Source organism: Pterocles gutturalis, unplaced genomic scaffold, assembly GCF_000699245.1.
Source record: "Pterocles gutturalis isolate BGI_N339 unplaced genomic scaffold, ASM69924v1 scaffold1904, whole genome shotgun sequence".
NCBI classification, from domain to species: Eukaryota; Metazoa; Chordata; class Aves; order Pterocliformes; family Pteroclidae; genus Pterocles; species Pterocles gutturalis.
The window spans coordinates 1-72,089 of NW_010135335.1; the positions used below are offsets into that span (position 1 = coordinate 1).

The window sequence follows — 72,089 nt, forward strand, 5'->3', positions numbered from 1 at the left end:
GGGACGCGCTGCCGGCCCAGCCCAGGGGCCGCTCGCCGGTGCCCGCAGCAGGAGGCTTTACACGCGTGTTGCTCAGGCGCGCCTGAGCTCCATCCCGGGCCGCAGCGGCTCTCCGGGCTGCCCCTTCTCCGTGCACACCCCCGCGGAGGGTGGGGATCGTTAATTAAAACAAGCTATAAGCATTTATTAAACTACAAATGCAGTTTGAATGCGTGAATCTCTGACTGTAGGTGTGTTACCCCACAGACATTAAAACCCCCTGCTTTCTAAGTTGTGTTGGTGTGGAATGGTTAAACTTACCAGTGGAAGTTTTCAAATAATAAAGAAAAAAAGAGTTAACGGCCTAAATGTCTTATACTTTCAAATTGGGTAGACTTTAAGTGATTCTCTGGTTCCTTAATGAGTAAGGAGCTCGAGACTGATTTATATGTTCCCTTACAGTGGCTGTCAGACAGGAAGAAAAGAGCTTTACAGAAGAAAGATGTGGGTGAGTTTTCCTGTCACAGGGTCCTGGGTAATGCTGAGCTGCACATACACAACCAGCAAGTCCAGAAAGAGACACTTTACTAACTGATAGAAGGAAGTTATGTGTATCTCATATTTTAAAAACTACAAAATTAAAGCTATCAATAGTTACAGTTAGAAGGCCATACTTCAGCTTTCTGTATAGCTTTATATAAACAGAATATTACCAATCTTGCTTTAGATTTCAGGCATATTGGGGTTGTAGATTGTGGAAAAATGTGACAGATCAATTCCACATATAGCTTATGATAAAGTCCACCTATAAACTCTTTTATGTGTATTATTCCCCTCTTAGAGTGGACGAACATCTTCATTTGAGCCTAAACTTGTTATCCAAAATAAAATGTGGCTATTTACATACCATAAGAAGCATTGTATAAAAACCTCAACAAACTAACAATGCATAGAGTTAACAGGAGGATGGAATACATTCTAAAACATCTTAAAGATCTTAAAAGACATTCCTTATATTCAATTAGCTCAACACGCCTCCATAAGAAACCAGTAGTTTTTGTGGCTGATATAATACTGCTTCCTTTAATTTTTTTTTCTTTACAGATATCCGTAGAAGAATTGAACTTATTCAAGACTTTGAAATGCCCACAGTTAGTACAAAAATTAAGGTATCAAGAGATGGACAGTATATTATGGCAGTTGGTGAGTTAACGGACTATCTCTCTAGCAGAGGCCAGAAGTGCTAGAAAATCTTTATTACAGAATGGCTTAGTATTTCAGGTAGAATTGATAAGAGTTCATTTTTAAACGTAGCATTGAACAGAGTTTTGGAAGCTTATTCCTAAGATGTGATAGAGTGGCTGTCTTAAAACCAATACTGTGAAACAGTTCTTTTTAGAATACAGATGTTCTTAGAATCATAGAATGGTTTGGGTTGGCAAGAACTTTTGAGATCATCTAGTCCAACCCCCCTGCTGTGGGGCATTTATAATACAGTTAAAACCTTAAGTTCTTACTTATTGGGTGTCAATAAGTACCTCTGAACATCATTGTGTTTTTTAAAGTGGGGTGGAGAATGCTACATTTTTTAACTGTCAAAGTAGGATCCAGACATGAATACTTTAGTAGCACAAAGGAGGCTTGGTCTTTCAGACTTACTGGAAGGTATTATTAAATTCTGTATGATGTACCCAGTAATCAGAAGAACCTACATACAGGTAGGGTACTTAGGCACCAAAGACAAACAACAGGCCATAAGGTTATGTTACTAAGAGGCATGTTTTTTCAGTCACAGAGGCTTTGGTAAGATAGTTGAAATGCAGTAAAGCCTGTATATGTAAGACATTATATTAAAAAACAAAAAGCTTTAATGATATCTTCTTGTTTAATTTTTTTTTTTTTACTAAAGATCAAATTGTTCTTTCAGGAACTTATAAGCCAAGGATCCGCTGTTTTGATACCTATCAGTTATCCCAGAAATTTGAAAGATGCTTAGATTCTGAAGGTTAGTATAAGCTATGACTGTTAGTACAAGATACCTTTCATGTATAATTCAGGTTGGACTCAAGTAGAAATTCCCCTCCCTGTGCTGAGGTGACAGAGTGTACTTTGAGGTAATACAAGAATCTAGAGTGAAACATCACCTAGTCTTTATCTCTGTATTTTTCACATCTTATTGAAAGTTCTTTCCTCTCTTGGAGTGGCATGAAGAGTGTAAGATTTACCTTGAGCCAGTAAGCGCAGAGCTCAGAGAGTGAATGTGGCTGAAGGCTGTGATCTCTTTGGGGAATGCTGTGTGTGTACGATGGCTGGATAGTAGCCAGATCTCCATTCTTTCCTCTTCTGCAAAGCAGTAAGCGAGGAAAATGTACTGTGGTTGCACTATCGTTACTGAAATGAGTTCTCACTGTTTTGTCATGGGAGCCCAAGCTCAGTCTGTTAGTTACAAGGTAAAGAGAATTCCCTGAGAGTGGGTTTGTTTGTTTTGGGTTTTTTTTTTTTTTTCATTTTCTTGGAAACAAGGTACTTAAGGGTAGATGGTAGCATGGCCAAGGCCCTAATTACACTTTGTTTGCTACTAATTTGGAGGGAGAACAACTATGGTGAGGAAAGCAAGGAGCCATTTAGACAGTGGGAAAGGGAGAATCCGCAGGCAGTTAGACTAGGGGAGGAGGTTAGAGCTGTTGTGGCTCTGAGTTTTAGGGTGCATAGATTTGGGGAATGAAGTTTGGGTTTGGTGGGGGTTTTTTTTGTTGTTGTTTTGGTTTTTTGTTAGAAGACTGGGATGTTAGAAGATTGATGCCTGAAAACTGTGATACAGGAGTGACCAAAGCAATGAGGGGGTGAGCATAGAGTGGCAGAAGTCCTAAATCGTGGAATAATGAAACTAGTTTAACTGTGATGTGTGTGAAAGTGATGTGAAAAATAAAAATTGAGAGCTACTGGATTATGTCAGGAAAAGGGGAGTAGAGCATGGTGGTGTTTCTTTACCCTGTGCCTCAGGACTACAGGGAGTCACACAGGGTGAAGGGACAGTGCTGCTGTAAGAAGGGAGGTGGTAGGGGTTCAGAGAGGCTGGGGAGAGGGAAGGTGCGGCAAGAGTGAGACCTGCTTTAAAAGAGTAGAAGTCACTGTGATAGTAAATGCTTGCTGGTAATTAGAGCTTAAAGTAATTTTTTTTTTTTTTGAACTGGCATCTTACTAGACTGCAGAAGTATGTTTAATTTGAAATGTAGCATAGAGTCACTTCAGGTAAGTTTAAATGAGCTACCTCATTTAAATTGAACCAATTTAGCTGGAGCAGCTACTCCCTAATGTTCCCAACCCAGCTCATTTAAAACTAGGCAAAGTTCAATACGTTGCAATGTTCAGCATGGATAGTAGCCTTCAGATTTGTGATTTTTTTGAGCCTTAAAACTTTTTCCGTGGAAGTGCTGACACCTTAGAACGGTTGCATGTACAGGTTTGTGCGTAATATGTCTGAACTCATGTAATTTTTTGTCATCTTTGATGGATTACCAAAGGTCCATGGACCACACAGTCACTGAAAACCATTTGATTAGAACTTCCCCGAGCCAATAAATACATGGTTGAGCCTTGTGTTGAAGAACATGTCAAGTATACAAGAACGATAAAAAGATTACAAGATGCTTCATATGTTTCTAAAGTTTTAGAAAACTACTTACTATTTTGCAAATAAAGTTATATAATTAAAGATGTTATCACAATGCCTGCGTTATGCATTGACACCTGTGGGGAATACTTATATGACTAAAGGTTAGCCTGAGTGTAAATGTTTTCAGGATTTATGCCAATGTTTGCAAATAAGTGTGCTTACTTAGTTGACCTAAAATTCTCTTGCTCTCTCCTCTAGTGGTTACATTTGAGATTTTATCAGATGATTACTCAAAGGTATGTTTAATGTTTTCAATGTGTAAATGGAAAAAATTGTTTAGTATATGTATTAAAATGCATTTTCATATATAGTAAAGACAGTCAATCAACACAACTTTTGGAACAGAAAAGTTTTTTTTTTAGAAAAGCAAACAGGATAAACATTTTTGTACCTTCAAAATGTTTGTTTTCTTTGTCTCTTTGTATTATAATTTGCCTTACCGCTTTCAAAGTCTTTTGTCTGTAGTAGAGAAAAACTTCAAATAGTGATCTATCCTACAAAAAAAGATGTGAAAAATGGAATTAGTTATTCTTTCTAGGATAACATTTAGTCATGATCCCTTGTGACAAGTGATATACAGATACACCATTTTTGAGAGGTGGGGTGGCTACAGGTAAGTTAATAGCCTGGTTTGTCAGGGTTGCTGTAGCCACGACGATTATAAGCATATGAATGAAGTAAAAATTGTGGAGACAAGTAATGTCTTTTTTTTTTTTTTTTTAGTTAAGTGCTGTACCTGGATGAAACAGTTGAGTTCTTAGGACCATCAGCCCTGTTACAGGCCCAATACAGTTACTGCTTATAATTCTGTTTAACACCTGGCTGTTTTCTTCAGCTGCAGCAGCTGGTGTAATAAAAGATGCTACCTATTTCTGTAAACTTTGCTTTACTGATTCATCAAGGTAGTATGTTGCAAATTAAATATGAAATTTAAGCATATAACTTTGCTGATTTCATTATGACAAGTGTTTGGTTTTATTTTTTAAGTGTTCATTTTAATACTTTTTTCTGAGAAAAGACTTTAGCATTTCCAGTACAGGTTAGTTTTAATAAGTATTTCTATTTGATCAGAGATGCTATCATCTAACCTTCTAGCTTTATATTTTCCAATAGTAGTATTAGTAGTATTTTTTTTTTCCCCTGTGAGATTTCTAAGAATATGCCTGAAATCAGTAGCAGAGGAAAGCGACTGATCGGTACAATAGCCTCCCACTTGGCTGTCTGTGGGAAAATGTTTCTGGTTGTACAGACCAAACAGTTATTTCAGAGACTGAGGAACACATTACATTTGCAAATATGTTTCTGACTGGTTATGAACAGTAAGGCTTGTGCATGTTTTCAACTGAAATTGGTACTATATATTTCAGACTGTAACCCTACTTTCACAACATAATACAACCTAATTTTCAATTCTGTTTTCATAAAACTTAACAAATCATTAGAAAGAAAACTAATTTCAGGTAGCTGTCATAATGTTTTGAACGTGTTAGAAAGAGGGAATAACATTTGAGAAATTACACTTGAAATGCTTAGAATCATAAAAATACTGATTGGAAAGGGATCTTCAGATGTCATTTAATGCTTGAACAGGACTGTCAAAAACTGCAAGCATGGAGGTTCTGCAAATTCACTAATAAATTCACTAATTCACAAATAAGTTGTTGCAGTGCTGTGCTACCTCATCATAACGAATTTTTCCTTCCTGTCCAACCTGCCCAGGAAAATCTGAAATTTTCACTGTTGCTATTGCAAAGAGTTTGACTCTTGTCATTTTTGTAACTGCACTTCAGTTGCTGGCTGCTATGAAGTTGTCCTCTAGGGTGCTCTTTGCCTGACTAAACAAGCTAAGATTCTTCCAACCTTTCTTGGTATGCTTTGTGTTCTTCCCGTTGTCTGTCTTCGTAGACGCTCTCAACATCCCTTTTACATTGGAAGGCCCAACACTAGACACATTGCCTCATGCTTTAGTAGAGGAGGGAAAAAAACTTCTCCCCAGTCTGCTCCCGCTATCCTCATAGGTCACCTTTTGAGGCTTATTTTCATTTTCACTGTGAGAGCACGCTGTTGGCTTTCATTCATACTGGTATCTGTAAAGCCAGTTACAGTTCTTGGCTCTCTTAAGTTTTAGACTTAGAAGTTTTAGTCTTGAACTAAGTTTCAGACTTAGGAGAGAATCATATCTTTTTTTCCACGGCTTTTTGGCAAAAGGCACGTATTTCCGCTTGGCATTTTTGCCACACAGTGGTGGCTATGCTTTTGCTACCCTGAGGTTGTAGTGACCGAAATTGATTTAGTATGAAGGAAAGGCAAACATGATTTACAGTGAGTTGTATCCATTGCTAATGAAAGAGGACACAAATATCTTCAAGCCCAATATTGTAGAAATTTATCTTAAAATAGAAAATTATTAGAGGTAAGGCAATCATTAGCAGAATCTTTAGTTGCTTTTGGCAGCTATCAGAAACTTTATAACATCTTTTGGAGGTAGAGTGGGTGAAAGGAAAATTCACTTTTCTCATTGAAAGCAAACTGCGTATTCTCTCTTCCTGGTAACAGGTTTTTGATTTTTTTACTGGTAGTATGTTAAAATTAAATACGGTTTAATTTTTTGTTCTTACAGTTTATTTCGCTTCTATATTGCATGTAGATGCAGACATTTCTTCTTTTGCAATTATGATAGAGAAAAGATGTGATCTGGGCATTGCTTCCAGCAAGCTTTGCTTGTTGTAAACCTCCGGTTAAACATATAAAGGCATTAGGCATACAAAAGATTGATTGGGATGTATATGAAAAACATCATTGTATTACAGATCCAGCTGCAAAGCTGATGTTGTCTTGTATGAAATCGTAGTTACACTTCTGAAAGATTATACTCTACTTGGTCTTGGACCAAGGTGAGTGAGTCCATGAATAGAAGCTGAAACGCGGGCTTTTTCTGGTATCAGAAATCCTAAAATAAGGGGGGACTCTGATAAATAGGCATGAAGTACTAGCATAGGTCAATACTTTCTCCATGTCTTGTAAGGGAGGAATATACAGGTACATAAATAAAGATGACTGATTTAAAATAACTTTTGGACCTCACATTTTCTGAGCATCTTGTCCTTCCTTGCACTGCTGACAATGTAGTCCAACAGTAGGAGATTTAAAATGTTGTCTACTACTTTTAGAAGATGCATGGACTATAAATATTCTAACATAAACTAGCACTTTTCTAGTCTATGCTAAATAGGGATGAGGCTCAGAGTCAAGAGTCAGCCTGTGAATAGCTGTACCATTTAATTGTTTGCATGCACTGTGGTGTGAGTTTGGGCCAGGTCAACTGTTCCTCCATCACACAGTGCCTGAGCATGGTTTGAGGCACAGCATGAGTGTAACAGATGGTGTGGATGTTACTGTCTCTGGATTGGGAAGAATTCCTTCATATGTATCCGAGCTGTGCTATGTTAACTTGCCATCAGGACTACGGGGGCAGGTTCTGGCCTATTTTATTTACTAGCATAGATCTAGCCTTCTAGTAATGCCTCCCTGGACTCTTCCAGGACTGAGATGTTTGTCTACGTTTCAGAAACAATGTGATTATTCAGTTGGCAAACAACAAAAAAAATGTATAAAGGTTGTTGGTGTTATTTATTGGAACACTGCCATTGGCCAGGATGTATATAGTACCTGTTCTTAGTACCTGTAAACACACTGGTGTCCCCATGGCATTGTTCCTGGAAGAAATTGCTAACTCTGGGTGTCTGAAAGAAGTACAGATGTTAATCTTTGTGCACCACAACATCAAGATGACTATACTGCTTCTGGTTGCAGAGTCACTTTCAGGTTGTCACATATACTCTTGTGAATATTTATTTAATGGTTATTACTAAAGATCTCTGCTGTGGCTAGTGAGAATGATGAAGCACTAGTCGAGTCTATCCTTTTAGTAGAAATGCTTTAAATGACTTGTGATAAAACTGTGTGGGCTTGAAAAAAAAACTGAAAGACAAGTTGAGGACATTGTAATCTGCTTTTGTGTATTTCAGTGCTTTCTATTTTATTTTCAGATTGTCTTCTTGCAGTGTGGCAGATTTGTGGAGTTTCATTCACAACACGGCCATTACTACAGGACAAGAATACCAAAATTTGGTAGAGATTTCTCGTATCACTATCCATCGTGTGACCTGTATTTTGTAGGAGCAAGGTATTGATTAAATGGATTGTTTTGTTTCACTTCTGTTAGCAATATTTTCCGAGACTAAGATGAACATTAAAGTACCAGAAAAGTTAAAAATTGGAAGAAGTGGCAATTCCTTCCAAATTAATAATAGAGACTGTGAAGAGTGGAAAATGTGGGAAGACTAAAATTAATTCAGTTTCCTGTACTAAGATTTTTTTTTTCTTTGGTTCTTAAACCAGGTACATCATGTATTTGCAAAGTTGTCGTAACAATTGCAATTCAGTGTACTGTTTTAAAAACTGTTTAGCATCTAAGTAATGAAAGGTAAATAACTTTTTCTATCCTAGTTGGGGTTAAAGTATAAGTCAAATCACATAAAATTGAGTTTGTGAGAAGACATAGTGAAAATAAAATGAGGTATTCAGGGTTTCAAACAAAATAAGTAGGAAATCAAGATGTAATGTAAATCACAAGAAATTAAAAGATCTTAAATGAATTAATGCATCTTTTCCCTGCAAAAAGAGTAATTGGTAGGATACTGCAGTGTAATAAATATCTTTGGTGAACATACACATTTTTCTCTGTATTTTTAACACTGAAGGACAGATGTGTCCTATATTTTAGAATGTGAAGTCTGAAAAGTGTATGTTTGGTAAAATTAGGCTGTCAGCAAGAATCTGTAACTCCTAACTTATGAGAGTATTTTGCCGTATTCGTAAGAGAAAGGAGTAATTTGGGATTTTTTTCTTTGTAGTTCTGAAGTATACCGGCTAAATCTGGAACAGGGAAGGTTTCTCAACTCACTGCAAACTGACGCTTCGTAAGTTATCTGTAATGCATGACATCTATCTGTCTTCTTTCCACCAGGTGGAAGCAAACTACTAGCATGCTCGCCATCAGTACTGTATCTGAATACTGCCCAAATGCGTTGTAGAGTTGAAAGGGAACATATGCTGAGTCTGAGCCTCATTTTATTTTATGTTCTGTAATTCTTTGTTCTAGTTTTTATGTTTTAATTGAGTTTTCTTTTGTGGATATTTTAAAATTACTTAATACAGACATAGAGTAGGTATTATATAACTTGATCTTAAGAGCATTTCATTAAAACTTTGCCATTATTGCTCAATTTAGCCATCATATAGAGATCTACCCACAGGGTGTGTACTTTCCCAGGCATGTCTTTGTCCTTCTGCTCTTGGAGTAGCCCAAAGAGAATTTTTATATCTCCAGCATGTGTCTGATTCTTTTGAAAACCCTACCAGAGCAGGAGCTGGGCTTCTTTTATGTGGGGAGCAGATGAGAAGAACAGACTTGACTAGATAAAGCGGCTAGTTGGTGGGCAACAGCTGGTGCTCAGTGGGTAGGATAGTGTAATGGAGGAAGGAGTATTTGGGCAGACATAATTACAGAAGCTGAGCATAGGGGAAAAAAAAGACAAAAAAAACCAATGGGAAAATCCTGGAGCAGGAGAGCTAAGGGTGTAGTGTAAAATCTGAATTATGGAGATGAGACTTGAATTTGTGAGAAGGTTTTGAGGTAGGGGAATTGGTGAGTTATAGAATTAGAGGTGGAGGGCTTTCAGTGGGAGAAGTTGAAAGGTGCCAGCATGAGCAGTGTAAAGAGAAGTATTAGTACTTTGGAAGAATTGTTGGAGAAATACAAGGTTTCTGGGTGCCCTGTTGAGAAATAAGATACTTGAAGGACAGAAAGGAAGACGGGCCGTTCGTCAGAATATGTTTGAGATGTAAGCTTTGGAAGATAAGTAATCAGGAGCATCTTTTGACATAGTTGAGTTGTTTAAGAATGTAGTGGAGCAGAGTGATATGGCAAGGCTTGGTGGTAGCTGGTGGGTATGGGCAGAGAAACACAATCATTCAGGTTGGAAAGAACCTCAGAGCCCAGACTCCTGCTGCAGGCATGGTCACACTGAATTCAGATGAATTTTCCCAGGTGGTCTTGAAGTCTCCAAGGATGGAAATTCCACAGCCTCTATGTGCAGCCCATTCCAGTGCTTGCTTATCTGTACAGCGTAAAAATATTATCCTTATATCCAGTCAGAACCTTAAGTGTTTCAAGTCATCAGCACTGCCTCTGATGGCTCAAAATTCTTGGTTCCTCTTAAGTATGGGAAGCTGCTATTAGGTGGCCATCTTTCCCTGCCCCCAGCTTTTGCTTTTCCAGGCGAAGCAGTAGTGTACATGATTGCAGAAATCCTTTTACTTGTTCTGTTAAATTGTTCTGAGGTCATTAAACTTGCTCCTTTTTCTATTTTAGAGAGAGTAATGCCTGTGACATAAATCCTGTACACTTCTTGTTTGCCATGGGGACAGCTGAGGTAAATGTTTGCATTCCTTTTATAAAAAGGACAGTGATGTTTGTTTCTTTTTTATATTTGTATGAGGATAAGAAGAAAACATGACAGAAACCTAATTAATTAATTTGATCTTATTTGGTATGTTAAGTATAGATCTATTAAACAAGATTACTTTTTTAGAACATAGTGCAGATATAATTCCTGATTTGCCTTCGTTGGTGAGATGCTTGAGATTTTGCAGATGAGAGAGAAAATAGCATTATCTTGCTTTACAGTATGGCCACCTGTAGAAATTAGCTAGCATGTGTACCCTAGTAATCCTTGGGAATTTTTTGTTAATAAGTCTCATTCAGATCACATTGCTTGCCTGCCACTATTAGAACAACCTATGTCAACCTAGTAAATTTGATTAATTATTTGTAGATTAAATAATTCATAATTTTATTTAAACATTTTCACAATACCAGCCATCTGTTGCATAAGTTGAAACGTATTTTCTAAACTGTTCAGGGTAGAGTGGAATGCTGGGATCCTAGAACTAGAAATCGAGTCGGGGTGTTGGACTGTGCTTTAAGCAGCGTGACAGCAGACACAGAGTGAGTAAAGGCTACCTTTTCAAAATGTGTTCTTCTGTTTTTTCAGAAGTTTTGCATTTAGAAACAATCCCACCGTGCATTAAAATTACTTGCCCATGGTCTTCTTATTGCTAGTTTGAATAAAGGGTTTTCTTAGTCATAATGCAGTCTTTTAGTTACTGATCTCAGTAGTAGTGGCTAATTTTCTATACAACCACAAGTTGTGAATGTAAACAATACAGCTTTTTGAAGTAGTATTTCTGAGTGATATCTCTAAATTAATTTACATTAATTATCCTAGCAATTTTTAACATTGAAAAAATTATATGTAGCCTGTATTGAAAGAATGTATAACTATAAGCGTTGTGCTTTGCAGGATAGAGGGTTTGCCATCCATTTCGGCACTGAAATTTGATGGAGCTTTGAATATGGCTGTAGGAACATCTACTGGGCAGGTAGACTTAACTTCATCTACAACATTTCGTAGGAGATCCTGTTCTTGCAATTGCCAGTCCAGATCTATCATACATTAAGTGCACTTATTGTAATGTAAATATATATTAATAAAAGTATTTGTCAGAGCATAAATTACATGTCTAGAGTAGTAATAGTCAAACTGCGAATTAATTTTGTCAAATGGTGTAGCTCTTCAGAATATTGTAGGGACCACTTAAAATGGTACAACCTGCCTACTATATAACTTGAAATTCTGCAATTTTCTTGTAATGTAAGAGTCAAGTATGCAGGGAAGTTGCTGCTTTTTGAGACTCCACTGATACCATCTCAATGCAATGTATATGCTCTCCCTTGTCTTGATGGTGGCTAAAGAAGCAGAAGTGATTGTCTTTCAACTGTTTTTTTTAATGTCTTACCTTTCTATGAGGGATCATTTTGATTGATTTATTCATTGTTACCATCTTATTTGTAAAGCAAGGTATGGGGATTTTTTTCTGCCTTCATCAGTCTTTTGATGGGTTTAGAAAACTGTAGCTTGTTCAACAGCAGATACGTATGCAAGAGTGGTATTTGTGATAATGTTAGCACACATGCCAAGCAAGTTTTATTGGAGAGTATATTTTTTGTTAAACATACTAGTAATATTTTTTCACAAAAATTATTACTAGTCACACTTTATGTGTGAAAGATCTGAGGTCTTTCTCAAGTTCCACAGGAAACTTTGTAGACAAAAATGCAGATTTCTGGAAGACAGGGCCTGTATTCCCTTCTTTACTTAAAATAAAAAATTTATTTTTGTGGTGTTTCACTGAGTGAAAGCGATACTCACTGAATGTGGAAGGGAGTCAGAAAATCTAAATCTTGTAAGAACATGACAAAAATCTGAATGTGAAATGTTAGTAATTAAGAAATAATAAGAGCCTTGAAAATGGTTCATTTTTTCAATAGAAATGCTTTAGGAAGCAAGGCTTTAGGGAGGAAAAGGCTTTAGGAAGTTGGTGAGCTCTTAAATTTGCTCTTAATTTTTCTGGACTGAAGCACTCTGACGTTAAAATATTGACAGAATAAATCGGGTTCACTTAATAAGCTGTTCTCAGAATTTAAAATTATGTATTTTACATAAATCTTTTCCATGTATTTAAGTAAAAAATCTCAAGTTTAGTTAAATCTTTAGTGAAGATCTGGTGTGTGTGTGACTTCCTCTTGATCTGACAATATTGCAAGTTTAATCTGTCTCTTATTCTTCAAGGTTTTATTATATGATCTCCGGTCTAGTAATCCATTAATAGTCAAAGATCACCACTATGGCCTGCCTATTAAGTCAATTCAGTTTCACCATCAGTTGGATTTAATTATCTCTGCAGATTCTCGAATCATAAAAATGTGGAACAAAGATACGGTGAGTGTTTTTATGTTGCTGCATTTAGATTTTTTTTTTTTTTATTTTTATTTTGTGTGTCGTCCCCCCCCCATGCAGTTGAATAATAAAGCTGAAATTTGATGTAGGAAGTTGGAGTTTTAATGTGTCCTAATTTATATGGCATTTTGTCCTGTCTGACTAAAAAACATCTTGGAAGTTATTCAACAGCCTGTCAGGTATAAAGGTGTAGTCTTAGTTATTTTTTTTGCTATTTGTTCTTCTCTGCTGCTTCTTTCAGTAGAAGGATTTAAACATAAAAAGTAGTATTTTAGCCATTGCCCTGGTCCCTGGTTTGTGTATTCCTCACAGTGTGCTTGAACACAGTTAAATCAGTTAGTTCATGACCTGTTAAAATCAGGGGCTGCTTATTTTCACAAAAACCTGTTTCGATATTGAAGCAAATACTATGCCTGGATCCGAATAACAATGTGTATTAGAGGTTTATGTTGCAGTAGGCAACGTCTTAATCCCAGCCTTTTGTACCTCTATGTGAAGTTGAAATCTTTACTTTTCATAACACTTTCTTTCATTATATTGTGTTCTTTTCTTCTCTTTCCATCAATGCAGCTCACACAAAATATGTTACCCATAGGTTCATAGTAATACTACTGTAGCTTGGTTCATTATGAGGGGCTGTCTTTATTCATTGTATTTCTTCTCCATTCTCCATCTATGCTTTTCTAGCTTTATAATGAAATGTATTGAGCAGTTACATTAGAGGCACTTTTTTCTGACTATTTCAGGCAGTCATTTCTCTATTGTTGTGCTTCTTCATGAACTTTCAACAGCCCCTTTTATTTTTTTCTGTGATCACAAGCGGTTTTTTGTAAGCTCCTCTGCAGTTACTTTTTATTGTTTAAAAGAGCAAATAAATTATTGGTTATTATTTAAAACATCTGCAGTGGCCTCTTTCCATTTTTCCTAGGTATATATATTTCCCTCTTTGAGGATGAAACACTGAAAGGTTTGTCAGGTGGCCTCTGCAGTGGGAAAAGGGAGAGTTTCTTACTGCTGGAAGGCAAAGATAGCTTTGGACTCTATCCTAGAGTATGTTCCAGCTGGCTCCACCTCTCCCAGATGTTGGTTCCCGACTATCTCTGGCTGGGAACCAACTGCAGAGGCAGACTGCCGGGTGGAGAGCATATGGCTTTGATACCAGAATAGCCCCATGCTGAGACGTGCCTTGGGGTGGGGAGCATGAGGCTTTTGTCTGCTAAGACCGGGGTGGGGGAGGACTCCTATTAATCATCCGGGAGAGACCAGAGGTGGGTGGAGTAACAGCATGTAACCGGGAGGGAAAGGAAGGACCTGGAGAGGTAGGTGGGATTGCTGCAGGGAAAGAAAAAAGAGGAATAGGATGAAAATTTGCTCTGTTCCTGTCCCTCATTTAGAACTGTGTAGGCATGTACTCTCATGCTTCAGATTCTGTGGCCCAGTTCTTAGAGACTCTTCCTTTACTGGCTGTCTTGTGTGTTGGCTTATAAGAGCACCTGTATTTTGTCTGGGTTTTTCAGACTCTGTTCCAGTTTTTTGTTTGGTTTTTTTTTTTTTTTTTTGAGAATGTTGTTTCCTGCTTTTACCTCTTTCTTAAATAACCTTTATAACTTCAATTCTGATTGAAGCTACATACCACTGGATGCTTTTATTACTTTTATTTTGTGTTTAGACCTCTTTAATACTGAGTTTATAAATTACAGATAAAGTACTGAGCTATATTTCATTTTATGTAGAAATGAGCAGGGTGGAGGAACCAAGCTCCAGGGTCAAATTTCACTCCCAATCTATCACTTCAGCTAATGACACTTAGCAGAATAAAATTATTTAAAACTGCCACAGTCATAGTGGAACAAAATGAGGGTTACACTGACAGTGTGCCAGGAACTTAGAGACTTTGTCCATCCCCACCCCCCCTTGAAAAAAATAAAATACATCTGACACATAAATTTTCAACACAGAAGTATGAGCTGAGAAATTAGAGGTATGACTGTACATTGCTCAGTCTTCAATAACCAGTAGGCTACACTCCCATTTAAGAGATCGGATCAGAGACAAAAGACAATATTTAGTTCCTTGTGTTGTGTTCAGATACTTTAAATAAAGTTTTATTGTGTTGCAAAATTTGTTCCATCTTTATTCCATCATATTTCTTAACTTCTGTAATGGCTGTCCTAAATGTTTAGATTTACTGAATTTAATTATATTGGTTTGTGTTCTTTAGAGTATATTTTCTTCCTACAATTTCAGGGAAAGATATTTACCTCAATGGAACCAGAATATGCTATCAATGATGTCTGCCTGTATCCAAATTCAGGTATGTTCTATGTTAATGTCTTATTAAGTTCAAAACAGAAAGTGGAAAGCTTTTGTAACCCAAGCTGTGGTCTTTTTTTTTGTTTTGTTTGTTTGGGTTTTTTTGGTTTTTTTTGTTTAGATGATGCAGATTAGGTCTACTTTCCTCCTTATGACAGGGCTAGGAAAAAATGGTTACTTGTCAGTCAGTGTCATTGTTTCCTCTGCATCTGTGTCAAATCGGAGCCTCTGCAGTTAGGAGCTGCTGCGCTGCCTGTTGGGTGGTTGACCTCTTTTACCCTTTCAAATATCTGAAGTGCTTAATTTCATAAGAATAGGAATTTTGGCCTTTTGTCTTGGCTAAGTCCCAGCTGAGTTAGAGCTTGCTTTCTAGAGCTAGGAGGAATCTCTTTACAGCAAGTTTGCAAATTTTTACAAGTGTTTACAACTATTTGATCTTTCCTCAGTTTAGATATAGCACTTACTGTGCCCTCCCTTAGATTGAATACTTTGGTTTTAAGTGTAGATTCCTCAGTGCACAGATTTGCATGCTTTTTGTGACTGTTTTCAAATTTGCTGCATACCATAATGTTATGTTTAGAGGTCGAAAGTGAGGGTCACTTTTAACCAAAGTTTCCAGATCCTACCCTGTGAGTAAAAATATTTTACAAAATGGTGGTTGTATGTGCACATGTGCTTTGGTTATACCTAAGACTGCAACTGCCCGTAGTTTTCCCTGCTTGATTTGGGTTGCTTAGTTCTTAACTAGTATGTGACACCTACTTCATTTTTAGAAAGCAGTACTGAAAAAGATAAAATAAAAATTAGAACCACTAGGATGGCACAGGACAAAATTCGTATTCCAGAGAATGCCTATGTTGCAAACTCTGCTACTATCTTTATTTTAGAGAGAGGTAGCAGTGAAGAGAGAGCGACTTGGACTTTGATTCATATTAGGAGCTCAAATTCAAGATTGTAGATAAGTTAATCTGAGATTTCTAACGAGTTAAAACTTGTCTTTTCTGCCAACCTTACTTAAGAATGTCTTTTTTTTTTTTTTTTTGGTAAGATAAGCACTTCAGTACTGATCCCTGCTGAGATGGTGGGCATTTTTGACCTTATGCAGCAGCAAAAGTATAATGGTCTGGAGGAGCTTGCTGATGAAAATATTAACTTGCTTCCATGCTGCTCAGGTTTAACCCTCTCTGAAACAGACTGGTGTTTCACTACTTAGGAATTGGGCTAGGTTTTTCTGAGCCCTCAAAAAGGCATCAAACCATTTTTATTTGTGTTCCATATATTTGTTTTTCCCAGACCAAAGTGCCAGAAATAATGCAAGTGAAGAATTGCAGCTTGCCAAAAGAGGGACTGTGGCATGGCATGTGCCCTGGTTGTATGTATGAGTTCATGTTGGGGTATTGGAGAATAACTGTGTGTAACAGTGCGCACTGTGAAACATGGAGGGAGACAAACCTGGTCTTGTCTCATCCATAGTGGCTACAGAGACAGGTCATTGGAGTAGATTATCTTTAGCATTTCATCCAGGTTTCAGCTTTGATGAGCTTGTTGATTTAATCCAAAAGAGAACTCAGGAGCGAATTAACATCCATGCAGCATTGATAATGAAGGGCTCATGACAGGGAGTGAAACAGAAGTAAGTTATTTGACAATGTAGAATCTTAGTGTAATTCATATTGGAAGGGAGCTCTGGGGGTCGTATATTTCCTGCTCAAAGCAGGGCCAGACTTGAAGTTACGTCCAACTTCAAAGTCTGATCATGTTGCTCAGGTCATATCCAGTCAAGTTTAAATATCTATGAGAATGGACATAACTCAGCTATGGACCCTCTGTAGCCTTGGCGGTATGTAAACATGCCTCAAGTGCTTTTGCAGAAATGATTTTCATGAGACTGCAGAAAGAATCTTGTAGCACAAAGAATCAAATGCACGTGGCTCCCTAATGGTGCTTATTGGACATTCCTGTTTCATGTGTCTGTGATCTAGATCTAGATCAGTAATCTAGATTGTGCATTCCAGTCCTGTGCCCCATGTCTCCTCCTTAAATCAGTTCGGCTTTTCTTACTGTCCTTTCTTCGACTGTGTCTGTAGGGTAGCGGGTTAATGTCTTTTGGTAAGAACTGTTGCAAGGTGAAAACTAGGTTGTATTTTGTAGTCATATGGAGATAGAGGGGGAAAAACTAGAATGTGAGAGACTTAAGGTAAGAGGTGGTGCATTGCATGTTTGTCATAAATACTGTTGCTCCAGAATTTAAGATGCTTAGGACCACCTCATGCTCATTCAGAATGTAAAGAATAATAACAACTGAGCATCTGAATATAAGAAAATACTTTCATTAATATGAGCTTGCAGTTGTGGAAAGCTGGAAATACAGTATCATTGAAGTACCAGTATGGCTATGGCTCAGTGGTCTCATTGGTGCCCCAGCATTCTCAGAGCACTGCTGGATGTTTGTGAAGCCAGCATGGCACAGGAAACCCAAGAGATCTTTGCCTAGCTTGTGTTTTAACATTTCATGTGAAACTGCTGCTCAGAAAGCCTGTACCCTAATCTCACCCTTATGGTCTTATGCTTAAAGCAGCTTTACAGTTCGTCATTGCAAGGAACAAAATACTTTCATATTTTATTGACTGATGTGGGTCAAAATTCAGAATTTGTTTCATAAGAAATACTTACATATTTTGTTTCAAATTGAAGAGAACAGTTTCAGAATGTCATGAACCAGAAGTCATTGAATCTACATTTAGAATGCTTTTGTTTTGGGAAAATTGATGTCTGGTATGTCTAGACATTTTACTTTTCCATTTTGTATTCATAATTTTATTACGACGGTTGTAATAATCAAGTCCTGTTTTAAAACTACAGAAGGTAGCTGCTACTTTATCTTAGTTGGAGTCCTTTTTTACATCAAAATGTCTGCTTCATATGCATTAATGAAGTAGTTTTGACACTGCATTGTCCCAATTATAAAAAAAAAAAGAATTGGAAGAGTGAAACATTTATGGTAAACTGTGGATCAGTATAATGTGAAATATTCTTTTTCAGTACTTTTGTGGGAGTTTTGTTGTAGTTGGCGTTTTTTTAATTAAATTATTTTACCCACCAGCTCCAGTATTACTACCTTTCACGGGAAGCAAACCCTGGTGTATCTTTGACCAAGCTACAAAATGACAAACTTAGATCTTTTATACTAGTTATGAATCTCTTGTCTCTGATCACACATGTACAGATTGGGGCTAGGGGAAAAAAAAGTTTACCACTGACTGAGTAGCCTTGACTCAGCTTCAATTAAATTGTAGAATATAAATGAAACTTAACAGCATCTCTAGTGTATAGAAGTCTGTGCCACATTTGTTTCAATTAAGTTAAAAATTTTCATTTTCTTAAAACTGCTTCTCCCATTTACTGCTGCTTCATACTCATGTTTTCATTCCTTTAAATTGATGATACTGTATTGCAGACCACTTTCCAAAGATAGTCTTATTAAAACCTCTTATCTGAAAAAAAGAGTTCTCATTTATTTCCCTTTTAAAGCGATCAAGCTGAAACAGTGAAAACGTGTGGAGTAGACTTCTCCTTTCACAAAGTTGTTCTTCTTTTTTTATTCTCTTATTTCCCCTGTAGTACATGCCCATGTACTGTTCTGAGGACTGTTTTTCCCTCCTTTCATTATTGGTGAAGACTCTCAAAGAGGAGGTTTTGCCTTTACTGTCATCTTTGAAGCACCTGCAGAGTTAATTTCTTTCCTTTTATCTCTAGTGATTCATATTCAGTCAGTGGAGAAATGCTTTGTCTCCTGAAATAGCAGTGACCATGCTGATATGTTAAGGGAGCCTGTAATCTGTATACTATACTATACTGTGTACATACAGTACGTTGTGTTTGTATATGTACGTACATACTATAATTTCTTGCTTTTTCTTAAATTTTCTAAAAACCTTTCCAGGTATTGTTTTTAGCCTCAGTTTGCTGACTGAGTTTTCACAAATTTCTTGCTTTGCTGGGAAAGTGAGCCCCCTTTTTTTCTGATGTTCTAAGTCCAGCTGCATTGTGCATTTTTAATGAAAGGATTAGGTAGGAAGGATTACTCCACCCATGTTAATTGCGTTCCTCTAGTTGGGTGTAAATTATATTTCTCTGCCCTCTGGGTGTGTAGTAATTGACCCAGTTATTCATAGCCTCGGTGGCGTATGTTACAGTACTTTTAGATCAGAATGTTATCTAACTTGATTGCTCTTTTCTTCTTCATATTCCATCTCTTGTATTACCTGGTGGTCAGCTAATTTGGAAAGACAAAACTGAGATAAACATAAAAGTATGTGCCAAGTGTCCTTATTACTTTCTCACGTAGAAGGAAAAGGAGAATATTTCTCATTTTGAACTTAAATGAAGTCTTGTGGCAGTTGGAGGTTTTCCATGGATTTTAATATTTCTACAGTAGTTTTTTATATTCAGAGTACTTGCAGCCCTTATTCACGGTGTTTCTTAGGTATAGTCATAGGTATTTCAAATTTTACATTTGTCCCGGTGGGCTAATATCACTAATATTACTGCATTGGAAGCCACAATGTTCTGTCTCTCATTTTGTGTTGACAAGCTACTGTTGTGCTGATTTCCCAAGATGAAATATGAAAAAAGGAACAAACCATGTTATGATTTATGGCTTTGTTTAGATTGTAGGTGTGTGTATAAAACAAAGCAAAACAAAAAACCAGAACACTATTGTATTAATAATAGAAGTTTATGCCCAAGGTTGGTTTTAAGTGGAATACCAACTGGATTTGTTCTAAACAGTATTATGGGACAAACTATTTAAATTTGTTATGAAAATTGGCAGCCTGCGGTTGTCAGGAGTTCATGTTGATTGAAGTGGTGTTGAACAGTTGTTAAGAAAGAGGACAAAAAGGAATGGTATGTAGGAAACAAAGCTTCATTAATTGTGCTGCTGCTAGACCTTTCTTTCCTTAGTATTTTATGCAACAATTATTGATGGGTCTAGCTGTTCCATTGCAGGCCAAGAATGTGTGCTATATGAACTACAGGTAGTGTGCTTTCACCCCTCCTCCCCTAACCCATGAAGGGTTCTTTTCCTACAAATGCTCAAGATTGCCATTCTACATTTTTGTGTGTGTGTGCCAGCAAATTTTCCTTTATTCCCATTTCTTTTCCTGGAAAGATATTTTAAGTCCTATGTACAAATCTACTTCATGTGAATTGAATGCCTCAAGCATGTATATTTTTTTTTAAAAAAAGGAGTGTTATCCTCTTGTGACCAATATTTTTAAATGTGGAAATCTCTTTTTAGGAATGCTAATGACTGCCAATGAAGCCCCTAAAATGAATATCTATTATATACCAGTAAGTAATACAAATTTTTGCTGATATTGCTCTTTTAAAACTCAGTTGTTTGGTGTCATTCAAGTATTCATGTTGGAAAACTACTTCTGTAAATTCACATCTACATTCTCTGACTTTTCATGATAAAATCAATTTAAGCTAACCATAATTTATTAATGTAACATACTGAATTACTAAAAAAACAACCTGTAATTTGTCTTTTGCTGCCAGTTCCAAAACTGGCTAGTAGCAGTAGGAAATTCAAGTGGAGCTTTGCTGGATAAAGTATTTTTTGATAGCTGATCAGAAAATAATTCCTAAATAGGGACTATATAGATTACTTTCAAGATAGTAATTTTGCTTTGGTGTGAAATATTTCATTACTGATGTGGTATATAGTGACATAGTCATGGCAGTAACTATTCTCTGTTCTGACAAAGAAATGTTGTTTGTCTCCAAGTATGGCTCTTGGCATTAGGTTCTGCTCCATGCCCTACTTGAATTGTAGCTTTTCTCTTGAGAAGCTCTTCAATTGAAAGACTTAACTGTAGTTAAACTGTATGTTATATCTCTGCAGGTTGGTTTTAAAGAGACTTAACAGCAAGCCTTCTGGTGTTAGGGAATGGTACAGAAAGCTACACCTGCATTTCACTCTTCTTCTGGTTTTGATTCTACAGTGCATTCACAAGAGGCTTTTTTGGCCTGGTAGGAGATAAATAGTAGGATATATATGTAAATATTACATGCAGTGTAGCTGACCAGACTCTAAAAATACATACACTTCATCTTAAGTATTTTTATTCACAATCCGGACAAACCATGAAATTTGTTCATTTTTAAATATATTTTTATCTGTTTTTTTTAAATCAGCCAAGAAGTCTTCATTCAGATAATCGATGTAAAATTAATTTTAATTTAATTTTCTTTAGTTTATTTCTGGATTGTCTAGCCCCATCCCTGTATGGTCTTGATTACATTTAAGGTAGAGATTCATAAGTTTACATTTTTCTTTGTGGGATAGACACTATATATCTGCTGTATATACCTTCCTAAACACAAGAGTATACCACTCTAAACAATTCTATAGTCTAGTTATATTTACTTTTATTATTAGATTTTTGCATTTAAATAAAGGTAAAATTTTATACATGAATTCTTTGTGTGTCATTTATGTCAGGTTGTAAATTAAATGTCAGATGTACATTAGTCTATTTCTCTAATTCAGCTCTAACCAACTTTTATGTTGTTAACTGGAGCTGTTCCATGCTTTGGATAACACAGGGTGAGGGAACAACAAATATTTTTATATTTAAGACAAAGTATTAGCTGTAGTTAGAAGCTAAACACTTTGCTTTTATTTACCTTGTCCTTTGTAAGGTTTAGGGAGTAGCTCTCCAAGCATTTTTTTACCTACTGACTTCTTAATTAACTGAGTGGGGAAGACAAACTCTCATATTTTCAAAGTCTTATGAATTTTTAACACTTGAATGGACTAGTTATTCAATTTAAGTAATTCAAATGGAAAAAGCATTGCTTCTGTCAGTAAGGGTAAGGTTCAGCTTCTCTCTGAAAGTTGTGCACTGAGATTTTTCTGTGCAGGTGTGCGTGATATATGAACTTTACAGCTATAGTACATTAGAGGTGCATATCAAACGTTGCCACTTAGCCAAAAAATTATTTCATTGTCTTGATTGTCACCAGCAATGAAAGTTTGTTAGAACTTCTTCTACTCAGTGTTATTTTGAGTATTCTTACATACATTGTAAATCAAAATGAAAAATACTTATTTTTTACTCTCTCAAAATCTCACTCGTAGATTCCTCTGTGAATATTGAATTCATTTCTGAAGTCAGATAATTTTTAGCTAAGAAATATAAGCACTCTATATTAGAACTCGGATAATACTTAACAGGCATTGTCGCAAACATGAATATTGACTAATACTATAGTATTTTTGCAGCATGCAAGCTATTCCAGTGAAAATTAACACAAATCTTTCCTTAAACCATCTTCCTTTGTCACTGTTCTCTAAGTGTTGCTGTCAGAATCTGCCTGAACTTGTTTGGATCATACCTTTTTATGGGTTTTACATTCACAGTGACACATGAGTATACAAATGAACCCAAATGATTAATGTTTGAGTTTGAAGGCTGCTGAAGATATCTTAAATACTGGCATGACTTTTTTTTTTTAGTCAACAATTTGTAGTTAATTTCAAAACATGGAATGCTTGTTCTAGACAATAGAGAAGTTAAAGGTAGTGAGAAGTTGTTACTTTGAAATAGAGATGGAAGTCTCACACTCGAGTAACTGGCTTTTTTACCTTGTCTGCCTTTTCACGGGCAAGACTGAAGGAGCTGGCACAGAGAGTGTTGTATAATTGAAGGGTTTCTTACTGCATTTCCTAAAAATCGAGCATGTAGCTCATTAAATGTGTTTTGATTGGCTGTTATTTTTTTTAATCTCCTTTTTAAATGAAGAATATATAAAATGGAGAAGTGGTGTCAGACTTCAGCTGCTCCAGGGCACTTGTTATTAAGGAAAACTCAATGTTATTAATGTGTTCATGTTACAGTTTTATTCCTTGATCTTTTGGGGTAGTTATTTGAGCTCAGAGATGCACACCTGTCCTTTGGTTTCTATGTCAGTAGATCATTAAGACACGGGTTTTTTCCATTGTTGGAACACTGAGTGATCTCCTTGCACAGGCAAAGATGAGTTTAGTTGCATGTGTCTTTGGAGCAAAACTTTAAAGAACTAGTGATTTACTGTATTATTTGATCTCTTTTCATAGTCTCATTTCCTGGCTTTTTTCAAGAACTGCGATACACTGTTTTCCCAATGAATAGCTTGATTTTATATTTATTTGTTTACTTTGTGATAGACATGAATGCTACTTAAAATGTGTCCTCTGTTTTTGAGATGTTGACAAGAACTGAATTAAAATTTTTGAATTCTACAACAGAATAAATGCCTGGGGTAAATGCTACTACTATAGAGGACAGTTCTGTTTCAGAGCTCTTTGAAGTACTTTTGTGTAAATAGAAGCCATTCGATTACCCTAGTCCCTCATTGCCCTGTACTGCTAGTCATTATTCTCTTTTTTTAAGTCTTCATTGGAACAGCTACAAGGAATTACCATGGCTGTGGTCAAGGAGGATACTTAAAATCTCAAATGTATGGTGCTGTGCTTTAGCCTTCTAGTTTACAACGTAAGAAAAAAAGTCTTCGGAAGAAGAGATGCACAGAAGTCAGAGTCTTACAGACCAGGAGTGCCTGTGTACGCAGATGGGTGCAGACAGCCCCAGCATCCTCTGTCCTTGATTGAAGTTGGCCAGACAGTGTAGGACTGTGCCCAGCCTAATATACCCAGCCTCTCAGCAGGTTTTATTAGTGTGGGCACAGTGCTGTGCTAACACAGCTACATGAGTTGTGAACTAGAGCTGGCTCGTGTCCGGCCAGCTTGGAGTACGGTCTGACTGAGCTCATGTCTGACTGAATTATCTGTGTACATGTGCCCATTCTCTCCATTGTTAATGCCAAAGCTAAATTTTCATTGCAAAACCAAAAAATGACTGTCTCTTGAACTTCAAGATTATAAAACAGTTGACAGTGGGTATCACAATATTGTCAGTAAATGAAATAGCATGCTTCAGCTTAAACAAGATAGGTGTGATATTTGAGAATAGGAATGCCTGAGAGAACTATGCTTTGCTTTAAAAAAAAGAAAAAATACCCCACAGTTGTTTCTTTTGTGAACAGAGCTGTTAGTAGAGGGAAAAGAAGGTGATTTTTGGTTTACTAGAAAGGACAGGCAGGTTTGGTTTTAAATGGCAAGAAGATGCCTTACGCAGGTACACAGTGAAGGGAGTAAGTAAAAGCCAAATTGAATCTGACCGTTAAACTGGAATGTTTGTTTTACATAGGTAACATCTTGAGTGGCTTAGCTTAGAGACTGTTTTTGTTTTATTTTGTTGGGCTTTAATGAGGGCAAGTGCTTCTGACTGGAATTGGGCTGTTTGCCAATAGTTTAATAGTTAACTTGCACTTTATGCAAACATTTGGAACCTACTTCTTGCCAGCTGGCTTCCTCTTATATCGCTTTGATGTATGCCTCGGGAAGGTTGAAATGAAAGTTGTGTGTGCCTTGGGATACTTTTCAGACTACTGACTCAGAAATGTAAGTTGAGTCAATAGTGCAACCATGTCCTGGCCAAAGAAGTGAAGAGAGGAAGAAGCTCCACTGACACATGGTGGTTGACTGACCTGTGGTCTGAGATGAGACAGATTCTCTTAATTGAGGCTGTCAGCTTCCATGACATATAATGTTCTCTTTTTCAGGTTGCACCTACATGTTAGCTCCTGGACGCTCTAGGTGGAAGGCAAGGGACATAGATGATGTTTATTTTGAGTGTTTACTACTGGTTACGTGAACATGTCTGATCTTAGCACAGACATTTCAAATCAGTCCTGTCTCCTTTATTGGATTTGAAACTTTCGGCTACATATGCATACTGAAACTGAAACTTACTCTATTCATTAGGCTCTTAAAAGAAGAGAGCAATTAAGCATGTAATTAATTGAGTGTAATATACTGTGTTCTGGATTTATTTTTTTTTACTTTCCTGCAGTCTTGGCAGAAAACTCCCTGTTGAGGCTAGAAGCAATGTACTTTTGGTATAGAGAAGATATTAAGCTCTTTAAGAAGAAATAAATACTGGAGCATCTCTGGCTTCTTTTCAGGTGGTTTTGGAAAATCATTTGATATCCTAGCACTCTCCTAGTTCAGGGTTGTTGGAGTTATAAACTGGAGATGTTTCAAGGGCAAGTATTTCTTGCCCACTCAATGATTCAGTTTCTCCAAGAGTATCTCTACAATGGGTCTGGTTTCTAATACAATACCAGCTTTGAATATGTGGATCTCTTTATTGCTAGAAATACTTATGTATTTTGTCCTCTTCAAATTGTGTGGCTTTTCGACTAAACCAACCATTTCTGGTACTTCTTTCCTTTCATACATGCTATTTGAAACTATTTAATTTCTGCCTTTTTTAGGTCCTCTATTTTTTCAATTACTCTTTATCACCATCTTTTTGTTTTGAATATGCCTCAATAATGCTCATTCTTAAAAAAAAAATCTTTTTTCCTTAGATTTAGAAAAAAAATTTAGAAAAAAGTTTTATAAAAAAAGGTTTTAGAAAAAACTATAGAAAAAGCTGCTTTTTCTTTAGTAGTTAACCTTGAAATTACATAATCGCAGTTTAAGGCACCAAATTCTACTAGTTTATGTGTTTTCATGTAATGCACTGGGTATTTGATGAAAAAAATCTGTAGAGGGAACTTGTACGAAGGAAATACAAGTGAAAGCAGTTTTTTAATACCTTAGTTCACCCCCTTTATTTCTTTCTTGATGCTGGTTCGGAACAGTTCTGGATTGTAAGTTAAGGATGAACGTGCTTTTGTTCGATTGTAGACTTCCAGGTTAGCTGCTCCTAAACCTACATGGGACTGAGTTGACTGAAGAGTTGTGTTCAGTTCACTCACAGACAGAAAAAGCATTTATCTGAAGGAGGTTAGTGTTTTCTGTCAGTCTGGTGACAGAGTGCTCTCCCTAGTTTTGTACAAGGAGTTAGGATCATCAGGTATCTATCATTACAGTCTGTCATTTTTCACCTTAAAAGATGGCGGGAGGCTTCTTGTGTGTGGCACACTCCACACTTACCTCTATGGTCATAGCCTTTCAGAACAATTTTATCACTCTAAGACTTCCTTTCATTATTCTGGGATCTACTAAGTGTCTTTTTTTCTCTCTTGAGCCTTTATATGGTGGGGCTACAATTAGAGAAAAACACCTCTCCGCACCTTGTACTTCATGCCCTTAAGACCAATGTTCTGTATAGTCAGCTGTCACTCAAATGGTTTCTGGGCACTGTTAAGAGTTACAGCAAGATCTTCTGAACTGACTTTTGGCTTCGGCATGATACAAGCTATGGTGCAAATGATGCAGGTTTTTTTATATTTGTGGCTGGCATTTTGACACTAATTGAACAGATTAGGACCAGCACGTGAGATTTTTATTTCTTTTAGGATGTTTTCAGGTATTCTGATTGCCAGTATTAGGTCATTCTGGAGTAATGCTGCCTCAACTGTCTTCTTGAAGATCGTATGACGAGGCTGTACTTTTTGGAAGGCATTTGTTTCATCTTCAATACAACCCTCACCTGAGAAGTTTTGTGGAAAGCAGCCATAAAACTGGATTGTGCTAAGAGGTTTTTTTTTCTATCCTGAAACAATATTTAGTGTAGAAAAATGTTTCATTACCTGGGAAAAAATGTTGTAAAATAAAAAGACAGTAGTTATGATGTAGAAAGGGAAATGTTGGTCTTAACCTTACTTTACTCATTTTGAGAACTGTGAAATGACTGGAAAACAGGGTTGTTATGAAGTAACATATTACAGTTGTGCTTTGGGTCTGCCAAGTGTTAATAGACACTTGAATGCATCTTTGGCCTTTAAGCTAATTCTGAATTTTGGTATATCAATCTTTTAGAACTGTGTTTTCCATCCAGAACGATCTAATCCTTTACACAGAAAATTGTGCAAGCAATATAAAAAGAATGTCTGGTGAATGATACATTACCTATCTCACAGTATTTACAAGCATAGGAAAAAAGTTGTTTATCTTCACAAACAGAAATGTGAGCTTCCTACTTTTAACCTAAACACTTCCAAACTGAAAAATAACCTGCTGGGCTTATTCCCAACAGAGGATATCCTCCATTTCCCATGCACTGGCTGAGAGACAGTGTACCGCTTATCACACATACATAGAAGGAAACATCAACGTGTGATAATCAGGAAACAATTTCTGATCTTCCTGTAAAACTAGTTTTAGGGGGTTTTTTTGTGCTGATAGATACTCTAGTGCAACATTATGTATAGATTGTGAAGGTATATGATCCTTGCCTACTGCTTTTGTGGATGTTAGGCAGCACTTCATTATTTTTTAAAAGATAGCAGCATGCTGACTGTTAAGTCCATACTTCCTTGGAGTTTGCATCATACTCTTCATAGAGCGAAGGAGAAAACTCTTAAAAGTAGAAATTTTGCTGAATTATATCAGATGATTGCTCTGCCAGTTGTTAGACTCACGTGTTTTTTGGTGTCATGACCGTTTCTTAAGAAGTTGGTAGTATGGGACCCTCTGTCTCGAGTTCCTATTTTAAGAAAACAGGGTTTGAGGGGGGGAGTGTGCTCCCCTTTTTAAGTCATAGAAAATTTAAGCCTTGAGGATCTGAAAGATACTTTTTATTTCTTCAGTTGCACTTGTGCCTTCTTTTCGGCCATCTCTTCTTCACCTTGTTTCTGAAAATTTAGAGATGTAGTTGCTCAGCTTCAGTCAGTGAAGAGAGAAGCAGTCACAGACAATGAAAAGACGTAGTTGCTGAAAGGAAGTTTTGTACTGTACTATGGTCTGTCAGCATGTAATAAGAATTAGTGTCTTTTTTAGCTTTTGGATCAGAAAAGGCAAAGCACATGAGAATTTTCTCTGTGGTAATGTCAACTAAGTATTTCATTATATTTGAAAGCAGAGGCAAGTGACTCTTGTGGCTTATCTATATTGTCATCTTCTGTGCTGTACTCAGTAGCAAACCAAATATATTGTGAGTTATGACTGTTTTATACAAAAATAGTAACAAAGGTGTGAGGATTTAAGATTTCTATCACACAAACCTGAGAGATAAAACTATCAAATATCTGAAAGCTTTCAAATATATGTGATATGCTGGATTCAGCTGTTATTCGCTGTTACCTTTGTATCTGTAGCATCCCTCAAATTTCCCTAAAATGCAGGTCGTGCTCTGAACTCAAGTACAGTAAGTTTTGTTTTCATGACTGTAAAGATATGTATGCTGTAACATTCCTTGGCATCTGGCTTGTACTGTAAGAGCCCTGTTGTTCCTGGCCACTTAAAAGCACAAGAAGCAAGTCCCCACCCAGTGTGACAGTCGGGAATTTTCCTGTCCCATCAGAGAGATGGAGAAGGGGACTTTTGCATTTCTGGCTTGTTCTTGGTTCTTACTTGTTGATTTAGATTGCGTCGGAGGTTATTACATACGTACTGAAATCAATGCACATGTTAATGTCGTCTCAGGTAGTAGTGGAAGTTTGTCCATTGATGACCCATGCCCTTAGTATTGCAATGAGTGCTATTATGTTTTGAGAAACAGATTTCTGACCATGTTGGAACAGGTAGAAGCTGTGCAGAAGTTCTCTCCTTGTGTAAGAAAAAAGGCCAAGGCAGTTATGATGTCTCCCATTTGCCGTTGCCTTGCCTGTCCCCTCTGTGGTCACAATTGTAAATGCAGGGAGAGAGCTTTATGAGGCATTTATTCTTCAAATAGTATCGTAATAGGATGGATGGTTTTTTGTTGGAGTTCATATAAAATGTGGAGGTGTTGTGTTTGTGAGGAGGGATGTGCTGGTTCAGTGACGTTGAGTGACTGAACAGTAAATTGGCTTCATGAAGCGTCTCACAAATACCAGAACCTATGCACGGGAATTGGTAAGAGCACGTAGTCAGATGTGGTAGGAAACGGGAGGTGTAGATGGCCAAAGTAAAACGTTGTTTCTGCCTTTTATCATCAGCAAAGCATTAAAGCAGCTGATCCTACCTGATCTACACCTTTTTTTTTTTTCATGGATAAAGAAACAGAACATCAGATGTTCACAGGTAAAAAAAATCCTATGAAGTGAGTCTCAGCTGAATTTATTGCACAGTATTTAAGTAACTGACCTGAGTGCCTCTATTATTACAGCAGATACACTATAGAAGCTGCTATATTAGAACAAGAACCGACTTTTGTGAACTTTTAATTTGTTTCCAGCTGATACCTATGGGAAAGTGCTTGAATCAGGTCATGCTTGTAATGCATGCTTTGAGAAGCCTGTCTCTTCTATCTGTTGAGCTTCATTTGATTAGATTATAAAGTAATGTGTTCTTGTACTTCAAGTTTCTATCTATTTTTCTGGCCTCAGATCATCTCTGCTCCAATTGTCTAAAGACCTAAAAAGTGTAGGGAGTCTGGTAGATAAAAAGATCCATAGCAATAGTGACCAGTTTTATCTTTTATGTATGTCAGCTTGTCAGAACACGATAGGGATAGTGGTGAAAGCATCAGACTCCTTACTCTTAATGCCATGGCTGGTAAGTGACAGATAATTTCTGAGAAGTGTCCCTTTTTCTTCCTTTCTTGTGAGGAAGAGAACTATTCTGCTAATCTTATTTACAGTTTTAAGGAGTAACTTTCTTTGCGGAAAAATTTGCTGTTCCTACCTCAGAGGATATTTTTTTCCCAAAATTAGGAGCAACAGGATTGTTGCTTCCTTCAAATGAAGATGGCTTCACCAAGAAGACACTTGCAGTGAGAGCAGACCTGCGACTGCTTAGCTGACTGTAATACCTTGTCAGGCCAGAGAAGATGAGCTTTAAAAAAACAAAAAAATAAAACAACCCACCACTATAAAGCCAAAGTGTTTAGGATTACAAAAAGAAGTACTTACTATCTGATAACTACCAGGGCAGAAAGATTTAGTATCTCATTCCTAGAAGATGTGGGCAAGTTCCTGCAGCAGTTTTTATTTAACACTGGAAAGATCTTAAAAGCAACATTTCCTTTAACATGCTCTCTAAGGAGTAAAACCTCCAAATTGTTGATTTGGCAGCTTCCATAGCATAGTGAAAGGTAGGAAAACCAACTTCTCTCATATTAATGAATCTGCCAAAAATGTCTGGATGTGCTGGAGTTAGGATGAAAGAAAGAGCCAATTCTTTGTATAGTTCAGTGAAGTTTATGAGTGTGTGGGCTTAAAACCAAATGCAATGCTGTTTTCAGTGGTATGCTGAAAAGGAAAAATGTGCTATTCAGTCTCTTGGTCATAGCTGTACTCCAGTGAGCTACTTGATGCCTGTGGAAGTTCATTTACCATAAAAGCATCAAATCTACACCATATAATGTAGGGTGAATGAAAGCGTGAAATTCTGAAAAAATAAAATATATAGGAGATTTGTTTGGAGTTTATACACAAACCCCATTTAATTTAGAGAATTAAAGCATTTTATTCAGTACATTAAATGGGTTAACTCATGAGGGCACAACTGGACTGTAAAGGGTTCATAGAGAGAAAGTAGATTAGAAAGGAATGGCAAAATAAAATTCAGCATCACAAATTGTTTGGAGCATGCTGGTTGCTAAGGGACATGCAGTGTATATGGAAACATAGTAGATAGAAACATAACAAGGTAACCTGTTCCCAAGGCTCCTTTCTAACACAAGCTAATCTGCTGGGCTCTCTGAAGTTCTTGGGCTGGGTATGACTGAAGCTGAAAAACATAGAAACAAGAAGGGAGAGCTGCAGCTTTTCATGTCTACAAGCTAGAAACCTAATCCATCTGTTTTTTGAGAGTTGGCATTTGCAGTTGATGTAACCTTGACTGTTAATGAGGTACAACAAGGTGTTTTTTTCTTCTCTTGCCCTTTCAATGCATATAGATGGAAACTTTTCAAAGTTATTACATATTGAGATCTGTCTAATTCTTAAAATTAGAGAACAAAACATTGAAAACAGTACTCTTAAAATGAATAGTAATTAATTACTCATGTAATTGCATTAATTAAACCTGGCTATGCAATTAGGGAGCTAATTATGTTTAAAACGCAATTGCACATTTCAATCACTGCCCACACCCTGGGGATCACCCAATTTTTTTCTCCTCCCTCATTAGACCTTCTGTAATCTTCTTCTGTTGAACGGCATGATTGAAGCTGAGAATATGTATGTAGAGATGTGCATCTTCTTTCTCCAGCAAATGTGTCCTGTTAAAAGTTTAAAATGCATTTTATTGTGCCATATTACAAAAAAAACACCAAAATTAAGATTTTTTTAAAAATTATTATTATTGTTGTCTCCTCCAAATAATTATTTTTGTCTCCTACAGGTAAATATGTATGTGAAGTCGTTGAGTTGTATGTATAAAATATATTTAAAGAAATTATAATCTAGAAAATAATCTCTCTTAAAGTACTTTAAGTTTGGATTGTTTTGTTTTGTTTTTTAAATGGGAACAGGGGAATGGAGGAGCTTCCTTGGATCATGGAGTCCAGTCCCATTTTATCACAGGCAATCAGATTGTTTAATCTTTTCTGGGAATATGTCAGATTTCATCTGAAAACTAGATGTTTGTTTCTTCCTCATTATCTCCATTAAAGGCTTTTCAGGAGTCATAGTCCTCTGATGCTTCGCTAACTTTTCTAATTTCCAGTGTCACTATGATAACTTTGCATGTATTTATGCTTGTACAAGCATTGCTGTTTCAGAAATCACCCTAGCAGCCTTTCACTGTACCTGCTACAGTTTGCATTCATGTATGCTGAACATTATTGCCTGGAGTTGTACAAGATGTACACAGAGTCATTATTCCTATCTTATACTAATACAATGGCCTTTTTGTTGTCTTGTGATCAGATAGTATAACTTTTTCGTATTCTGTTCTTTACAGCTGCTGGTGACTGGCTGTACATTTAATCCAATTTCCATCATCTTAGTTTTCAAGGTAGATTTTTTTCCCTGAGAGATTTTGACCCTTCTTTTGTGACAGTTGGTCATCAGCAGATTTTACTGACATTTTCCTACTATATGTGGCAGTCATTTCTGAAAATATTTAATAGAATAGTCCTTGGAGCTTCACTTTTAACCTCCGTTCTGTGCCCCTTTTAGCATAAACTGTTTCTCGTTAGTCAATTCCTAATCTTGCCTTACAGTTATTAAAATTCTTATCTCAGTAATTTTACACAATACACTGTACCCAAACTTTAATTCTGAAATACATTATGAAAGAGCAGTGATATGATGTATTTTCATACTTATTTATATTTAACTGTATTACTGTGATATGGCATGATACAGCATTGCAGTGTTAATTTCTCAGAACTCTGGAGTTTCTGTAAACTGCATGTTGCTGTCCTGTACGGCTGCAGCAGCTAATACTTCTGCTTTCCAAAGTCTATGGAAGTGTTTTGTTGAATGATGTCCACATACATTATTAGTCTTCCAGAGGGAATTCAGGCAGTGTAAACTTCACAAATTCTGGTTCATTGTTTTCAAATCTGATTTGTGCTGTGAACATTTTGCATGTTTTTCATTGCTAAAATAAATCAATGAAGGTTGTGAGGAGTTTCTGCTCCTTGAGTCTTAATATATTTTGACATCTGATTTACAGCTGAAGAGTTTATCACTGCCTTGTATGAAATCTTCCAGGCACTTGCTATTTAACATCCTGAAAAATAGATTTTGGAACCTGTTTTCACTCCCTGATTAGAAAAGAGCAACTGTTCAGTTCACTTGTGTAGAATTGGTCCTTGAAACCTTCAAAGGGATACTTAACAATACTCATCTGTGTGTGCGTTCAAAGTCGTTTAATTTAAATCTTGTGACATCTGACTCGGGAAGCTGCTGTGCATCCTGGGCTTCTTTTAAGTTGTTGAGCATATTTAATACTAGTTAGGATTAGACCCAGTTTTTCTGTGGCTTTAAGGGGTCTGTAGAGCCAGCTGTCAGATTGTTGAGTGGCATTTAAAAGTGTACAAGTGCTGTCTGGTGTTCCAGATTAAAGATAAGGAACATCTGCTGTGGGTTGGGAATAATACCTACTCTGTCCTAGGGTTCATTAATTTCAGGGGAATTACAGACCAATGACAGGATGATATTTTCTACAGAAATGCTCAGGAATTAGGCATGGCTATAAGTACAGGCTATTGCAGAGCTGTACCACTATAAGACTATTAAGTTAAACATCTTGTAAAACAGAATACAAAGAACTGTGCTTTGTGAAGTTATTTAACGATATTTTAAAAATATTCTTCTGTCAATATTTTTATCTTCCTTTTCTTGAACAGTTTGGCCGTACACTTAGATAAGGTAGAATCGCGTGCTCCCAATCTAAACTGACAGGTATATTGATTAGCCTACCCAAACTCCACAGCTTTGTGGCTGTTTCATTGCTTTTGGCGGGGACTGCTGCCCAGGCTGAGGCGGTGCCAGTGCTGGGTGGCAGGAGCTCCGAGCGGTCCCGCCTGTGCTGCTGCGCAGCCATGGGTGCAGAAACCCCTGAACTGGGGAGGGCAGACAGCTGTCACCTACCTGCCTCTGCCTCGGCAGCCCACTGCAGACCAGTCCTCTGAACGGTGGCACTTGTACCTGGGCACAGGGATGGCAGAGCCCGCCGTTTCAGAGTGCTGTCAGCACCATCCGGGCATGTCTGTTGGTTGACAGTGGATGGCGGAGGAGCATTAAACTGCAGTTAAAATGCAGTGGCAATTAAATTCTGTGAAGAATTAGTACTGCAAGAGAAAGACATTTCTTGTTTATGTTTTTGTCTTTGTGGCTGGTATTGTTTGCCTCTTCTATTTTTAAATTTCTTCCTAGGCTTTAAAAAAAAAAAAGATTCCATTTTAATATACAAAGCAAAGCTCCTAAGGTGTCCTAGAATACGTAGGCAAGTGGTTTTTGTAGGGTGGGAGAGAGGGAAATAAGGCAATAAAACATACACAAACATCTCTGTGGGATTTTCCTTCTTATCAGTTAACATGTGAAATTTGAATAATGGTTGGACTTTCTATTTTTTCCTGGTATTCTGCCACTGCTTTTTTTTTCCGTTAATTATCTTGTTCCCCCTGCCTCTGCCCCTTGTTTTCTCTATGGATCTGATCATCCAACTAACTCCGCAGGTTGTCAGGAATAATTGTGTCTTTTGGCTTTGTGTTTCATGGCACAAATAATGTGCCCTGAAAGGTTTTACTCTCAATATTGGGTTTTGAGTACAGGGATACTTGGAACAGTGAGTGGAGCTACAGCTGAAGAGCAGATAACTACTTTCCCTTACTTGTGAGCCTTCTGCTTTAGTTACTTGTTGAAAGGTTTACACCAGTCAGGATCCCTCTGGGGGATTACCCCAACTGGTTGGAGTGGCCTGAGCTCTAATGAGTAACATGCACGTTGTAAGGCTTAAGCAGATAGTGTCATAGACATGGAAATGATGAAAAAGGTTTATTGAAGTGACAGAGATCTTTACATGATGAGTCAGCAAGATGGAATGAAAGGGAAGATTTTATTTAATGGGAATGGATGTGAGTCAAGGATTCTCTAATCTCATTTCTAGTAATCTTCAACAGAGAAACTTCTACTTAAATTTTATTAGAAGAGAAGTTTTGTTTAGTTAGTAACCAATTTGTTTTTTATAAGAAGGACAAATGGCTTCATCCCAAACAAAGCTATAGGTAAATTTTAGAGAAGATTCCTTCACCCCAGTCATGCTTTGATGATCTGGTAATGAAGCACAGATAGCTGATTTCTTGAATGGCATGAAAACCAGTGGTACATCTAACATATCTAGGCTGCTTTCTTGTTAGTATAAAAGTGTGGCATTTAGATATGAAAAAGTGGGTTTGGGGAAAATAACTGAAAAATTTAAAATCTGGATGGAGACAAGAGGGAGACAAAAGCTTTTGCAATGTTGGCAAGAAATTAATCCAAATGTTACATAGTGTTTAAGCTGAGTATTACTGGAGCAGACACAAGGATTTGGTTAATTCATTAAGTAGGTAATGTCTTTCCTGTTAGTGACATCTTAGGTCTTTCCTTGGAAGCTCTTACTAATTGGAATAAAATACGCAGAACTGTAAAAAAAAGTACAACTTTTTATTTGGCGTCTTAGAGTTCTCAGCCCTGAAATCTTGTGAAGATAAATCATATTTCATCAAGAGACAACAGTGGTCTAGAATACAATATTATTGTGTGGAATGCTACAGTCTAGAATATTAGTAGAGTAGTATGGTCTGGAATACACTTTTACAATTTTTTGTGTATAATTGTCTTCAAAAGAAGACTTTTGAATGAGTAGTAACACACTTCTTTTTAAAGGAACAGCATTATCTCATACTGTTACTACACTATCATGTTAAAACAAACTATATGTATTTTATATATATAAAATAATTTCTACTTGTTTCCATAATCAAACAGGATCTTAAATGTTGTTGAATCACAACCATTCTTATAGTCTTGTTGGCTGTGGAGTTTTTAATGTCAATTTTTAGCAAACAAATCAGAAGCCTCATTGAAGTCCCACTCTAGGAGTTAACTGTCCACCTTATTGTTCTCAAATGTCAGCTGATTTGCTCTAGAGAGAAAAATGTAGTGTTAGATTTTTCCATTCAGCTAACTCACCTACTAAAATAATAGTACTGGAACAGTTGAGTATGGCTACATGCATCAGGATAGAGAGGAATTTCAATCAGAACAGCAGGAGGGAAAAGTGAAGGGATCTAATTGTTAACTTGGGAAATTGGAGGAAGCTTATATGGAAAAGGACATTGATAGTGCAACATAATATTATTCAAATAAATCCTTTGCATCATGGTGGAAATATGCAAGTTTTTTAATATTTTCCATTTTCTGTTCATACAGTCTGGGTTTATCCTTGAATAAAAATACATGAAATATACCTGTGGTGTTTTAATTAAAATAAATAGGGCACAATAGGTTTTACCGTGATTGTGTAGTGAACCTAACGAGTTCAAGATCCAACAGTGCTTTACAAATTAGTTACTATCTAGTGCCACCAGTTCATAATTTTATCTATAACGTTTGGCTCTGAGCTTTTAATAAATTAATCAATCAGACTGGGACCACTTGAAACAGTTAAATTTGAAACAGCTAGATAGTTGGTCTCAAATAAATGGACTAAATTAATATAACACATAATCTATAGTACTTCGTAGTGGTAATGCAAGTGGTGGGTTTAATTGTGTTCTCTAACTGCTGTTACTTTTAAGGTCTCTGATTTCAGAGGAATTAATTTGTTATTCCATTACAGCACAGTAGTCAAGAGCCTAACGGTAGCTTTTTTCTGTAAGAGTATATGATGTTGTAGCTTTCTGTAATATCCACAGGTTTTAGGACCTGCCCCAAAATGGTGTTCCTTCTTGGACAACTTGACTGAAGAACTGGAAGAGAATCCAGAGAGCACAGTTTATGATGATTACAAATTCGTTACCAGAAAAGACCTTGAAAATTTAGGTAAAACAGTTGAATATCCTCTTGAGCTGACTTCTTTGTTCAGTTTTTGATCATTTACACATGTAAGTTTTGTCATTCGGAAACACTGGCGGTAGTTTCCTCCAGTCTTCTTGGTTATTAATATACCAGACTGATGGCTTTATGTTCTTTGGTTCCCAACCAGTGCAACCCTAGATATTTGTGTTTCTCAGATTTTTATTCCAAGAAGATGATTGATATTTGCTGATTTAATGTCTAGGAATCTGTAGTCTGTGCTTTCAAACACTAAATGGAAGGCAAAGGAAGAGAAGTTGGTTTAGTTTTCAAAATATTTTTGAGGTGCTCAAATAGTGTGTTGGAACTTACAGCAAAATCTGCCAAAGGCTACACTATTTGAATGTAGTAATTTCCAGAAAATACAAATAATTCTAGGGCTAATAGAAACACAATTTCAAGGAATTGGAATGCTGAAAATAATATAGCAGAGAGGGTAAGCAAGCTTCTCCCAAAGTAGTTAGTCCTTTTTCTGTCTGTTATGTGTTTTGACTGCAATGTTTTGCTCCAGTTTAATTAATTTACCTCTGAATATGGGAGTTGGATTTGACCTGGCAGGCCATACAAGGAGGAGGTCATCCAAAGCACCTGTATATTCAGCGTTAGAGTTCTAGAGTAGATGGCCTGAATGTAGCCCACAGACCCCTATCACACTTGTAAGGGAATAAGGCAGTGTAGTCCTACCTATGCGGAGACTGGACTGGGAATGCTTATGCTGCTTTAAATTCACTAGAACTTAGTCAAATTCATTTCCTCATAAACATAAGATTTAAAATGAAGAACCAGATTAGGGGATGTTTTGTATTTCACATGTCAGGGTTTCCTTGTATTACTAACCATTAGCTGGAATACTCTCATTTTGGAATACTGTTTCCTGGAAACAGTTAAAAAAATTTTTAGAGACAGCTTTGCTTTCTGAAATGTACAGTGGTTTCTCGCTTCTGCCATTTAGTTGCAGAAGTTTGTTCATTCTTAATTTCTAGAGATTTGGGGTCTGTAGAGGATACCTTGCTATAAAAAGCTTTTCCTTTTTTCAGTCTTGGAATTTTGTGAAATACATGGAAGGAAAATCAGAGAACTCTTAAGTATTTTCATTCTTACTTAGGATAGGGCCTAGGGTGACAGTTTTATGACCTGATGTGGTACTGTATTTTTTTCAACATGTTGATTCTTCAAAGATAGTGACCCAAGGCAAAACTCTTTAATTAAAAACATCTCTATACCACACTTAAAAAGTGATTGTCAAACATCTATGGACCTCCAAAAAAATCCTCTCAAATTTTTCTTTGTTAACTTTCATGGAGCATAGTGCATGTGGACATTTTTAAAAAGTGCACAGTAACATATATTATGACAAGAAAAATGGATTTTGTTGCTCTGAAGAAGCTCAAATTTCTTGCTGACCAAACTGATTTTTTTTGTGGTTTTACTTAGACTTGATGTAATGGATGTGACCATTAGATTGATGTTTTGTGTTGGCAGTGCTTGTTTGTCTTGAATCGGGTAAATGAATTGGCTTGCTTGGAATAGGGGTTCTTTATATATGAAAGCTCTTTGAAATTCTCTGTAACTTTTTTCCCAGGCCTTGCTCATCTCATTGGATCGTCATTGCTCAGAGCATATATGCATGGCTTTTTCATGGACATAAGACTTTATCATAAGGTAAATAAGGCTGATCCTTGTCAATTTTTATCCGTAACAATAAAATGATGTGTTGGGTTTTTGTTGGGCTTTTTTTGTGTGTTTTTTGTTTCAGTTCTTTTTCTCCAAATAATGGACTGTGTCCTGTATTAACTGTATTCTCTTTTTACTTCTTCCTGCTTGTTCATAGGCAAAAATGATGGCCAACCCCTTTGCCTATGAAGAATACAGAAGAGAGAAAATAAGGCAGAAGATAGAAGAAACACGTGCACACAGAGTTCAACTAAAGGTAAATCCTGTAAACAGTGCGTAAACGTCTGGGAAAACTATTCATAAAGAGTAGTCTATTCTTAAGTGTGTCTCAGAGATGTAATGACTTAAACCTGATTCTGTTTATCATCAGAGACACAAAGTAATTTATAGAACTTTTTGAATGGAACCGTAAAATTCCTGTGCGTGTGATTCCCACAGATGAGAAAGACTGATACCAAACAGCTCTCATAATATTTGGCACTTGAGTGGAAAACCCACTGCTAAAACATGCAGTTTCTACTTCTGTCATTAAACTAAATGACTTAAGCCATTAAAACATAATACTCTGGAAAGTGTTATATAAAAATTGCATTGTGTTTATAACTAGTAGCTTTCTAGATTGAATTTCGTCAACATACAAGGAGAAACAATTGCTTTTAAACTGCTAAAACTGGTGTATTGCAAGGAAATATGACACAGAAGTTCTGCTTAAATTATCTCCAAGCACAATTGCTTTTCTAGGACCTGGAAATATTTGGAACCAGGCAAGGAGCTTTTCAGCATGAGTTATAAGAATGAATAAGCATTCTCTCTTCACCACACTTACTAATGTAAAGCATATAGGTTTTGCATGTGTAGTTTATGGATTAATTGCTTTCCTCTCTTTAGAAACTTCCAAAAGTCAATAAAGAGCTTGCACTCAAACTGATTGAAGAAGAAGGAGAAGAGCAACAGGTTACTAGAAAAAAGAAACAGAAGGTGAGCTTTTGTTTTGGAGACTTCTTTAACTGTGAGCACAGAAATAGTAATGCTTACAGTATTGAATTTTTTGTTGTTGTTGTTGCAGTTTATTTGTTTTCTGGCCAAACAGATTCAAAATTCCATGATTTTTGTTTCTTATAATTAACTTACTCTAGTAAGTGGCTTTAAGGTGGACTTCACTGTAGCTGCAGTACCAAAGAGTCCATGTAGTAATTTAAAGCTTAAAATTATTAAATATTCACTGTGAAAATGATATGGTCTTCATACGACTCCGGAAGCTAGCTAAATACAGAGTCAATACCAAAGCTGTTTGAAAAAGACCTGTTGTTTGCATTTATTGGCATGTTGGTGGTGACCATGACAAGATAGATGTTATCTGTAAAACTGAAGATAGAATTGCCTTTCTTTGTGTGCACAGTTAACTGCATTTCATTAAAGAGACAAAATGGTTTTCTGTTATGCAACAGGAATTCTTCCTGATGTTGAAAATAATCCATTTTTATCCTAAGTGAAGCCTAAGGGAAAAAACGAGTTAATGTTTACTGTCTGGTTGGGGGGAGGTCTTTCTAGAGGTAGCACTTCATAGGTGCTCATTCTCACAGGAATATGGCATTCATGAAAGGCAGGCATTAGCTTCATGTGGCATCTAATGAAATCCTGTGTGCTACAGTTAGTAGGAAGCATCAACTGCTGAAAAAGCAGGTGGTGGTAAAACCTTAAATGGAGACTGTCTATGTGAGTGTTACAATGGAAGTAAGGGTTCAATAAATGGGGGCTGATTTGTCTAGGAGCATACATAGATTGTGTTATTAAGTGGACTAAAAAGAGGATACATAAAAATGCGTGTTTTGGTTATTTTCCTGAAATGGCATTAGAGTCTTATGAAGAACAATTTATTTTACAATTTAATTTTTGTCTGCATGACTGCAAGTCACATATTTGCAACAGTTTCTTTGTTTGAAATTTACAGTGGTTTTTTTCTGTATTTTTTTTCCCCCACTTCTCAGGTAACAATGAAAATTTAATGCTGGGGTGGGATGAATGTGCTGGTATAAGTTTGGCAATGTTGAAAGATCGGCTTTTTATAATAAAAAGCTTTGTATTCAATAATTTTAAAATGACGACAACAGGAATTCACATAAGCTGAAATTGTAGCTGGAACTGTTCCTAATTCAACGGTAGCTTAAGTTACACTTAAGTTCATTTTATTTTGACGTGAATGAAACTGCCTTTTCCATTCTGTATGTGAGGGCAGTGAAGAAAAATTGTTATAAAATGTATAGAAACACTCTATTTACAGTTAAACAGTAGTAGCATTGCGTAAAGACATGTTTACCCTGATAATTTGTTGTACATGTTGTAGAATCATCCCCATCAGGCAGGGTATTTGCCTTGGAGGTACTGCTGATTAGTCAATAGATATCAACACGTCTCCAGACTAGCTGGCTGAATGTATGAGAAACATTAATTCAAAAATATTAGTAATTGTATATTTAAGGTGTCTGTAGTGTGCATAAAAAACCCTGTCTTGCTTACAGGTGACTTAGAATGAGATGTATTTGATCTTTGTGAAAGTAATAAAATATAACAAGCATAAATCTTAATTTTTTATATGACCTGGAAGGATAAAGCAACTGGCATTTCACATGCTGGTTTTGAGGGGGTTTTTTAATTAAAAAGATGTTACTTACTTTACTGATGTTTGTTTCAGAATTTTATAACTCATTCATGCTTTGCTTCTTTTCCAGAATCTGCCTAGCCTTCTCAAAGATGATCGTTTTAAGGTCATGTTTGAGAATCCAGATTTCCAGGTGGATGAGCAGAGTGAAGAATTTAGGCTACTTAACCCACTTGTTTCTAAAATAAGTGAGAAAAGAAAGAGGAAACTAAAGATCTTGGAGGAACTGGAAGCACAAGAACAGGTAAAATATTTTCCATTTGGATTAAGAAAATCTGTAGGTTTTTTTCCTTTGTTTCAAACATTCAGATTTTAGAAAGAAGGAAGGATGGAGGCAATGGAAGCATGTTTCATCAGCTACAACAGTGTAATTTATAATGTTATCCTAGCTTTTAGATGTGAACAATTTTGTGTCTACATGAGTATAGGTTTCAAAAACATAAAATATGTAGGTGGAAACAATTTTATAATATATCTTCTGCTTCATTTGCTGTTACTGCTTTTGTTCAAATTTTGGTTCTCTTTAACTGTATCTATGTAAAAGCTGTCACGTACTCTAATTACAGGAATAGTTTGAAAAGAAAATTAGTTGATGATTTCTTATTTTATACTATTTTTGTCTGCAGGAAGAGGAGGAAGAACCAGAAGGAAAAGCAAGTGATGCAGAAAGTTCTGAGAGTTCAGATGATGAAAAAGGCTGGGTTGAAGAGGTCAGGAAACAGCGCAAGCTTCTACGCCAAGAGGAAAAAGTAAAGCGGCAGGAAAGGCTCAAGGAGGATCGGCAAACATTACTGAAACCTCAGTTTTTTGAGATTAAAGAAGGAGAGGAATTCAGGAGCTTCAAAGACTCTGCCAAAAAACAAAAATTAATGAAGTAAGACTAATGTTCCTATTTTAATAGTTGGGGGTGGACGATTCTCAAGTATTTCTCTACAATGCAGGCCAGTGACATTTTGGCTTGGAAGCACTTACTAGTAAAGCCACATCTGGCAATTCAGGAGTATAACTTAAAGTGACATAGTTGTTGAAAGCTTTGTTTTGTAGTTAAATACAGTGTTTAAAGTACAGCAGAGAGACAACACAAATGAGATGAGTAAGAGATTAATATTCTGAGCCAGATCTGGGGATCCATTATGCAGTGTTGGTGAACTGCTGCTCTCACAAATAACAACACTGATATCTGTGAGACTGGTTATATTTCTCCACTAGTGTCAGTGTGAGGTTGACAGTCTGGATGTTTTTCAGCTGACCTTCTAAAAGGATGGAGAATACTGCATGACTAGTCACTGTTTTGGGGGTAGGATCAAGGTGGTAAACTAAAAATTGTTTGGGTATTTTTATGGCATCCAGAAACTTTCAAAAAAAAAAAAAATCTATGCTGTCCACATATTGTCAGATCTCACAATTTCTGTTTTTCTTTTTGCAATACAAAAATTTAGACCTTTTTTTTTAATTTGGATTTCCTGAAATTGATTATCAACTGAAATAATTGGGTACTGTATAAAGAGCTTGTCAAACTAAAGGACTTGGCTTTGAGATGCTTGATGCCTGCAAATCTCATTGATTTTTTTTTTCAGAGGTGAGTTGAACCCTTCAGAAGATGAGATTTAATAGCTTTTTATTATTTGGAGCACAGACACTAATATTAAAACCTTGGAAGACAATAGCTTCAAAGTTCTGGCAGCACACTGGATGCAGAGCAGAATTTTGACTAGTGTTGGAAACAAGTTACTGGGCTAGACAGATCTCATAATAGCTATTATGTTTTTGTTTAGAGTGAAATAATACAGTCAAAGAAAAGGAAGGGAGTAATATATATAATGGGACTGTTTATGTCCGTACTGACTGACTCTACAACGTGGTTGTTTTATGATGGAAATTTTCTGGATGTGCAAGTTTTTAACTGGAATTACAATGTAAAACAGTCTTTATTACTGAGACAGTGTTTCTACACTAGTCTAGTAGTCTATGGTTTCCATGTTGTACCTGTAAGACCTCATTTAAATAGAACTAGTAGAGTTTATAAATTGGATTATAAATTGGGTTTTACAGCAGTTCTGCAGAACTGATTTCCATGTTTTCTGTACCTGTTTTTTATTAGCAAGTGTTTTCACACAGGATTTTTCTTTGTTCTTTACATTGAATATACCCACTCATTCTGGACTCTAACTTTCTTAGATTTCTCCATCAGCTTCCTTCAGAGTGTTTTTCTTCCTTCCTTCCAGAAGATGAAGCAACTTTTTACTTTTGTCAGTTTTTCTTCTTTGTCGAGAGAAAATCCACTCTGGATACTTTGACAGAGTATTGTAGGTGAAGGATATTTTTTACATTGTACTTAGGTTTATAGTCATGTTAGCAAGTGACTGAAAGGAGCCTGGGACAGTGGTCAAATGGCAATTTATTCTCATTGCCATTGAAATACTTCCCTAAAAGGCAGTGTGGCTGCAGCCTGCTCAAATACTGTTCTTTTACACAAATTCAGCTACTGGCCTCTAAAGCAAATTCTCGACGACACTCGATTTGAAGTATTAAGGTTTCATTTAATTCGAAACATGGAAGGCTTTAATGCGAACAAGGATACTGAAAGTTAAGTAAACAAGACAGGTGTAAGGAAGAGAAACATTTAGAAGAAATTAGTACAGCGTGACACAGGACAAAATAAATTCTTTCATCTGGTGTAGAGGGAGAAAAATAATAGTTTCAGCTTGGGAAAAATAAAGCAAGTACCAGAGATCTGTCCAGTGGATGGAGGAATATCAGGGATGACATAAACCATGTAAAAACAAGAAAACTGAGGATAGAATAGGGTGACCAAAAAAGTAGATGTGACAGCATTACATCCTTCATGTTTTTCTGAGTTGCTGTCATTGAATTGTCTTTCCATTTTTTTTTTAAATTTTTGTCTTAAGCAATTAGGTCCGTACTCACTGATCACATTTGTGCTCATCCGAGCATTGTTCTGATATTCCTCAAATTCTTAGAGGAAATTTAAAAATTGGCCGTTGGTATCTGTTTCTTATAATGTATAGCTGATACAATTCTGTAATCATAATGACTTAGTCTGTGTTGTGCGCTAACTGGGTAATAAGCATTTTTACATATGAGAATTTTATGAAGAAAATACCTAAATATGTTTTCTGCTGGCCTTATTCAGTGATAAGTAGTCAGCACAAAAATAATTAATTCAAGTAATGTACTGAAAATTGGAAAGACTGTAGTGGCATGTACAATCTGGCGAGGCTGGCATGTTTGTCTTTGATTTGATTTATCCAAGTTATGGAATGATGGTCTGTGACCAATATAATTAAGTACCTTAATACCTTCACTATGCATTTAATGGTTAGGTGTTCTTTTTTTCTCTAATCGTATAATGTTCTACCTGAGGAAACAGTTTATGACTTATATAAAACTGGGTGTTGCTTTCAACATGTTCCTGACTCAGCACGGCTCCAAGCCCAACTTCTAAAGCAGTAGTGTGTACTATAAATTTCTTCATAGACCAACAGTCTACACATTTCTTTGCATAGGAAAGCTGCAAAATTCACTCAAGGTTGTAAAAAGTGCCTTGTCTCAAATCAGGCTACGTTTCATTTTCCCCTTTTGCACTCTTTTGCTTTGTTTACTTACTGCGTAAGTTCCTTACGTAGTAACTTAAAAGAATCCATAAAAGGAAGGGGTTTTTATGTGTGCTAAGGGTCTTTTGATTTTCTTGATGTCCCTTTAAAGGTTTGTTATTGAAGCTAGAGCACATCAAAATTAAAAACTACAGCAGTCATACTTTATATAAAGTAGGCAGCCAATGTATGTATCTTCAGAGGTGGCCAAGAAAGTCAACAAAAGCCAACAAAAGCATAGTTGACATTCCTAGGTATTGCTAAAGGAGAACAGCAGGAAAAGTCCTGAAAAACTGTTCTCTTTATAATGAACAAAAAAGAGGTGTCTGGGCAGTTTGTTTGTTTGTTTGCTTGTTTTTTACTGTAGGGCAGGGGAAGTTGCTTTTAATAACACTGTTAATGTATCCCTTGAATCAATTTGTTGAGGCTGATTTAAAAAAAAAACCCAAACAACTCAGCTGTTGAGTTGTATATCGGTGTGTGCAGTTCACTGTCATTTGAGGTCTGCACATCTTCAGATAAATATAGCCCTACCTGCAATTATTCAGTAAAATTGCAACCCCACAGCATTTTGCTAATATCTCCTCATATTAATTTTTCTCCTGACAGAAGCAGTATCTAGGCAGTCATGCTAAATAATTGCTGGGTAGTAGCCATATTTCTCCAGTTCACTTTCAAAGGGGAGAAAAATGGGACTTCACTTGAATGTAGAAATCCCACCACAGCGTGGGTGACTGATGTTCTGCCATCGTTAGCTCTGAGGCTTAGCTTGTCTTCCTCATCCGCACAGATGGAACAAGTTTTTACATGTACTCCATGAAAAATATACTACAAAAAAAAAAAAAATACAATCAAAGTACCTAGTCAGGAGAAATAAAGTAATTCCTGACAGTAATTTTTCATTGTTAATCTGAAAAGTCTTTGTTACATAAAATGGCTCATTAACCAAAATTCAGCAGACTTCAGAGACTTCACGCACAGGCCACAGTCCGTGAGCCTTCATCCATAGAAATGCCATTGACTTTGGTGGCTCCTGATCGTCTGTATTTTTATGATTACTTCTTTTCCACTTTAAAACTTGTACAAAAAGGTCTCTTAAACCTCTTCAGAGAGATCTAATAGGGCACTAGTAGCAGTATCTCAGATTGCAGAAGCTAATTTAGTTTCCAGGTAGGCGATTGTTTTCTGAGCGCATGGCAGAGTGGGTTTGTCTGATCACACAAGCCATGTCGTATACTCAGGTGGCACTACTACTCACAGGGCCCACATTACAGAGGATGGAGTAGCTGTGTTAGGACTCAGAGGTGCCTTTAGGGAGGCTGGCTGAAGCCAGCACCATCCCTGCCTGCCTGCCTCGACCCTGTGCTGGAGGCTATGTGGGAACAAGGTGTATTTCCACTCCTCAGCTGTTCTGGTTTACAGCCCAGCCTACTGAAGTCAGCAAGGCTAATATTAGATACCAGCTCACAAACTGGAGCAACTGGGGTATGTCTGTGTGTCTTGGTTCTGCAGGGGCATAAACTTGCAGTGGGGGAGAGCTGAAAGCAGTATCGGTTTCAGCCACAACAGCTACCTCCTTCTCCGTGGAAGTGCTGGTGTTCAGTGCCCGAAGGAGAGGCTCTGTACCAGCTTGTTTACAGAAACTAGCTGACGAGCACCATGTGCTTGAAGGCATATGCTCATGTGAAGTTCCTCTCTGTGGTCAGGGTCTGTCTTATTTATCACATTCACTTGAGTTGTTCTTTTATTTAGAAAACTATTGCTTTAGACTGTTGTGGGCACAGTGTCCAAACAGTCATTTGGACTAAGTACTTTGTCTCTAGCAGTGCGATTCATTTGGTGATGTATTTATTCTGATGTATAATCGAGATTATTTCCTTCTCTCAAAAGTGTTTCCAATTCATAAATTATAAGATTTCAAGAAAACTGTATATATCTAGCCTTACTTTTTTTTTTTATTTGTCTATGTATCTATTACTGCAGCTGAGTATTCGTGACTTTTTCTGACATTTCGTAGAAAACTATAGCAATAGAAGGGTGTGGTTTCTTTCTCAAATAGAGTCTTGTTGCTTTTTTAGTAGAAAATACGATGAACCTTACATAAATTTTAGAAGTGTTTCTACTGAAAGAAATATCTGGAGGGAAGGATTTGAACCTGTCTTTCTTTTCTGTTTATTGAATGTTTATTTCTTAGAGTTATGTCATTTCAGGGTTTCAGAGAAATTGAGATTAGGTTTGACTGCATTATCAGCCTTTATTATAGTAAAAAGATGTCAAGAAAAGGGACTAATGTTAATTATTCTCCACAGGAAAACTCTTGGAGATCGTTTAAAGCTTGAAGAAAAACTTGGCACGCTCAATGTGTCTGATACCACAGTAGGCAGCAAACAGGCAACATTCAAATTAAAGAAGGTGAGAGATATATATATATATAATTTTTTAAGATAATACACAAGTAACTTTAGTTTTTGCATGAAAGAACAGGAACTTTAAAACCGTCAAACAAATGTCCCTCTACATTTCTTTATAAGCTGCCAGCTCTTCTGCTTCTTGCCAAGAGAATGAAAGCCTCCGGTTGTACTCTGTGTGTTCATACCCTTATAACTCAGGCAGCACTCATAAAATGTTATGTTCTTGTGGAAAATACTGGCTTCCATCTTTTAATAGTTTCTTTGCAGACATACCCTCAGAAGCTTGTGACCTTATCTGACTTCTGTGCCAGGACAGATCAGATCTTGGTCTGCAGGTCCAAATGCAGTCAGGATGCTGTAGGTGACAGGCTTTCTCTTGGTTGATAATGTTGCTAGGTCTCAGCATGATAAAAACAGAGCTTCTAACCACTTTTGTCTTTGAACTTGTCTAACACAGATCACAAGAATGAGCTCTGGTCCTGTTCTACTTACCAAATTCCATTTGAAGTGTGTGATTGTCTGCTGCCTATTTACCTTTCCCAAATTGTTTTTATTTCCCATCCTAAGGAATTTTATAGATCACAGATGGGTGATTACTTTGCGGTGTGGGCAGAGTTAAATGCATGTATGCATCTGCTGCTGCTGTAGAAGACTTAAGGATTTTTTGATAGAAAATTGCTTTAGAAGTGAGGAAAGGACACATTATAAAAGCTGAAGATCCATATTAACTGATACTTCAGCTGACAAAATGTATTTCATTTAAAACTGCTTTTCCTCAGGTAAACATCTTTACTATAACACATTTCTCCTTACCAGTGGTCAAGTATTATTCTGGTAAAACTACTGTCCCAAGATTAGCTAAGTAGTTGTTTGATTGTCACATTGGGTATGGCTGAATTTTTTTTTTTAAATAATCAAATTTACTGGACTATTTCTACAGTACTTGTTTTCCCTGTTTATTGTCTGTGTGGAGATGTATGTTTGCAGATGTCCTTTTTCATCTGTTTTTGATTCCTGTATTTCTGGAATTTAAATTGTATTGACTGTGGAATAAGTCTTTCATTCCTCTGCAGTGCTGTGCAGGATAACCATTCTGGGGATTTTACCAGCTGCTGTAACTGATATGTTAGTGTCTTGCAGCTGATTAAATGAGCTTTGCAGGTCTTTGAAAGCACAGTCTTTTTAATAGGAGCTTTAAATTAGAAAGCACAAAGCCACACGTTTTTTTGCAGTTGGTGGCGAACAATGAACTCTCACCTTTTGCTAACAGATTTGTGAAGATTTGGGAGTAAGCTGGAAGAAGACGGATAAGGCAATGATTCAGGCTGCTATTTTTACTTGATTCCATCAGATATGCTATAGCTTTGAGTTTTTTAATTGTGTTGCAGCTAACTTACGTGATTTTTTTTTCTCTGATTGTTAACTCAAAATAGCACATCTACAGTGGAGATCATTTCTCCTATCAACAGAATAGCAAAATAAGACTTACAAGTCTTCTCTCAAATAAACAGACCCTGTGTATATATTCTGAAGTCCCAGGAAATGGAGCAGGGGGAGCTAGGAAGAAGTCACGCTATTCAGTATGCTGTGCCTTGTCCTTTTCAGAGGATGAAGAGATGAAGTTGTCAAGACAAAAGGAATTTTATTATTAGTCTGATCATCAGTTTCTGCTTTGTGATGTGCTTTCCCTTAAAGCGCAGGTTTATTTAGGAATGGGTAGAAAGATTTAGTAGGGCTTCTATCAGACTGGTATCACTTGACCTTGTAAGTCAGTGGAATTGAGACTGAACTTGGCTGCTACAGTTGGGGTATGTTAGGAGCCCCCCAAATGCCCAGCAACCACTGAGAGATCCAGCAATTAAATTGTTTGTCATTGATATTTCACAATTTAGTTTTCAGGGTATTTTAGCATGGTTACTACAGTGTAGCATCCTGTTTTTCAATTTCAGCATGCTTTATCATAGCAAATAGATGTAAAAAAATAGCAGGGTTTTTAAAATACCTATGTACTTACACTACTAGGGAGGTATAGAGGAATTTTAAGAAAAACAAAACAAAACAAAAAACAAAGCTTCAAATGCAAATAAAGATCACTCAATTTTAGTATACTAGCAGTAGCAGTCAACATTATATTAGTAAGATTTCTCAAGACCATTTCAGACAAAGTCTGGAGACAGAGAAATTTACTTACATTTTCATGTAGTTGGTTTCTTGTTTCCCTACTTGCAGTGGAAACAGAAGTCAATAAATTTCAACAAATTCTAAAGACCACTAGGTTTTATTACCATGATACTGGTATGGGATTATTACTCCATTTGGTAAATTAGTTCCTATCTCACCTCAGCCAAAATGTTGTCTATGTGTGCAAAAGCCTGGCTCAAGTTTAAATGGTACTTTAACGGGAGATTCAGGAAGAGATGGGCTGATGTATGAATGCTGCTGATTACAGAATTAGATGCAGTGGGGGTACAGCTGCATATCCAGTAATTCCGTCACACTGTTAATGCACTTATCCCGTGCTGCCATTGAAATTGTTCTAATTGCTGGAGTATTTTATAGCATGGATGGTTGCCTGAGGTTGGCTAGTTCAAGTCTGCTAGTTACAGTTTATGCTTAGTTTGAAGATAAGCGTTAGTCTTCCAAAGAAAATAGCAGTTTATGGCTGTAAGAGCCATTTCATCTATGTGGTATGTAAATGAAACCCTTCAGTGTGTTTTTGGTGAAGAGGAAAAACATTAATGGAGCATGTGCCACAGGAGGAGAGATTTTTAATTATTTTCATGTGGAAAGTCTTCTAGAATTTCATACAGCATGTCAAATACTTTCAAGAACTTCTAAGAACACTTTTTAGAAAACCTGCATGTTTCAGCAAATTTAAGTGATTATTCTGTCTTTTTAAAACGTATTTGTGCAAATATTAAATGTGGTAATGTTAATTAACCAAAGTAGATACTGAATAGCATCAAACTGTGCTCTGCCTTCTTAAGGGTACCATTTACAGTAACATTTCCAGATTTCCCTAATGGAATTTTGACTTGAAATACAGATACTTGAACAATGAGGTGATATGTAAGTTTACAAGAACCTGAGTCTATTTTTGTTTTAATGTTCCAGTCAGAGCAGCAAAAGAGACAGCAGGAAGCTGAGAAACAACATCGTCAAGAGAGGAAATCTCTTAGGCGTTCTGCTAGTCATCTCAGGAGCAAACGTGGAAGAGGACGACTGTTTCATTGATTTATTTAATCTTATTTTTTTAAGAAACTTCTTTTATGTTATTTTTAATTTGAAAAAGGGACTTTTTCAAATTGGGACACAGTACAAATGTATTTGTACTTTGATTCATTGAGGAACACAAAAACCAGAACTTGCTGAACCCTGTGTTAATTATTGAAAACTTTATGAAAGTAAAAGTATTGAGCAAAGGACACTATGAGTATGGTATGTTATAAACTCCAGCATGAACTGTATTTGTGGAGAAATAGCCAGCAACTGGTTATTGTGTAACCCTGGATGTTTTCTATATAAGAATTTATGTATATAATGAGGCTGCCTGTTTTTTATTTAACTTAAGAGCTGTGGGTTTTTGCTTTCTGAAATCTTTATTTGTGACTGCTTAGACAGAAGATCAAGGGTAAGTTATTTTGTCTAAAAACTTATCTTTACAAGGGCACAACAAATTTTTCTTTTATGGTTCTTGAAGGATGACACACAATTATGTTTTTCAAAAACTGACTTTGGCTTTATATTCTTATGTTGCCTTAGTAGCTGGGAGGGGTTACAAGTGGTGCTCATGAGGGCAGTTGAGAATGCTTGATTTAGGTTCCTGTTAAGTCACTCTATAAGGAAACCCCTCTTGCTACACCTACATACGAAGGCGAATCTCGGAAGAATAGTCTTATTAAGTTAAATTTTGTGAATATTGCCTTTACTCAGAATCCTTAGGACCAGGTTTAACATGTTTTGATAAGCCAGCCATGGTTCAACAAGTGTTTTAAGTGGTGTATGTTCACATAACAAGCACATTAAGGCCATGGCAGTAGTCTCCTGCTCTTCAAAAAGTTAGTTTAGTTGAGTAACCTAAGATATTAGAACCTACATTAAGGAAATTATTGATTCTTTTCTAATTTTTTTGTCTTCTTTTTTATTGCCAACAGAATGCTTGTTGATAACCAGGATATAGCATCTCTTCTTGATTTTTGTCTTGCAACCCCATTATTTACATAAATAGTTCACTATTTAAGCAAAGAAATTAATTTTTACCTTTCATCCTAAAGGAGCTTTGTTTATTGCTTTTTAAAAGGCTTTATAAATTGTCTTTTTGCTAAATCCAAGAAACTGTGAAATTTGGATCCAACAAGAATTGATGAATGTCCCCATCACTGTAAATCTTTTTTAAGAGACTTGGAGGTTCTTAAGGGTTTTGCTTTGTAAACCAGAGAGGTTATTAATCTGGTCAGGTCTCCTGGACAGTATTTACCATAGAATTTTTGCAGTTATTTCAGGAAAGCCATTGGGTTTCTCATAGCCTGATGCTTTTTTATTTACTTAGATGTTAGAATAATCATTCACATGGTTAAATTTATTTTCTTCTTCTTCGTTTAATTTTACCTGCTTTAAGTCCTTGCTTCTGGTTTTAAATATATTGTTTCCTTTAATTTAAAAATACCTTTTGCACCTGGTATTTTCACCTTTAAAACATACATTGTAATCATCGCCTCTCTGTCCTCGCATTGAACTAAAGGATGAGTCTCTCAATACTTACATTTACCTCTAGCTGTCAAATTTCAGCACTGTCCATAAGCTTCTCATGCTTTCTGTTTAAGACAGAACTAACTCCAGTATTGAAATGTCAGCTACACCCACGCTCTATGTCAAGAATTACCATTATTACTTCCCTTCAGACACTCAGAAAATATACTACAGTTGTGATTGCTCCAGGGTATGTCCCTCTTTTTGGAGTCGTGTCTTTTGATAACATTCAAGCCTTTGAAATCCAAGTGCAATGACAAGTTAAAGTTTGTACTAGTGCAACATCTTTCCCCTGGAGCATTGTGTTATCTCTCAGAAATATCTGCCTGCAATTCGGGTGTGCTTGCTTCATATACATGGTTATACTGAACATGGAAAGATTAACGGTGGAAATTTGCCACCATTCTGGTTGATACAAGGAGAATTGGGGATTAGGTGGACAGAACCAGCACTGTAAGAACAGGAATTTGGAGGAGTTTGCTCCTTCTCATGGTAGGGGCTAAATTCTGTTATGCTTGGTCAAGAGCTAGAGATGCATTTATGGTTTAAGGCATCCTTATTTCAGCAATGATGTCAAGAAACAGTTAACAAAAAAAAAAAATGTGGTTCATCTGCAGGATAGTAGTGAACTGGGTTTGAAATGGTTAACTTTCAGTTTAAAAAGTATTTCTTCTGAGATTCTCATGACTGACACTGGTTTAGGTCAGTGCTTTGTTTTTCATGCACTTACGGAGTATTTCATTGTCATAATACTGATAACGTATTTAGGTTGGAGCCTGTATGATTAGGGGAACATACTTCATACTGCTAGAGAGAAAGCACTTGCAAACTGTACTGAGCACACTGTTTATTTAATGGAAAGAATATTTAGGATATATTTTAAACAGTGCTTAAATATACTAGGCATAACCAGTGAGATGCCTGGAAAGATAGGACTGTGACTGTGATTAAGGCCAATTAGAGATAAAGTGTAAGTAATAGATACCAGCCATTCTGGAGAATAGCCCTGGAATATTGGAGGTCACAGATAGAATTTTGAATAAGAACATTAGACTTGGCTCAAGAATCTGAATATTCATGAATGGCATAGGTAACAACCAGTTGTGATGTGCCCCTCCAAGGAGTGAGGCTGTACTGCATTGTAAATTCATCTGCTTGTCTTTGCCTAGGAACACCTGCCATGTGGACAGTTCTTCATTCAACAGTTCCTTCATCTGTGCACTGAATTGCTCAGGGCTTGCACGAGATAGTGGTGGAACAAGGCATTTGTGCAAGGTAATGAAGAGGCAAAGCTCTGTGCAGTCTCCATCTTAGCTATGAATGAATTTGTGCTCTACTAGATAACCAGTGGCTGATGTAGATTTTTGAAAGACCAGAGATAATTAACCAAAACCAGGTCTATGGTGTCAAAAGTATTTTCCTGCTGCATCCATACTGCTGAAGGAAAGACACATCATTCTAGTACAGCAGAGGGATACCCAGCGTGTCTCTAAAGCAGGAAGATAGTATATAATTTATAAATTCTTAAATTAATTGAACTAATATTTAATCTCAAGCTACCTTTTTCCATGAACCAGCAGCTGTTAGAATCAGTGATGCCCAGAAAAGTGGATTTTCTAACCTTGATCTGACTATGAAGTACTTGAAAGAGGGCGATGTTCTTTCCATGCTGCTCACTTCGGTCAGGAGAAGTGTTCAGCATTTGCATATTGCAGTGAGTTATGGCTCTTCAGGGTGTCCAGCCTGGAATGCTGCAACGCAGGTGTGCTGTTGTTGGTGGGCTTTGCCAAACTGCCTGGCACACATTTGGGTCCAAGAGTCATCAGCCAAACTGCCTGGCATACATTCGGGTCCCTGTTTTCTGTGAAATAGGGGTGAAGATTCCTTGCAAGCCTAGTTTTTGAGGTATGGAGGAGCAGCAAGAGTGGGCAGATCTATGTGGGAAGGTGGGCTGGGAGCACAGGGTGACACGGCAGGCAGGCAGTGACATCCCTGACAGCAGGTGCAGTCCTGCAGTTATCAAACAAGAAGAGCAGTAGGGTGACAACAATGAGGTTCAGCTAACAGACCAGAGTCTGTAATGACAAGGCAGGTCCAAGGTCGAGTGAGCAGGTCGGGATCACGGAGGTGTTTGGGCAGGCACGGGCACACCTGCAGCACAGCTTATGCGAGGACCAAGGGTGATACAGATCACAAGCAAAGCTGGGAGAGGCCTCTGGCAAGGCTGTTCAGAGCTTTCTCACACATGTCATAGCTGTCTTGATTGTTTCCTATGTATGAGAATTTAGCAGTGAGAATTAGTTTAAAAACTCCCTGTAAATAAATGTACAGAGAGTGGTTAAATTTGAGTGAAATACTACTGAAAGAAAAGACCTGGATCTGACGTGTCACCTATCTTCAGTATGTTCTTACTCCATAAGTAATGTAGTTTACATCAGATAGGCTATTAGTCATTGTACAAACATTGAACGACAACTATTTGGGTAAGGTTCTTTCCAAAATGCTATTACGAAGCCAAGCGGCATGCTGTGTTCCTGTGGCTGCTATAGTTGTCTGAAATGGAGAACATCCATTAGTTTATACAAAACAATGAAAGAATTTACTGTACCACGCTGCTGGTTTTTAATATCTCAACAAAATAGTGAAAGATTATTTAAAATATTACCTTGCATAAATAGCAAGTCTATGTAAAGTGTGTATACACATTTGTATACTCATGGGCTTAATTTATGTATGAAGTTTAAAGTAGATACGGTTTGAGATGACCAGCTTCAGGAAGAGTTGTGAGGGAGGGTGTAACAGTTTTCAAATTACTCCATCTTGCTTTGGAGCAGCCTTTCATGTTGGTTTTCTCCATGTTTCCAAATGGGAAAACCAAGTAGTAGACTTGAATTCCAGGAAAAAAGGACCAGCTTTCAGACACAGAAGGACATTGAAGTGGTACAACAGCTTACTTGGGCAGGTTGTACAATATCCATCGAAAGACTTGTGATGTCAGATTAAACGTCTACAGGAACGTGCGGGTATAATGGAGCCTGCCTTGAGTAGGAGGAATGGATTAATGAACTTTAGAGGACCTCTCCAGCCTGATGATTCTAGGAATGTTGTAGGGCATAAGGAAGAGGCATGCAGCATTAATTGACTAGAGTAATTTTCCCCTTGTCCCATCCTTCAACTGAATCACTCACTAGTTTTATCTTTTTATCTCTTTCATAAAGATTAAATACTTTTTTTGGCTTGTTTCCATAGCTAATATATTTTGTCTGATCTTGGGAAGTATGGGTTTTTTAAGCTGAATGAAAGCACATAAATCTATTAATATACTTTAGTTCTTGATCATTATCTCTGTGTTTCAAAGCCCATTTTACTCAACAACTGACTCTTTGTGAGGAACATGAGGAAGTAGTCCTATCACCAAAACGAACAATTTATAGTACAGCCTGCAGAAAATAATCAGATTCAGTAGAGCTTGTATTTACACAACTGGAGGAAAAAGACTTCTTACATTTTAGACTCTGTAGATGGGTAACTGTAAGCCTTGCAATGTGGTTTGTAAGTCATTCCGTCTGTAAAACTAGGTATTGCTAATTTCCACACCCATTCCCACACCTATAAGTTAGGCATTCTCTCTCTGCCCCATTCCTCTCTCTGATGACTCTGCTTGTGTTAACTGCATTTTAGTATCACTTCCTTCCTCCTTTGTTTTTTAATTTGGCCCAAACCCTTGATACACATGGGGCCTAGGCAAATTTCTATGGAAAATGTGTCACACGTTACTCTGCATTTGTACTGTAAATGGCATTTCTGTACAAAATACTTGTGAGCATCCCATGGTACAGACTAGTTTGCGCACTCACACATGAGCAGAGGTAAAGTAAGCTAATTTCTGTACAAGTGAGTGAAAACTGCAATGACTGTAAATCATCCACAGTAGTATAAATTCAGAAATGTATATCTGTTGCTGAATGTGTTTTCCAGGATCTCATCTTCTGTTCTTTGTTCACTTAGTATTTTAGACTGTCATGCATGTGCAAGGAGTGAAGATCTACCCTGAGCATGTTCAGAAAGGAGTAATTTTTCTCTTACCATTTGAAAGAGATAATGGCAGAGTTAAGTGCTATGTTTCCTTTGACAGTTACATTCAATTAGAGTTTAAATACAATAATTTTACAGCAAGATCAGGTATGAGTTTAAAACACTATAATTCCCACTGTGGTCATGCTTTACAAGTGACATTTGGGTCAGCTTACCTATGAAGGCAAATCCTTGTTCCCATTTAATTCTTCACTGAGTGGCGCAGAAGTGAAAATCCCATTTCCTCATTAAAGAGAAAACTAGGCAGTTGAAGTGGGGAAATACCAGCCCAGCCCTAATCAAAATTTATACTCCCAATTCCTGGAACCACCCTTCCCTTCCCTACAGCAGTTTCTGCCGAAGCTGCTCTGTCTCTCCTACTTATTATCTCTTGTTTTAACATCTGGCTATTTCTTGTGGGGTGCCTGCCTCTACACTCCAGTTTTTCTCTTAGTATCAGGATCTATAGTACAAATCTGTACAGGTTCAGCACAGATTTGAGCACTAAATGGTAGTAGTAGACAGGTTGTGTATAGGCACATCTTAAGCAGAGTGGATTTGTATGAACTTGGAGATGTGGAGAGCTGTGACATCAAAGTGCACAGTGGGGGTTCCGAGAGCTGGCACATGCTCCTGTGCACATCCTTGGCAATAGGCAGGGGGAATGTTGCTTTAACCCCCCAAAATTACACTCTTACTGCTCTGTGTACATCTGTACCAATGTGCTAGCTCTACTTCAGTAAGAGTCTGTCTGTTTTGGGTAGGATTGTTGTGTTTTAGAATTTTTTCAAGAATTTTACTAATACATTAGGACAGTTCCAATGCACAATTACATACATGCACAATGACATTATATTATGTACAATTACACAAAAGGTTCAATGTTCAAAAGCGTTCAAATGGTGTATCATCTGACTTCAGTAATGAAGATTAGGTCCCTTTTATTGACTAACATTTCTTCAGTAAATATATTTTCTAATGTATTTTAACCTTTGTAATATTGCAACTTTATACCACAAGTGATGTGCATACAGTAGGGGTCATAAAAGACATACCTGTAAGGATTTAATAATCTTATCCAAATGAGAATGTTCTGAAAAGTAATTATCCTGTCTGTTAGGATTTTGCTGATATTCTTGTAAACTGAATCAAAAGGGAAGTTTGCAACACTCTCATCTTAGCTACTGTGTTTTTCTCTTTTCCCAGATGTAAACGGGAGATTGCCCAATAGGACTATGACACTGTTGCACTGAAAATATGAGGCAATATTTTCAACAGATCTCCACAGCAAATAAATATCCTCTATCTGAGGTATTTTAGACAGGTTACAACAACTCACTTTTGCACAATGCCATGGTAACTACTTTGCTGCAATTTAAATATTACTAGAAGCAGAGCATGGATGATCGTGCTCCAGTGCTTAGGATGGGGCCTGACGCTGTTTGGTTTATGAGTATAGACATGGGCAAGGACATTATGTGTAATATTCCACATATGCATGTAGCGCTGGGGACTAATGTCCCTGAATTAACTGTAGTTTAGCCAGTTAAGGGAAGAAATTAGAAATATTAATAAGTTATTTTGGGAGAATTCAAAAGAGACGATCTTTTCTTTCCATGGTCAGTCTCAAATAATGAGAGGTTCCAGTCAAAGCTGGAAGATGGAAACTTCTCCAGAGCAGAGATGAGGTACGAGGCTATTTCAGGTATTCAAGAAGCACTTGACCTCCCTGGAGTGATGGGAATGAAACCTGACTTCATTTTGGATAGATGTGAGGGCAGCATTGCTTGTGTGTGGTGGATATCTAATGTGACCAAGGGAGATCCTACACCCAAGTGGAGAGATAAGTGCACTTCAGGGTACCAGGGGATTAAATAACCATTGAGGCAGGCAACTCCTCTCCACTGTTTTTCCAGAGGATCTCTCTTAGCTTGCTGTGTTATATTATGTGTATGTGATGTCTGCTGAAGCAATTTCTAGAGAGTAATGCCCAATGGTGGGTGTCTAGTGGTCTTTAGTGATAATTACATGCTTCCTCTTTATCACAGAAAAGTAATTGACCTTTCATGCTAGTTAAGACCTACTATTTCTCCTTGCCTCTGAAGATCTGGGGAAACAGAGCTCATTCCTTCAAAGAGGCCACCACTCCCCATGAAATTGTAGGAATTTCTCATAGAAAGGGTAACTGTCTAGTAAGGCAGTCAGTAAAGCAGCTGGAAAGGAAGAGAGAAAGAAGAGGTGGAAAATCGTTTGAGATGTGGCCAAATGTTTCTCTTCAAACATTTTCCAACTGAGAAAAGAACTTACCAATGTAAATGCCCAATTTTCAAGAGCTGAAACTAATCTGTTCTGGTTTGGGGTTTTCAGTGATGACTTTATAGCTTTTAATGTTGCCACCATTTTCTCCTAGAGGGTACAGTCCTCTCCTGACCTGCACTGGTTTCTTGCACTTCAGTGTCTTTTAAAAACTGGATTCCTCCAGCCAGCATGACCAGGTTTGCTAGAGCTGTTCAGATAGAAATAGCAATGTAAACTCTTTCAAACTTTTTTTTCTGGTTCCCCACCTTCCCACAACATCTGGAGTTATTGCGGGCACCATCTAATCACAGGCCTAAGTCAGTGAGTGGGGAGCAGCAGTTGACATGCCTGCAGCTTGTGACTGCTGAAGTGCTGAGCTGTCTGAACCCTTTCTGTCTTCCCTTCCTTCTGGGTAGGCATGTTTTGACACAGCACCAAGGAAGTGACCCACAGCAGCTGTCGGCAACAGGTTTCCCAGCCTCCTTTTAGCTGATGAAAAATGGTTTTAGTGAATATTATTCACAGGACAAAACAGTTACAGAAATTTTGATAGACAACCTCCTCGTTTCTTCAAGCTGTCTTAAGCTGTTAAATCCTAACAGCAAGCCAATTTCTGCACTAAGTAGGAATAGAGGGAATCAAAATTATTATCAGTGGTGATGTTTCTTTTTTCCTTGTATGGTTGGCATTTGGTGACAACTGACTGGTAGGAGCTAAAGTGGATATAATTTCTTAATCACAGGAAACTTTGCAGCTTCTGACTTTGAGACAACCCTACTTCTGGCTTACTTCATCACCTCATCTATCTCACCACATTGAGTAACATATTTTAGGGCATCTAAACTAACACATCAAGATAAAACCAGGCTGAAGAACCAGATGGGCTTAAGAATCTGTCATTGCGTAAGGCACTTGTACGGCCAGCGAACTTCTGCTGTATTAGATTGTGTAATTCTTATAGGTCAGAATTTCTGCAAGGGCAGAATTTGGACTGGCCTCCAGGCTTGCCCAGAGTTCAAAGGTGATTGAATCTGAGGATACAGTCCTCTCTCTGCCTTGACCAGAGCTCAGAAATGTTCAGCTCAAGGCTGTCCTAAGAGCTTGGCAACAGCCATGCCTCTAGCCTTGCCTCTACTGTGTGTTCTCTGAGCAAGCTTTCTGCTCTTTCTTGAAAGCTTTCAGTATGTCAGTGCATTTTGAGGCCAATGTATCTGGAAATATAATTGTGTTTCAGAAAGGTACCACAGTCTCCCTGTGGGGCCTAGGAAGTGTTCCTCACCACCAAGCTGAAAAGCAGTAGAACCAAAACTGTCCATAGTAGTGTTTTTTTTCATAGATATTAAGGGTCTCTCAAAATGAAGAAAAGCTGGCCACAGGGTTCAGAGAAGGGAGCCCTAAGGCAGAAGGACATAAACAAGGCACAATAATGATTCTGAGGCATTTCAGTGTCGGTCTCTCAAAGCATCTGATGCAAATGCCTTAAAATTAGCAAGAAATTTGAAAGCTACTCAGTTTTCTTTGAACACCCTTTTGCATGCGTATTTCAAGCACTGAAGGAGGGAAATTCTGTTATATCAATGGGATTTCTTGTGTTTTTGCCAGAGAAGGAATGATACCATGAGATCTAGCTATAGTGACCATGCTCCCAATCCCTCAACAACGGATCTGTAGCTTGGGTTGACTAGTATGTGATTGTTGAGAAAGACTTTTCTCTCAATTAAAAGTTCTTACTTTGGTGCACACTAAAGCAGCCCAAAGTCAGAGAGTTAATTTGAACAACTGGTACTTAATTTGTATTGGCTCTCGTGGATGCTGCTTACATTAATTACAGGGAACCCATTGCACAGGATGAACTCTTACTGAATCATTTCTTAGGTTTATTAAGCATAAGCCGGCTTTCATCCCACATGCAGGGCTTTGAACTGTTACTGAATAATTTCTCAATTCATTTTCTTCGAGCTTTTGTTCCACCTGCAGCTCTTGTCTTTTCCACCTACAGTCTCCAAAACAACAGGGTCAATCCTACTGCTTTGACGCAAGCCACACTTCACTGACATCAAAGGCATTTGGCCTGTGTTGAGATGGTGTTGGCCGAACGTTTGTTGTGACGATTGCAAGGTTCTATCTGGCTTACTGATTGCCTGTTGATTTGGGTTGTTCTGGTGGGTGGAGTTGAGGAGAAAGAAGGGAAAATGGCTCTTTAGGTGTAGTGAGTTCTCCAGCTGTAACAGCTGCAGCCCTGACCCAAACGATGGCTGTGCAGAGTAGCCCCTGATTCCTGCTCTGCAGCAGAGGCCAAAGGTGAGTCGTGCACAGGTCTAGCAGGTTGCCTTCCTCAGGAAGTCAGATCTGCCATGTGCTTTGCGTAGACCCAGTTCCTGGTTGCCAAATAATTTCCCAAAGTGGAAGGAGGATGAAGGAAAACACTGGAAGCTCTGTAGGAGTTCTGCTGCTCCCTCACTTCACACCCATTCCCAATGTGTGTGCTACGGTGGGTCCCCACATGGGAAGGGATGAGACAAGGACAGTGTCTCAGAAAAGCAAGGTGAAAGTTTCTGAATCCACTGAGTGGTTCTGTCAGAGCGTTGTCTTAACAGGCGTGGGAAGGAGCTGAAGTTTTGGTCCACTCTGATGGACAAGAGCTTTTACATCTTTGCTTTGATTTCCTGGCAGTATGGCACATCATACACCAGGAAGGTGGTTAAATGCAAATGGGTTCTGCCTTACGTAGAAGGCAGGGAAAAAAGGGTGCTCTGAAATTGGTGATTTAATTAGAGACAGTATTTGTCAAAGTATCTGTGTCCCAGTTGCTGTTGCTAAGGATTTAAATCAAAGACACCCTTCTCTCTGAGAAGATACAATCTGAGACAAAAAAAAAAAAAAAATCTTTAAAAAGTATTTATAAACAAACAAAACAACTGATTTTTTTGTCTTCTGTTTTATTTCTGATGAGCTAAGGGAAACCAGCAGAGTCAACTTTTGTGTGGTTTGTGCTCTTGCAGCTCTATGGATCCTGCTTATAAAGATGTCTGCAGCCACAATCAGGAACAGTTCAGGTCTTAGGTGCCATTGTTGCTTGGGTTTTATATATAGAAGGCTTTGAAGTTTCCCCTGGAGAACAGGTTCAGTATTTGTAGTTGAATGCACAGGTTTCTTACGTGGATAGAGAATAGACAGGGCAATGGGATTGCAAACTGTCAGAGTGCTCGGGGAGAGACAAAAACTCTATGGACATTTGCAGCCTCAGATGAGTTAGTCCTTCTCGCACAAAACTCTTCTTTGAGCAGTGAATAGTTATGGTGTGTCCCATGTCAGCTTGGAGATGGAACACTCGTTTCTACAGCAGCAGCTTCTACCTAATAGTCACCCAGCTATCAGCACCGTTTAGCCTGCAGACAGCCTTAGCTGGATATGGTTTCTGTGTCCTTCGTACCTCAGCTGCTGTGTACTCCTGCAGCTTCCCTTTGAAGCCTGCAGATTTTAGCAACCGCAACATCTACTACCACTGGGTGCTGAGACACTTCCTATTGCTAGTTGTGCTGCTTTTGCCTGGGACAGAGTTAATTTTCTCCACCGTAGCTATAGGGGTGCATTTTGGATTTGTGCTGAAAGCAGCATTGATACCACAGGGCTGTTTCCATTATAGCTGAGCAGTGCTGACACAGAGCCAAGGCCTTTTCTGCCTCTCCCAGCACCCCACCAGTGAGTGGGCTGGGGGTGCACAAGGAGCTGGGAGGGGACACAGCTGGGACAGCTGACCCAACTGACCAGAGGGATATTCCATACCACGTGATGTCATGCTCAGCATGTAAAGCTGGGGGAAGAAGAAGGAAGGGGGGACGTTCAGAGTGATGATGTTTGTGTTCCCAAGTCACCTTTATGCGTGATGGAGCCTTGCTTTTGCTGGAGATGGCTGGACACTTACCTGCTGATGGGAAGTACTGAATAAATTCCTTGTTTTGCTTTGCTTGTGTGTGTGTCTTTTGCTTTACCTATGAAACTGTCTTTATCTCAACCCATGAGTTTTCTCACTTTTGCTCTTCTGATTCTCTCCCCCCTCCCATTGTGGGGTAGTGAGTGAGCAACTGTGTGGTGGTAATGCCAGCTGGGGTTAAACCATGACACTAGTGCTGTGCCTGGCTCCGTGGCTTCTCTTGAGCTTCATTCCAGTTCTTGGCTTTGAGGAAACAGTGAGACAGCTGTTCCTTTTTCACCCTCTTTGTGACAACACTTTTGATGTTGTAGACTTCTTTCATGATCCTTTAGAGTTGTCTCTTTTCCAGACTAAAATCCTGAACTCTTCAGTCACTCCGTGTACAAAAGCTGCCCCATGTTTGGGATATCCGCAAACATGGAAACAATTCAGTGCACTTGGCTTTCTGAAATGCTATTAATAACATATTTTAGCTTTTGCTTGGAAACTGGGCTTAGTTTCTGTCAGTTGTCATGGGGTAAGAGGAGAGGTCCTCCTGAGTGTTGTTATTATAGATAGAAAAGAAGGGGTGACAGTAAATGGGTAGTTTTCCTGACAGAAGGAGGGTGGCAGTGGGGTTTCCTGGAGACCTGTGTGGAACCCTGTGCTCTTCCACATATTTGTAAGCGATTCGGAAAGATAAATCATCACCCTGGAAAGTAAAAAATAAAGAAGGCTGCAAAGAGCTATAGGCGAATTCAGTAAACCAGGGTAGAAAACAAAGTGACAGCTGTCTCTGTGGCGTGCTGTGACATGGCAGTGGCACTTCAGCTGTGCAAACTAATAGAGACAGGCAGGAAGATCCGGTCAGCTGCAGGGACACAAGAGTGGGGTCTCAGCTCCTTATTGGTGTTGAGGAAAGATCATGTCACTTGAGAAAGTTCCCTGAAAACATTGAGTCAGTGTTCAGCCATAGTCAAACATTATTGGAAATGAGAGGAGAGGAAGAGAAAACATAATAAAGATCTGTGCTATGCATAAGCCCCCAGCACTCCTGTACCTTGTGTGCTATGTTTCGTTGTGATCACCTCACTTTAAGGAAAGGTGTGGTAGAACTATGCACAGAAGAGGAACAGCATTTTTTGTGTAAGACATGAAGAGCTTCCTTGCAAACAAAGATTAAATAGCATGGAACTTTTCAGCTTGGAAGTAAAGAGAGCTGAGGACCATATGATAGAAGCCTATAAAATAGTTGGAATGGTCTGTAGAGGAAGGTTACAAAACTAGTATTAAGTAATCTTCATAATGTAAGATCCAGGTGCCACCAACTGAAATTACCAGGTGGCAGGCTTAAGACAAACATATGGAGTATTCATGTATATGATGTATAGGTACATTATGAAGCTAGCTATCTTAGGCTATTATGGAGGCCAAAGGTACTAGTCCTAGAAGGGGTGAGATATGCTCACAAGCAATAAATCTACTGAGATTTACTGTATCTGAGAACCTGGATGCCATCTCCAGCTCAAGAAATCCTTAAATCAGTGATTGCCTGAAGCTGGAAGCACGTATTGAGAAAAAGATCACTCTATACTTGTCCTGTTCCTTGTACCCTCCCTTATGTATCTGCAAGGGAGCAGGTAACTTGGGTCTGCCTATATGTGTATGTTGCTGTGACCATGCTGAAGGATGTGAGACTTCCATCGCAGGAGCTTAAGAGCAAATTAGCTCAACATCTCTTGGATGCGGGATAGGTAGAGCTTATCCTGCTTCAGAAGGGAAGCTAGACTCAGGGACCTCTGAACATCACTTTGATCCTGTTTCCTGCAATTCTGTGGATGCGGTGAGTTAAAGTGCCTGTTTCTCCACTTCACACCTTTGGGCTGTCATCAGGATGCGACCGAAAGGGGTCCTGGGTGCTAAGAGAAAGAACAGCTGAAACAAGGGCAGAGCCTGCAGCCGGCTTGTCTTCTTCCGACTGTTGCAACCACTGTGGAGGCTGAGGGTGAGTTACACCTCTGAAGCGCACCAGAGCCGACATGCCAGGATGTGACTCAAAGGCCAGGCTAAGCCATAAACTGGATTTATAGGCACTGGAGCCAACATGGTGTCAGTCTGCTGTGCTGCTGGCAGCCTGCCTACAGAGGAGTGCAAGTGGCAGAACAAGGTTGCCTCAAGCTGGGAGAAAGGAATTGCAACCATTGAGCCTGTAGCTATGAGCTGTTGTTATATCATCACAGCAGGACTGGTGAAGATCCCGATGAAGCATCTAAGCAGCAGTTTCACAACACATCTGGCCCATGAGGTTTCCATGGGAAAAAGGACAGAACAGGAATGGGCTTACAGGACAAATAGTCTGTGTACTGCTCTTAGCTTCTCCTTTTGGTATGGTTGTGGTTTTGGACTGTAAGCTAACCTGCAGGACCCTGTTGTCAGATGCAGGGTGATGTTGATAGTAGGGAGGGCAGCTACAGCAGATGCTGATGCTCATGGATTTCAGAGTGCACACTGTTCAAGGCAATGCCATGGGGAAGTTACCACTGAGTCTCCCTCCCGCTCCCTCTCCCCCAGCAAATCCAGTCCCTGTAGATAGCATTGAAAATGGACAGCAGCAGACTTGAAGAGCTAACAGACTATGCTGGGAGAAAAACATGAAAAAAAATCGAAAGTTATATACTTGCATTACAGAGATGAATTGAGCTCCCAAGGAACCAAGGGTGGTGAAGCAATGGCCCAGGTTGCCCAGAGAAGCTGTGGATGCCCCATCCCTGGAGGTGTTCAAGGCCAGGCTGGATGAGGCTTTGAGCAACCTGGGCTAGTGGAGGGTGTCCCTGCCCATGGCAGGGGGGTTGGAACTAGATGATCTTTAAGATCCTTTCCAACCCAAACCATTCTGTGATTTTATGAACTCAAAGAACAGAGCAAGAACTGGCATTTGAAAATCACAGCATGCAAGAAAAGGTATAAGCAAATGGTGAATTAGTCCATATTCTCCTATGTCCTCTTTAAAAATGTCTGAAGATTTTGTGAGCTGCAGCCTTTTTTTTTCCATGGACTTATTTTAAGGTCCTCTGTTATTAACATAGACAAGTAGTATTGCCAGGAAGATAGCTGAACCTCTAACTTTCAATCCAGCTCATCAGCCCTCAGTCCAGGAGACTGGAGCTGTGTCTAACCACAAATACCCAAGGCTGGAAATCCCTTCTCACAGGCAAAACAGTTTCCAGGCTCTGACTAGCTATTGTGAAGAAGCCTGAAGATGCCTTCCATGGCCATATCATGCATGTTATGAGGCCGAGCAGTCAGAATTTTTGGCTCCTGCCCAAATCAGCCTCATCGTGTCTACCACATATAAAGTATGAGTAACACCCAGTCTTTGAACCACAAGTAAACCACTTCGGTGTGGTTCCATTAAGGTATGTTCTACAAGTAATAACTGCAAACAGCTCCTTGCAGTCCATAAATGCGTTCCACCTCCGCAAACCCTCTCCTTTTCCTATGGGGCAAGAATTTTCCCTAATGCTTTTGAAACCAGAGCAACAAATGAAAATATTTCCAGCTTGTTTTTATCTGTTGCTGAAAACCTCTGAAGTGATTAGAGGCTGTGTTTTTTTCATTTGTTTATTTTTTGTTATGTTATTTGCATTCATTAAATGCAGGCATAGTACAAAAAAATTAGAGCATAAGGGATGTGTTTGTGGAATAAAACCTGGTTGGAAGAATGCCAGTCTGACTGCTAGTAGTCTTGAAGGTGGCATTTCTGTAATTTTGCTAGAAAATAGAGCCTGATGGGACATAACCTCTGCTGTTCCAAAAGTACTTCTCTATTTAACATAGACCAAAGGAATCATGCCTATTTTAGCTGGACACATCCTGGAGCCATTGCACGATAGTTGCAGGAGGGAGATGATGTGATATCAGCCCATTGCTGTCTGTGTGTCCTTATTAGCTCCCAGCATCAGGGAAATCAAAGACTACATTGCAACATCCTAGCCAGGATCCTAATGAGTGTTTATAGGGAGCAATTTTTTTTTTTTTGGTAAGAAGTACAATTTTGGTCTGTTTAAACTCTTATCTGAAGTCCCCAGATTTTTTAGGCAGGATTATTAAAGGATTTGGGCACCACTCAAAACAGGGGCACGAAGACTCTTACACAAGCTTACCCAAGAAATCTTCATCTCTGAGGAACAAGGGGTTTTGGGGGTAGGGCCCCCCTTGCTCTGCAAGCAGGACCTAAAATTATTTATTTTTCTGTTCAACACTGCAAGTTCCTCCTCTGTTCCTTTCCCCAGTAAAATTCGCATGTCCCTAATCCTAGGATTTACTTAAGCAACTACAGAGGATCCCGAAATGGCTTCTCTTCCAACTGCTTTGTCTCCAGCTGGAGACAATTACTGATTTATCCAATTCTCACCACATATATTATTAAGATCAAAGGCAGACCTCAAAACATTAGCAACTAATTTCAGTGTTATAGTTCTAATAAAATAAAAGCAGCCCACTATTAGGCAACATCTCTTTTGTATGTGGTAACTTCTTCATTGAATTCTGAGGTTTTCTTCCTTTCCAGATAGAATTAATCACAGTTGCAAGGATCTATGGATTACTGCTGCTTTTAAATTTGCAGCAGGGTGGCAGATGGGAGTAATTTGGTTATGTCCCCAGCAGGAGCATGGAGAGAGGCAGAATAGTGTTAATAATTTGTTTTTTCTGATTCTAATAAAATTCTACATTCCATGTTAGAGACTTTTTGCAAGGGTCTCTTTTTATCACAAGGCTTGGTAGCAGATGCTGATTTGTTCTGTACCAGTGCAAGCAAGAGGAAAAGAAAGTGCCACGGTTCAGTCTCCTGGACAGCAGGTTTGGATGAGCCCAGGGAAGAGTTGCCAGGTTTCAGAACTAAGGAGTGCTGAACATGGAAAAATGAAATAATTAAGGGGATAGGGAGTAATGCATCTCATTGATATAGGAGACAAAGGCAACTGCAAATCATGTGCCCTCACTGAACTAGAAGATAAGACTAACTGCTTTCTTTTAAAGTATTTCTGTGTTTAGGCTCTACTTCCCAGAGAAAACCTTTACCCTTTCAGCTCTTGGCTCTGGGAAATAAATTCGGTGGCCTTTGAATCTAGACTGAGCAACTGTCTATAAGGCATAATGGTGTCATCAGCCCTGAGGGCTTCTGCCCTGACCCTCTGCTAGCTTGGAGGCTCTGATGAAGATGAAGGTCTGAAGGAGAGACAGTCAGCCCAGCCCTGCCTCAGCCCACCCCAGGACCTCAGCCAGGGCAGGGGCTTGGGGAGCTGCCAGCCCATGGCCTGTGGATCCCTGGGCCTACCAGCCTGTCTTGGGACACCCTACCTCCTGCTCATAGCCCTTGTAACTGGAAACAGGCAGGAAAGGAGGCAGAACCTGGATTTACTGTAGGGCTCCGCTATGGGGACACAGAAGTCCAAAGTGTGGGCTGCAGAAAGGGTCTGGAGAGGGAAAGGTGAGCATTAATTCCCTCTGTGGTGCAGGTCACCTGAGCTTGAGATTTGCCAGCAGTTAGCACAAGCAGACAGGCAAATCAATGATGAGAACTATGTCTGAAACCACCTCATCTGCCTCGTACCTCAGTGCTCAGGTCAAGGCTGGAGTAGGACCACTCTTGCTGGCAAGATTCATAGCCTGAGGGGAACCTGTCCCTGGGGCTGCTTGATAGGAGAGAGGTTAAAGACAAAAGACACAAGTATGGGAGCAAAGCCTGGAAGCTGCGAGAGCCTGGGATCCATCTTTCTATCTCTTTTGAGGTGTGAACTAGCCTCTGGGCTGCCACACAGAAGATGCTCACTGGCACATCCTCTGGATGCTTCTCCTTGTCTGTAATGAACGTGGCTGCTGCGTTCAGGGCTGTCAGTGACCTCTGCTATGGGTAACCCCTCCTGAGTGGGACTTTCCAGGAGCTGTGGGTACTAACAATGCTGTGTTAGCAAGCCTCAAACAGCAAGAGGTGTGTGCCGTAGCTCTTGGCTTGGCTGGGGTGATATTGTCACTGGATCACTTTGCAGCATGGTCCTCCCATTGTCGCTCCCCGAACTGTCACACTAGCCCGGGCGATGGATGAGGTGACGTGGTGGCACAACGGTGAAGGTGCCTTCAACTGGCCTCAGAACCTGTGTGGTGGACAGGTGAGTTTCCCATGCCATGACCGAGGTAGCTGGGGTGCAGTTGTGAGCCCCGTTTGTCTGGATGCACTGCAAGATAAAGGGGATGTCTTAAACCACTGTGGCAAAACTTGTTAGAGCTGCTCTGCCAGAGCCTGGAGGTAAAAGGGGCCTTTTCCCATGTAGTCATGCCAGAAGAAATGATGATAAACAACTGGCTGTCACCGATCTGCTCTGAAGTCCCAGTTTTTGCAACACCCCAATTTAAAGATTTCCATCCCCCAGTGACTCCAAGGGTACCGATCAACTGGGGAAAGCATCCCACTTAGAGCTCTGCAGGAGGGACTTGCATCTCGCAGCTGCAGCTGCCTGGTCAGGGCAGCACATGACAGCACAGCCACTGCCAGAGTCTCTGCTCTGGCTCCCTGCATCCCCATCACCAGGGGTGGCCCTTCCGTCACTCTGTGGTTGGCAATGGTGCAAATGGATCTCTTGTGATTTTTATTTGGAGGTGACCTCAACGTCACCTTTGTGTGACCTTTAATCTTCAAACAACTTTTTTTTTTTTAAGCCGAAATAATACATAGACTAATAATGTTGTAAAAAAGTGTGGGTCTGGGTTTTCCCTCTGCTTCACGTCTGCAACATTATAGATCGGATCTGGCCTGCCCCAGCCGTGTTGTGTGCGCTGCAGAATGCGTCATTAGGGCCTCGCAAAGGCTGATCTTAAAGCCGATTTATGGCAACCCACCTCAACCCGTAACAGCCATTAGCTCACTTCTGACACTTTGCTGTGTCCTGACTTTATGCCTGGTTTATTTCGGAAGCAGAAGGGAAAGACGATATTTCTGTTGAATATAGGCCAGCTCTTCATCTGGTCGCTGGAGCTTTGCCAGTTCTTGCCAGACGGGGATTGGGCACTGGTTTTGTTGGATGAAATATTACCTAGCAAGGGTTTAGTGGCATCTGGCTAGACATTCTTTGCTTTCTAAGAGATTTTCTGTTACTTATCCCAAATACTTTAGTCGTGGATCTGGTATTATCTGACTATAGCTTTTCCTCCAACTACTTGCAGCGAGGTATTTATGTACACACAATCGCAGCAGATAAATCTCTTACAAAGAGATATAACTGTAATCTCTTTAATCAGCACACTGTAGTAATCCCCCGTAAACAGACAAGCTGCAGCAAACCTTTTACTAGGTCAGTGTCACCACTGATATTTTCTCTCTTCTCTTGTGTCCTGTGTCAGTTGTGTAGCAGGAGGTGTTTCAGAGAGATCAGGAAATGTAATAGTTGTGTGTACATCCAGGAGCTGATAATATGCATCTTGCATGCAGATGCTATTTGGTAGTAAGAGGTCTGAGAATAGCATGCAAAGATGAGTAGGAAGAATGCAAACATGCCTTCACTGCGATTTAGCACATGGCAAATTCCAGTGACTGCTGTCTTGGGGCATTCCTTACTAAACCAGCATTAACAATGTGCTTTTTGTTTGCTCTTCATTCCTGGAAGCTAATGATGCTGCTGACACTGCAGAAGTTACAGTTATGTCTCTTGTCACACGTGGTACACATACATTGTTGTAAATGTACTTGTATGAATGAGTTATTGAAGGAGCAGGGAATGTGAATTGCACACCTGCCTCCAGCAAACTCTCCTTGTCTGGGTTTATTCAGTTGCTGTAGGATCAGTAAAAACATTTCTAAAGGAAAAATGATTTATCCAAGGAGCTCTAGCAAGAGGTCAGCTCTGTTCACACCCACTCCAGAAAATGGAGGGGAACGTCTGACCAGGAGAAAGCCAGTGGTGTTACCTGCCCGCACCCCGTGCTCCTGCCCTCCTCACCAGGCAGCTGTTAACACTTCCACACGCATTTTTAAGGAAGATCATCTCTCAGTACATGCTAGGACGTTTAGCATGTTGACTACTGCACTGGAGGGACCCTAGGTAAAGCAAGGAGAGCAAATGAGGTTTGGGAAATTGGTGGGGCTTGTCTAAATTGTCAGATGGTTTTTCATTTCAGGCAAGGGCACTGTAACTCCAAATTTGGGGCTGCCTGGAGAGACCAAGGAAGTACGATGGGAAAGAAGAGTGCCTCAGGCAGCCCAGGGTTTGCCTTAGAAGAGAGAACAGCATAACCTTTAATGTTTGCTTTCTTTCCCAGTTTGCAGGTCAGCTTTAGCAGACCTGCACGCACTTGAAAAAAAATGACAAGCTGCGTCCAGTCCCACGGGTCTTACTCATGGGACTAGTCCTTACTCATCGGATCGGCCCCCGCAAGGTCGATGAGACTGCTTGTATGATTGAGCCTTTCGGCAGAAAGGCCTGTTCATTCAGATGGGGATCTGTTTGTTTTGCACACTGTAAAAATGCAACCGTTGCTGGTAGGCAGCGGGAATTTTACCCGTGCGAGTTCAAATGCACAAAGGGTCACAAGCCCGCCTGGGACAGTCCTGGAGTCCAGGACAGTCCTGGCACCCCGGTGATGGTCTTCAAGAAACCATCATGAATGTGCATCCAGGCACAGGATATTTTCTGTTTCTTCATCTCATACCAGAGTCCCCAGAGCTTCCTTGTTACCAGGGCTGTGGCAACGGATTGGGCCCTTGTGTCTTTTGAGTTGTTACGGGATTTCTGTCATTTAAGTCAATTGAGGAAGGTGGGAATGGAAGCAGAGTGTTTCCATTTGCGGGATGTGTTGCAAAGGACATTCCTCTGTGTCCCTGTTTTTCCCCACACAAGCAAAAATGTTGCCACCCTCAACTACAGAGCTGCCAGGAGCCAGGAAAGGGGGTAAGCTCTGATCCGGGCAGCTGGAGATTGTAAAACTCTGTTGGAATTGGTCCAGGTGCAGAGAACCCCCCCCAGCTCTGATGATCACAAACATTCCGGACTTCCGTTTCAACGTGGCATCTTCCTCAGCAGTGTCCTTGTCTGTGGCTGCGATACTGGCTGTATTTTCACCGTTGAGATAGATCTGTGGGGATTGCCTGGCTCAAAATAACAATGGTGTTTCCTGCCCTGCTGAGCAGGCAGTGGTGGGGCACAGCAGCACTGGAAACCTCTTTTTTATCTCAGCTTCCTGTTAAAGCTGAGCGTCAGGAAGGAAGGATGGTCTTACGATTAGGATGCTGGGTTGGTAAGACTGAACTGCAGTTCTAGTTTCTACCTGCGCTTTCCTGTATGATTTTGAGAAAGTCACTTAAACTCTGCTTCGTTTTGTTGCATTTTAGGAACAGGAGCTATTCCCTGTTTCAGAGGAGAAAAAGTCATGAAAGTTTGTGGCTTAACTGTTGAATGTGATCATGAGAGCCTAACAGGTAACAAGTGTGAGAAAGGAGGAAAAGTTGGTAGGCTCTGGCACTCAGGGATCCTGTTTGATGGTGGTGAAGTGTCATAGTGTCAGGAGTCCTCCAAGTTTGGTAAAGTTTCTTGTTTTTCCTGAGGTGTCTCCTACAGACACCTGAAGTTCAGCTTTCCATAGTTAGGGAGATCTTTGGAGCATGCAGCCTAATAGCAGGGAGACTTTACCCTGCTGTGTATAACTTTCAAGGATCTGTGTGTAGGCACATTTGCCCATGAAGAAAAGTCCTTCCTCATGGTTAGCACAAGGCTGCCATGACAGTACGTTCCTGCGATGGTACCGTCACCAACAGATGGGCCTGGCATACGTTAGTCTGTCTAAAAACACCTCTTTGGGGTGAAACTGCTCTCAGGAACTGGCCACCAGAACTGCAGCACAATCAGGATGGAGACTGATTCACTGATTTGTCTCTGCTGCCCTCACTCCACCGCTGAGGATGTGCTGAGAAGACAAGGATCCACCTCGGTGAATTGCCCAGCAGCCTCGGATGGTGTTTGAATTTCATGATTAACGGTTTTGATTGGGCTTTTCTCATCTGTGTTTTTGGCTCAGTGGAAGGTGTTTTTAAGCAGGGACCTCTGGCCCATTCAATAAAACAGTGCTGACCAAATTGTGATAGGAAGGGCTTTGCTGCAGAGACAGGGTTGGAGCCCAGAACAAAGAGCTGGAAGGGAAGGCACATAAGCGATTTTGGCTGTGGGATCACAAGACCCTTGGAAACAGCAGTGGGCTGCTGCAAAGCCATACTCTCAGCTGGTTGACGTTGCTGCTCTTTTCAAGTCAACTAT

The 72,089-nt window shown here is 38.7% G+C and overlaps 1 protein-coding gene across 1 annotated transcript; it reads left to right on the top strand.

Annotated features, from left to right (window-relative positions):
• The first annotated feature begins 399 nt into the window (after positions 1–399).
• Positions 400–50,345, top strand: NOL10 (nucleolar protein 10). The gene is made up of 20 exons (XM_010081829.1): positions 400–487; positions 1,084–1,182; positions 1,907–1,984; positions 3,854–3,891; positions 7,705–7,841; positions 8,572–8,637; positions 10,092–10,152; positions 10,642–10,727; positions 11,083–11,161; positions 12,412–12,561; positions 14,827–14,893; positions 20,195–20,247; positions 36,237–36,363; positions 37,979–38,058; positions 38,228–38,326; positions 38,959–39,048; positions 40,800–40,973; positions 41,356–41,603; positions 46,653–46,755; positions 49,869–50,345. Exons 1-20 carry the CDS (start codon positions 400–402, stop codon positions 49,986–49,988), a joined length of 2,043 nt encoding a protein of 680 aa, XP_010080131.1. The 3' UTR covers positions 49,989–50,345.
• The last annotated feature ends 21,744 nt before the right edge of the window (positions 50,346–72,089 follow it).

Bases quoted from the DNA above. Each gene is read 5' to 3' on its own strand.
- NOL10 (XM_010081829.1), top strand. From the start codon at position 400: ATGAGTAAGGAGCTCGAGACTGATTTATATGTTCCCTTACAGTGGCTG. The intron at 3,892-7,704 runs GTATGTTTAATG...TTTTATTTTCAG, and splicing joins TATCAGATGATTACTCAAAG to ATTGTCTTCTTGCAGTGTGG. The intron at 8,638-10,091 runs GTAAGTTATCTG...TTTCTATTTTAG, and splicing joins TCACTGCAAACTGACGCTTC to AGAGAGTAATGCCTGTGACA.